At 37.1% G+C, this 72,089-nt stretch overlaps 1 protein-coding gene across 1 annotated transcript; it reads right to left on the bottom strand.

Annotated features, from left to right (window-relative positions):
• Positions 1-39,507: 39,507 nt before the first annotated feature.
• On the bottom strand, positions 39,508-66,857 carry LOC128864543 (phospholipid-transporting ATPase ABCA3-like). Its single transcript, XM_054104248.1, has 11 exons — positions 66,471-66,857; positions 65,779-66,367; positions 65,576-65,719; positions 62,440-63,669; positions 58,531-59,393; positions 54,936-55,288; positions 50,504-50,836; positions 46,196-46,322; positions 41,448-41,642; positions 40,588-41,304; positions 39,508-40,512 (listed from the first exon to the last, which is right to left on the bottom strand). The coding sequence occupies exons 1-11, from the start codon at positions 66,791-66,793 to the stop codon at positions 40,335-40,337; spliced, it is 5,052 nt and encodes a 1,683-aa protein (XP_053960223.1). The 5' UTR covers positions 66,794-66,857; the 3' UTR covers positions 39,508-40,334.
• Between the last annotated feature and the right edge of the window lie 5,232 nt (positions 66,858-72,089).

Below are 72,089 nucleotides of genomic sequence, written 5' to 3'. Positions count from 1 at the left end.
GCTCTAGTAATATATTGCTGATTAGAAGGTGTACATGTGAGGTCTCGTTCGCAGTAGTTGTCATTCGTTTGAAGCATAAAGATGCTTTTTTACCTGACGCCAAAATGTCTACGTTCGTTCCGAAGAAACAGCATTTGCGGGAAATCATTTGTCATTGGTCATCTATTTTGCAAGGTTTATATAACAACAGACTCAATAGACGAAATAAAATGCAACTCTGCCAAACAGGCACTGAAATTGTCACTACTTGTAGAAAATACACAGGGTTAAAAACAATTACCTTTCAGCGAATTATACTTCTAGTTTTTAAATAACGGTACGAAATGTTCTAATGTTCACTAAAATACACTTCACGGTGTGACTCAATACTACGGAGAATTTCAATTTCAATTTTGGTTTAATTTCGGTTTTAGAGTCACTCCGTATTCGACAAATTTTACTTATATATATTGTGGATATGTCGCTATGGACTTCAGCTGAGATAAAATATGGAACTGGACATGGTGATCTTCTCCAATTAAGGAATCCTCTAACAAAATTCCACGGGGATCGGCAAGCCTTTGTGATTTAGCTTTTTTATAAGTTCAATTTTATATGGAAAACAAACTCAAGTCAAAATTAAAGGGGCACATGAGGCAGTAGCTGCAAAGAGGCACAAGAAACAGCAGAATACGTTCTATACGACTGCCCAGCACTAGCACGATGCAGGATAAATTACCTGAGAAATGCGGCTATAGATCCAAACCTCCTGGTAGAAATTAAGCCTACAGCAGTTTTAGGATGCATTAATAGCATCAACAGATCTATTTAGGTCACAGTGCACAAACAGCCAATCAATAATATTGATAATCACAACACTTGTAGATTTTTATCAAAACTTAATAACAAATGCAAATTTTAGGGAAAAATAATAAACGATAAGAGATTAGAATTGATTGCTTAGTTAACTTTTGTTTTTTTGTGATGCGAAATATAAAAAATTTTAAATTAGATAAATAGGTAAATGAAAGATCTTTAAATGCAATAAGATTTAATTACAAATAACATAATTCCACCGAAAGGAAACATCGAAATCATCCAAAACAATAATTTTTCATTGACTTTCACTTTGTTAAAATTAATTCTGGCAATAATTTGTCAAAACTATCGCATCTTTACACAAGTTCGAATTCTGCTGTAAAGTCTTTGTTAAAATTTATTGCTATTCTATGCTTACATTGTATGACTTCTATGGTGATGACAGCAATGCACAACCATACATAGTACCACATAACATAGCAGTACAGATGACATCCGCATAACAAAATGAAAGTGCGCAATTAAACGCACGAGTGCACACTTAGGTGCTTGGCAGCACCTATGAAGGTATTTTACAACCTGTCATAAATGTCAAAGTTTGCAATTAAAACAGTACACATTTGGATGTATTTGTATAAAGATGTTGGCATAGACATGCATGAAATTAAACTCATCGCAAGTGTGTCTGTTAATGACTGATGAGAATCAAATGCGTGATGCATAAAATGTGCTAACGCTTACCAACTGTGTTCGATATTTAAAGTTAGTGCTTGGTTATCAAGCGCTGTGGATATTTGTACCAAAAGTGTACGTAACACCTAACAGAGTAACTCATACGCAGTGTACCCTCATGTAGATACCTAGCATCGGTCTGTTAGAATGATTTAAAGTGAACTCAGTAAGAAGCAACAAAAATACTCTTTTCTGTGGTATTTTAGTATTTTTCCGATGGGTTGTGCAAATATTTTTATCAGTATTTTTTTTATTTTACGCCATTTAAATATTTACGGTTCTCATTTTATATGAAATTCGTAGAAATTCTGGCAAAAACTATTTCTGAAATCATCGAAGACTAATATAATTAATTATAAGTAAGGAATAAAATTTGAAAGACCCCTTCCCAGTTTTTCTTTCATAAGCAAAACTGTAAAGATGTTGCTTTTTGGCAAAAATAATACCAAAAATCGAAATATCGGAAAAACTTAATTTTGAGTCTACATTTTAATATTGCCTTTCAAAGTGCAACAAAAACTTATTATCTCTTAGAAAATAAGAAAGAAGAAAAAAGCAGGCTATAGTTCCTTCCAGCAAACGTGTGATATCAACGAGGCGGCCACCTCAGTCAAATGGGCTGGGCGCAAGACACCAAATGATAGAAAAAGATTTTTCTAACCACGGACGCCACGCGGCAGGCAATGGCAAAATTCCAAAAACATTTGTACCATGAAAAAGGTTCTCATAAAAAAGCTCCTCTGGCATTCGTAGTCGGCTAAAAACTGTAGGTACCTCCATTTTTTTAAAAACCTCTACACGCACGAAACAAATAACAAGACTAGCTTGGCTAAACATCCAATAAAAGACGACCACTAATAGAAAAACTTGTCCTAAACTTGTTTTATACTATACTGTAAACTGTTCCAGTAGCTTCAATGATATGTACTTGGAAGAAATATTCTCAAAATTTGGTAGGTCATTGCCTTTGAGCTCAATTCACCTGGTTTCCACTTTCTAATTTTTTAAGGACACCAGCTACTAATACGACTTTGCCAGAGGCCTTGATGTGTCGAATTGGTATATTGCATATTAGATGTGACCAATGGCTCCACCCGTCAGTGCTAAATTAAGACAACTTGAGTCAAAAATTGTACAGTTTATCAAATATCTTCCTTGCATCACTACCAGCATGAGTTTAACCCTTGCAGGTTAAACTCTTGCAGGTTAACCCTTGCAGGTTAAACTCTCGTCACCTGTATGCAGCAGCTTTCCTTACTAGATTTAATTATTTTCATTTATTTTTTTTTTAATATCGCTTTGAATAATACATCGAGATTCTTTGAATATGATAACCAAACCTCAGATGTGAATTTACAACTGTGGTATGGGAGCTGGCTTCTATCCGGAACTACTCAAATTTTATCCAAATCAGTTCGACTTCCTTACTACACCAGCGTGTTCCAGGCAGAACAATTAGCTATCATAGAAGTATGCAAATCACTAACACACTACAAAGACATTAGCGCAAAAGTAGCTATATTTTCAGACAGCTATCAAACCTTATATTCCAATTCTATTTCATCCAAACTAATAGAGATTCCCGGTCATAGGAATATAGTGCGTAATGAGAGAGTGAATGTAGCAATATGTAAAAGGTTAGGTTAGGTTAGGTTGAAGCGGTTGTCCTGTGGGTTACACTAAGGCTCAAAGCCCATTGTGATGCCGCGTGGGGAGCTTGTCCCTATCTCTCCTAAAACCAGTGAGTGTTTTTCAAAAATTTTAAAATATCTCTGATTTCTATAGTACTGAGGTCTTCTAGCTCATTAAAAAATTGTCTACCCAGAATAGTAAACCTGCGTCTAGACAGAGCAGGGCAGTGGCACAGTAGGTGCGAGATTGTCTCTTCCTCGTCCTCATCTAGACAACTTCTACAGAAGTTATGTGTGTGCACACCCATCCTTTGGGCGTGTCTGCCTATTAGGCAGTGCCCCGTTATGACCAATATGTAAAAGGTTCATCACTAAATATAATAGAAGCGGTGGCAGTTGCTAGCACATTCAATACAATAAAAGCATTCGTTGATTTACATTAATTCAGCCGAAAAAGTGGAAGTAATTAATTACTTCAGGTAGAGCATAACCTCGCCCTTTCGGTAAGCCTTTCTTACAGCAAGTTATTGAAATCAATCAATCAGTTTGCGCAAGAGCACTTTTGAGATCCTGCAGTTAATAGTCAGAGACCACCTTCTATTGGTTTACGCGATTACGTTCAAGTCAACTGCAGTATACAGTTCATTTAGAGGAATGCTTATGTTCCCTACTACTCACTGAAGGTCAAGCTCAGAGTCATTCCTTTCACACTCATTCGCTTTTTCATTTCCATCCACGCCCGCATGGCCGGGGACACAACAAAGTGTGGTGCTGTGTTGTTGGACAACCGAGAGCGATCTACTTACTGCATTTTTTAGCACATCTTGAATTGATGCGCGTCGAGGTCAATGACTTAATCGCTTCTCGACTATCAACAAAAATGTTAAGGTTTGCCGGTCTTAGTTTTATCATTTTTGCTGCTTTGTCTATAGCATAGATCTCAGCTTGGAAAATGTTACACTGGTCTAGGCGTCTTAAGTATCAATTTGTTGTATTCGTAGCAATAATGTTTATGCTGATACTCGTATGAGTTTGCGAGCCTCATGCCCAGCTCTCACTCGAGAATTCTCCCACTAGTATCTTTTGTTCGCCTTCTTTCAACTGAAGCCTCTCTTTTTTGAGCTATTCAAACTACGGTGGGTGTTACCAGCATCAAGCTACACACATAGCTAAGTAGTCGAAACTTTTAATATAATAATCAGCATTTACCAAAAATTAAAAAAGTCACATTTTAAAGCGATTATCTCCAAAGTTTGTAAAAAAAATTTCCTCAAATTCACCGAATACTTTTCGAGATTATCTCTTTCAATAGAATAACGATTTTGTTTCATACATTTTTCTTGCCTCAAGATTGGTACTTGCATATAAGTACCAAAAGTTTCAATTGCCAAGCAGCTACCAAATATTCGCCTTCGAATAAATTCTTAACCAACATACCATTCAACTTTTAATCCCATACAAACCAAAATTCACACTCGCACACACAAAGAAATAATTTTACTTACAGACGTATGACGAAATTTGGCACAAAGAAATTTTAGGCCGCTTAGTTGGATTAAAATTTGCTTCTGTATGCACAAGGACCACATACATTCTTATATATATATTCATACAAAATAAGCTTTTGAAATACGAAAACATGGAACAAGTACTGCATAAGTCTCTATGAATTAAATTCGAAAGCTTAAAAGGAAAATTCTGTAATGGATAGTGCGTAGTGGATAACTAAATAACGAAATAGAAAAAAAACAGGAATACCACGATAGCAGATGGCACAAAATAATCATTCAATTATATTTTTGAATAGCTTTCTTACTAAATAAAAACAAAATATTTCAGAGTGGTCTTTATTTTGACCTTTACGCGCTCCATTGCGCCTCTATTTTTACTTAGTCCTGCCATAAATTCTGCATACGGGGAGAACAAATTCACAGAACGAAGTTCCGTTATTTTTGCTATTGTTCGTACTCAGCTTCGAGGCAAATTTCGCTTATTAACAATGGAGTGGGGAGCTAGGGAAAATCGCATTGCATTGATTGCTTTAAAAAAGTGTGGTAAAACTGCAAATGAGATTTACGAAGTGCTGAAAAAACTAAATATTTCGAGAATGTTTGTTTACCGCAAGATCAATCGTTTTTCCGAAACGTCTGAAGTGGCAGACAAAAAAAATAAATGATCGCGTAGTTCGAACCAGTGCAGCCATAACAGCCGTTCGAAAATTCACAAAAATCCCCTTAAGCAAAAAAAAACAGAAAATCATGTACAGAGGAACGAATGTATCGATCAGATCCATGCCCAGACTAATTAGAGAAGAAAATTTGACTTGACAAATGTAAGCAGAAAAACTAAAATAAATCAAATATTATTTTCACAAATGAGAAATTTTTCACTGTTGAAGAAGTTTTTAATACGCAAAACTATAAAATCTATGCTAAAACTTCCAAAGACGCAAAAAAATGTTGTTTCAGCGCTGCAGCGTGGCCACCCTCCAGATTTCGTAATGATTTGGTGGGGAGTGTCTTGGGAAGCCGTTACTTTTCTTCATTTCTGCGAAAATGGAATTAAAACCGGGGCAAAAGTGTACCAGGAGGATGTCTTAGAAGGCGTTGTGAAACAGTTTGGTAGTTCTTTCTTCAATGGAGATCATTGGATCTTCCAGCAAGATTCCGCTTCAGCCCATAAGGCAAAAACCACACAGCTGTGGCTAAAACAATATTCCTAGGTTCATAGCCACAGAAGTCCAGATCTGCCGCTTCGAAGTCCAGATCTGAATCCACTGAACTACAGTTTGTCGTCAGATTTGGAGAAAGACTTAATAGAAGTTTGAAGAGTCTCAAACAATCTTTGGTTCGAGTAGCAACGTCAATATCCACGGAAACCGTGCGTACTGCAAGAGTTGAATGGCGTAATCTTTCGTTGCCTTGTGAAAAGCAAATGATGACCATTTCGAAAGAAAATTAAATCTTCTTAATATTTATATGATTAAATAAAACTAACTTCATTAAAACAAGTATTATTAAGCGCACAACTAAGCTCCCATAAATAAATGCCGCTAACAGTGTGGGCTAGTCGATTCTAACATAACCTGAATGTCATATACCAAGCTTAGATATATGGTAAACAAACTGCTTCGACACATAAGTGATTTTGTTTTGGTATCATATACTTTTGGTTTTGCGAAAATGTCTGATTTTGTGCCGCATAATGGTAATTTGCGAGAAATGTTGATTTTCTTATTTCATTCGAAACAACGGCGGCTGAAACGCATCGAGAGCTACAAAACTTTATGGAGATACTGCTTCAAGTGAGACAACGTGCCGAGATTGATTCCGTCGCTTCAAAGACGGTGATTTTAATGTTGACGACCGTCCACGTGAAGGAAGGCCAAAATCCTTCGAAGACGCTGAATTGGAGACATTGCTCAATAAGGATCCATGTCAAACACAAGAAGAGCTTGCTTCAGTTAAAGGAGCTACCGCCAATCCATTTCCAAGCGATTGCATGCTTTGGAAATGATTCAGAAACAGGAGACTTGGGTTCCTTATGAGTTAAAACCAAGGGATTTTGCACGTCGTTTTTTCATCTGTGAACAACTGCCCCAGCGGCAAAAAAGGAAGGGTTTTCTTCATCGCATCGTGACGCATGATGAAAAATGGATTCATTACAACAATCCAAAGAAAAGAAAGTCATGGGGACTGCCCAGTCAAGCTTTTACGTCGTCGCCTCGTCCGAATATTCACGCTACGAAGATTATGCTATGTATTTGGTGGGACCAAGCTGGTGTTATTTATTATGAACTGTTAAAACCAAGCGAAACCATCACTTGGGATTGATGCGATTGAGCCGAGCACTGCGCGAGAAACGGCCACAATACGTGGAGAGGCATGAGAAAGTGATTTTACAGCATGACAACGCTCGGCCTCACGTTGCCAACCCCGTTAAAATCTACCTGATAACACTGAAGTGAGAATTATAAATGAGACATTTATAAAACTAAAAATTTTCAAGTGACTAATTTTTGTTTTCAGCACAGTTTTTTAACAATACTTTGAAAAGAAATCTAACAATTGAAAGTTAAATTTACAGTAGTTCTAAGATTTCTATGCAACTAATTTCATTCTGCTAAACACTACAGTCCATTGCGCCCACTTAAATTCAACATTAACCCAGATCTCATTACACTCAAGTTGCTTGTTTCAATTTCCTAGAATTATGTTTTATCTGGCTGCTTATGCGCTTGTAACGCCAAATGAATGCTAATTAAATATTATCACATAGCCAAAGTGTTAGGACTACTTACATTCCTGAATTATGCCTAACTATTACGAGTACGACTTAAGTACAAATACGTATGCGTATGGATGTGTATCTATAATTTACAATTAGTGAAACTTAAATATGCGAAGTGAAAACTGCTGGCTTAACGGCAAATCTGAGAAGTTGTGGCCCATAAACTCAGCTCTAGCTAGCAGCGGCGTACCCTGCAAGAAAATTCACGTGTACCAAACTGATACGCTTCTAGCAGGATTATTACCATGACGAATAGGATGCTCTAAGATGCATCATTTGCTACACCAGTGTAATCCTTTTTGATAATTCGAAACTAATATTGAATTCGATAAATGAGATAGCTTAGACATCCATTGTTCGATAGTTGCGAGCCAGGAAAAGAGGGAATTAAATGGGTGGGGTTTAGAAGGTTATGAAGTAGAGCGTAAGATAACCACTACTGCTGAAATTGATCGGATGAGTACAGTACAGCTGGGGAGAGGGAGCTGAGAAGATTCTGCCTGATTCATCAAACAGCTGCTGCAAAACGTACTCGAATGCCAAGTCTCGACGCGCTTATGCCCGAGGGACAATATATGGGAAGACGACACACAAATTACAGATTTAAGTAACCCACATATTTTGTTTCACTTGTTCAAGGTTTCCCAACAGGGCAGCTACAACTCATTGCCGCCTGTGCATGCATTTTCTATATGCCATATATTTACTTATACAGTGGCAATTGCAAAGGCAACATGTGCATAGGAATAGGCGTATTAATTAGTTAATGAAGCACATATGCGGCAGCTGATTTTAATAAGGCCAGATTGCAGGTACTGCAAGCTTTAAATCTGTATGAGCGCATGCCGCAGTACGAAGTTTATGTTGTATTTGTATGGGTGAATTGGCAGCATATGTTGGAAGTACCGTTTCGCATAATATACTACGTATTTATGCTTGATACTTAACCTACTCTTGACATAAAGAGATGATAAATAATAAAAAATGTGAAAGCAGCTAACGTAAGAGAAGTGTGTTTACTAAATAAACTTACATACATATATACCCACACATACTCACTAAGTCTTCAAAGATTAGATTCCATAAAGAGACACCAGCAGATGGTAGCACAATTTGCTCATAGACCAAGATTAGTGGGGTAAAGTGGGCGAGTTATTTCATCAACCGAGCTTAGAGTTATTTATATAAAAGATGAGTTAGATGTAGAATGGTGTTAGACAAGTATTAATTTTTTTGTGTCATGTGTCATAAAATTATAGAACTTCTATATAATAGTTATAGGCCACAAAGGTACACTATGTATTGCGCCTCAACATTTTGACAACCGATTTACTTATTTTTTTGATTTAAGATATTTTTTTATAAAATTATAGTTAATTGTATAATAAAAACCATAGTAATTCAAGTTTTATACTCAGTATCAGAGGTATAAAAATTCAACAAATTTTCATGAAAATTTTAAAGATTTTAATCAAAATTGGGTGCGCAGGTTAATAGCCCATTAAAATTCACTATAATAAAATACAAGCTCCTCAGTTGCTAGAAAATGCCGTTAATTTTTGACGGGAAAATGCCATGCTGGGCATTTTCTCCACATAACAGATCCACGAATTTTAAATCAAAAATCAACAAAAATTTTTGGCCACTTCAAACTTGCTGTGTATTATATTCAATCTAAAGGGCCACTAAACTGTATATACAACGCCACTCGCAGACATTATAAATCTTCGACAGAGTTATTAATTTTGTGCCACGTTGCTTTTAGTAAAATAAAAATGAAAACTAAGAAAAGATTGCTGCAAAAAAATTGTAAATTGCCAACGAAGGCGGTATTACTTGTGTGGTTGAAAAAGGTATTTATACATATTAATGATGGAATACGAATAAGAGGCGACTGGCCAGTGTATTCAGTCCGAAATTCAAGCAATTTCAGTGAGGAGCAACAAGGGTGCACACTAGGGCGGGTCGATTTAAAAATCGCTCATTGCTCTGTAAAAATCGTATTCTAGGAATCTAAATAAGAAACTTTGCCGAAGGAACCATACCTCTAAAACGAATTCTGATGTCCCCCAATTTGGGTCCAACGAAAAATCCCACTTTGACCCATTTAGACTGCTCCAATCGAGTCCAAATGTATGACCGACCCCTAATAACTTTGGACAGCCGATCCATCCATGCCAGTGGCACACCCCCTGCAGCTCCCCTGGGGAGTTCCCCATACAATCATTTCAAAATATCACAATTTTTGGCCTTTACATGAGAAAAGAAACTAAAAAGTTCGACCCAAATTCGGGGACATCAGAATTCGTTTTAGAGGTATGGTTCCTTCGGCAAAGTTTCTACAAATCGACCCGGCCTAGTGCACACATAGCCATACTCGTATACTTCGACAGCTGCATTAAAATCACTAGTTTCACAGTCCGTGGGATCGAAACTAGTGTAGCCTTCGCAACATAAACCAACTTATCTATATATACATATATATATATATATATATATATATATATAATTGGCGCGTACACCCTTTTTGGGTGTTTGGCCGAGCTCCTCCTCCTATTTGTGGTGTGCGTCTTGAAGTTGTTCCACAAATGGAGGGACCTACAATTTCAAGCCGTCTTCGAACGGCAGATATATTTTATGAGGAGCATTTTCATGGCAGAAATTCACTCGGGGGTTTGCCAATGCCTGCCGAGAGCGACGCTATTAGAAAAAACTTTTTCTTTATATTTGGTATTTCACCGTGATTCGAACCTACGTTCTCTTTGAATTCCTAAGCCAACTAAGTGCAACAAATAAAATTCTTGCGTTCCGAATCTCTTTGGAATAAAAGGAAATTAGACTGCTGGTGAACTCGCTAGAGCCGGACTGGGAGCATATTTTAACGGTCCAGAACGATATGGGGTGCCAACTGGGGAGAATGTGAATGCAGCGAAAGTAATTAAGAGAATACTCCAGATCAATTGGATGAATGAGATCAAGAAGGCTTCTGTTGCAGATATTCTGAAACTTCTCCGCAAGGCGGAAAATTCACTGTAAGAATTAGGCTTTCAATCAATTCCCAACCTTAGGTAAGGAACATCTAGCTTAAATAAAATCTGGAATACGTTTCAGGTAGTAGAGCCAGTCAATAAGACCAGCATTAAATAGGTAGGTAGGTGAAATGGTTGAAGTACTACTCTAATACTCCCCAAGTAGCATTAAAGCGCCGTTTGTATACCATTATGAGACCTCCAACAGGAAGATATATACAGCCAGCCAGAGCCATTGACGTAATGAAGAAAATTGATGGGATTTAGGTTGGCGCCTAGGCTTTCGAAGAAAGGAGCTCCCAGTGACCTTAATCATCTAGCTGCCAAATCCGGGGATTTACAGAGAAAGTGCTCAACAGTCTCCTTCTCTGAAAAGTCCGCATAGCTTCTGCAATGGGTGTTAAATGGTAAACCTAGCTTTTCTTCGTATGTGCCGAGCATCCAATGGCCGGTTAACACAGCTACTAGTTTGGAAATTGAATGGCGAGGAGCCCAAAGGACTTCCTGAGTCCTCCGTATATCGTATTGGGACCAAAGGGTTTTCGGAATAGCGCATGAAGAAATGGAGCTCCATCTTTCCTGCGCTATCCTGAGAAATAATTTGTGCAGTTTCCCTCTAACAACTGTCAGGGCGATACCAATGACCGTGCAGGAGATCTCTGAGACCAATTTAGCCGATCCCTTCACCCAAGTTCATCAGCACATTCATTTCTCTCTACATTACTATTTCCTGGGCCCCAGATCAGAGAAATGTTACCTGCACACCCAGGATATTTGATCTCCTCTTTACAGGAGTTTACTAGTCTGGTTCTCCGGTATGGCGTTGTCAGAGCCTTGATCGCGGCTTGACTATCGGAGAAAATGTTAATATCTCGCTCGGGGTCACGTTCCTTTAGCATTTTGTATAGCTGCAGGATCGCAAAGACTAGTGCCTGAAAAACAGAGCAGTATTCAATAGTTTAAAGGAGATAGATAAAATGGCTATTTTAGAGAAAACCCTGCCCAGACTCCCGATCCCATCTTGGAGGTGCAAGCTTCGGTGCACATATTACTCGCGATCCAATCCTGCCTATTTAGAAAGATTAGAGAAGAGATCAACCGCTTTTAACCTGATTGTACTTTGAGCTGCGATGGAAATAATGTAAAAGTCGATGGGAAGTAAGTGCAAAACGTCATTCAGAGCAGCACTGGGGCAAGTTTTACATGCTTCGGTGATGCCTATGCATGCAGTCCTTTGCACCCTCCTCAGTTTAGTGGCACTATAGTCCCTCCAAAGAGCTTCCCATCAAACCAGACATTCATACGTTAAAATTGGCAAAACCCCTGCGTGGTACATTATTCTATTGAAAAATACTTAAGTTTGCAACTTAGATAATGCGGCTCATTATGTCATAACCAAATAATCTATAGCGTAAAGCATTGTTATTCCACAAATGGAGGGACCTACAGTTTCAAGCCGACTCCGAACGGCAGATATTTTTATGAGGAGCTTTTTCATAGCAGACATACAATCGGAGGTATACCATTGCCTACAGAGGGGCGACCGCTATTAGGAAAATGTTTTTCTTCATTTTGGTGTTTCACCGAGATTCGACCCAACGTTCTCTCTGTGAATTCCGAATGGTAATCACACACCAACCCATTCGTCTACGGCGGCCGCCGCCATTTGTGGAATAACATCAAGACGCGCACCACAAATAGGAGGAGGAGCTCGGCCAAGCACCCAAAAAGGGTGTACGCGCCAATTATATATATATATAGAGCATTGTTGTGAAATTGCACTGGCCTTATTCTATTATAAGGAAAGCAGGATTATAACTTTATTTTTATTGCGAGATAAGTGATTTAGTTACTGTTTATACTCGAAACAAAAGATGTTTTCCAATTAGAGATTTGTTGAGTAGTGTTGAGCCGTGTACGTGTGTATTTCGCAACCCTTATTACCCTAAGTTTTGCGGATGCTTAATTTGTGTACCCAAATTAATCTACTAGGGAATTTTAACTTTGCTACATTAAAAATTAATAAAACAACAATTTTGCTTTCGTATTTAAATTGACTCTAATTTGAGCATTTGTCAATGGTAATATTTTGAACTAACCCTAAAGGGAAAACAATGCAAAGGAAATTCGAAATTAAATGAAATAAAATGTAACCCACACTCAAAAACAGAAACTCTGAACTTTTCGAACTGGGGAACTAAGTTGATGTGGAGTGGCTACCATCATTTGGAAGAATACATTAAATGTTAATTCGCGTAATTGAGCATTAATTGGAGCTAATTGCAACAGATTGAATTCGTTCATCAATCGAGAAAGAAAATATGACCCTTTTCGCGCATCATTGCGCACATTTTTAATGTGTCTGAAAGTGGTGTAAATAAAAGAAGCTACTCAGAAGCTACTCATGAATATAAACAGTATTTTCATTGTATCGCATCTTTTTGAACGAACCAGCTTGGTACAAAATGATGCTTGGCGCAAACATTTATTGATTTTCTTGGCAACCTTTGGGTAAGCTCCTTATTCAGAAATTTAACATTTTTATTTCTGTTTTTTTTAACTTTGAACTAAATCATTGAATTAAAAACAACATTAAATTAACATTAAGGCATGGCTCTTGCCTAGGCTATAATTTTAAAGTTATTAGATTTAGGTTTGGAAATAAAAAAAAACAAATAAATATTAAATGTAAAATTACAGAGAATGCAACTATTTAAATGTAATTATTTATTTAATAATAACGCGCAGTTAAATGTAATGGGCAGAAAAACATGTGCTGATATAGCAAAAAAACCTAAACAAAATAGGTGTACATTACCGGTAAGCTCATGGGAAATAATAAAAGCGCAAAAAGCCAACTTTTGGTAATAAAATTAATAATAAAAATATAATATAAAAATATAAATCTAAATGAGTCGTTGATCGCATACATGAGCACGTACATACATGCATACAGACAGACATTACTATTGTTTAAATGCATTTGCGGAAGGCAATGAGTATTTTACGAATATCCGAATGGTCCTTTGACTATCGTTTAATTGTTCAATATAATAATTGTCGGCATCATATTGTGCATGTGTTATTTAAACCGCTTACAATGTGTGATCCAAGGTTTTGGTACGAAAGATGTGGTAATTCTGTTCATAAATTAATTTCATCATCATCGCTAGCATCACAGTTCTGGGTGAACCATTGCTTCCACTACAATTCGCCTCCATATCTCTCGGCGTTTAGTGTTTCTTTTTACATCAGATGTGGCCATATCGTCTTTTTATCCCCATCTTTTTCTCGGCTGGCCTCTTCTTCTATTTCAAAGATCTTTCTCACAGTTCTATCATTACTCATATAAATGTTTGTCTGTCCACGACTTCAAAGCAACCGCCAGAATACTTTCCCGATAATATTTCGTATTTACCTTGACGCCAGGCTCATCAAAGAAACCCTATCGTCCTGGGAGTTTACGAATTGCTCAATTTGAAATTTTTTTTTGTCAGAAACCACAGTTTTCGGAAATTGACTCTTTTCAGCCAAGCGAAGCAACTCCCTCGCTCTCTCAAGTCTTACTTGTTGCTGTTTGGTGTAAGATCATGCGTCTTTGGAAGTAAGGCTTGACTTTGAGATCATTTTTCAGTATGCGGCGGATACTACGGTCAGATATTTTCAGTTCTTTCGCCATTTGATTGGACCTTCGTCGGGGATTTCGCTCAAGTCGCTTCCTCACATTTTGCACCATTTCACGTGGCGTTGCAGTATTAAATTCATTGGGAATTTATTTGAAATGTTTTTTTTTTAATTTTACGAATTTTGCAAAAGTTGAGATTTTAAAGCTTTGGACACTTATAAATATATCTCAATATTATTTGCTTTAAATTATGATAAGACCTATCCCAATACTAAGATCCTCAAGTAAGTTTGGAAGACACAAAAATGTACTAAATCGAAAACTTCGAGCAGACTTTTCAGCTTCCCCACACATACATAGGTAGGTATGTACTCGTATATTTGGACGACGTAAATCGACGTATAAATATAATAATCTCCTACCAATAAAACCTATTTACGAATATATGTAGTCATGTGGTTATTTCCATATATAATTTACAAATATATATATGTGTGACTGCACATGCACATGTACATATGTATGTATATGTGAATATGACTACGCTGCTTATTGTGCGCATTTTACCTTTATCATTTGTGATTGACTGCACTTTCAACACAATTTCAGTAATTTTAAATCATAATTTGTTCGCCATGAGCAATTAAATTAGATAAATGTATGAATTCCAATTCCCTTTTGCTGTTTGAGAAAAAAAAAAATTCAGGTAATAAATTAAAAGCATATTATTCGTAATGGCATTTTGGGCTAATTAATGAAAATACTTCAATATAATATAAAAAAACTACGTCTATTATTTTGTGATTTGATGCATAAATGAATATTTGAAACAATACAGGAAATAGGTAAATGCGCATTCATACATACATACTATATGTACAGAAAATTAAAGTTCGAATTAATTTTCACATTTTCAGTAATTTTGTTAGCGAATAGATTTAATTGAAAGACAAAACACAGGACTATTAAAATCCATATCAGTTATTTATTTATTATTTATTACAAAGAAGTTCTGAAATTGAAGGAAACATTTTCAGTTTGTTTTCAACTTCGAATTCAATTCTGTGTGCGTGTAGTTAATAATAAACGTTTGTGCCCATTTATCACGAAGGCCTACTATACGAGCTAAAATGAGCCTACCGCATAATTACTATATCCTTCTAAAATCGCACCTGAATAGTAGACATTATCTTGTCACAATAAACGATAAAACTACCAACCTCCACGAAATTAAAGCAGGTGTAGCACAAGGAAGTGTTCTTCCCGTTTTGTACACTTTGTTCACAGCCGACCTACCTTTAACGAAGAAACAAGCCTCAATTCCTTCTTACTATGATACTTACAAGAAAACCTCAACAGTGTTAGTTCCTGCTCGAAAACCTGGCATATAAAAGCTAACGAAACCTAATCTACGCAGATTACTTTCACGCTTCGCTACGGCTCATATCCTGCTGTATCTCTAAACAACACTCTAATACCTCAGGCAGATAATGCCAAATATTTCGGTATCCTGCTTGACAGGCAACTCACGTGGCGATCGCATATATTTTTAAAGCGAAAACAACTTGGGCTGAAACTCCGTTCCCTTTACTGGTTACTTGGCTACAAATCAGCATTGTTCCTAGACAATAAAGTCATCATACAAAAAAATTCTCAAACAAATATGGACCGCTACAGAGATTCCAGTCAAAGATTTCCGCCATGGTTTGCACGAAACGAAACATTGCACCGAGATCTAAATGTTACGGCAATTTACGAAGAATTCAGAAGCAGAATCAGTTAACGATACAGCAATCGGCTTGCCACTCATTTAAGTCCTCGAGCAGTTGGCCTTCTTATTAACAAATTCACTTCACGAAGATGAAAAGAGTATATGCCAATGAGTTAATGCAACGATTTAATATGTAAAAATGTACTTATTGTAAATTTTTTAATTCCGTTATTTTTTTAAATAAAAAATAATTGGCAACGCCATTCAAAAAACGGTTCGTAATTAAAGTATTCTCAATCATAATTAAACTGATCCCCCATCTTAGTATTTTTTCATGCGTACTATTATTTACCATTTGTGATTTAAGGGTTAGGTGGCAACGCCATACACAACTTCTTTTAATTAAATTTGTGTTCACTCTTTTGAACGCATTTTGTTTGATAGGTACATGAAATCAAATTTTTTTATTAGTCAAAATTAGTAATTAGATGGTAATTAGATGGCAGCGCCATTTAAAAATATTTTTTAAAGTTTTGATAATCTGGTAATTTGAAAGTAACCCCATATTAGTACTTGATTCACCAATACTTTTATTTGTCTTTTACACTGTAAGCGTTAGGTGGCAACGAAATGCATAAATTATTTTAATCTAAGCTTTTCTCCCCCTTTGGAAAGGGGTTTGTTTGGTACACAAATTCTAACCTCAAATTAAATTTTTTTATTCATGAAAACTATTTTTGAATTAGATGGAAACGCCATTTAAAAATATTTTTTTTATATTTTTAATATTCTGAATGATGCGTACATATTAATACTTGATTCACAGGCACATTTATTTTTCTTTTACCCTTTAAGGATTAGGTGGCAACAACAATTACTAATAATTTCAATTAAGGCTTTGTTAATTCATTCTTTCGAACTCATTTGGTTTGATACCAATGTGCTAACCTCCAAATAAATTCTATTATTATTTAAATGAATTCTTCAAAACTGGATAGCAACTTCGCTTAAACATTTTGTACAATTAAAGCTATCTTTACCTTTACTTTTACATATATTTATATGAATGTTTATAAGTTTTTTGTTAATTTCAAATAAAAAAACGTGGCAGCACCAACTAAAAAATTTCTATACCAAAGCCTGTTTAAGATCTTTCCTTTGATGCCTAAGTATAAACCAATATTCAAGTGAAATTTGTTGTAAGTTGTTTTTATTGCAATAAAATTCAGGTGACAGCACCGTCTAAAAAACTGCTATCAAAAAGGCTTGTCTTAAAGATGTGGGTATCATGTCATACTCATTGCATGTAAAGTACCTATATTTTCAAACAAATTAATTTTTTTTATCATACAGGTGGCATTGTAACCGATCTGCGACCCATATGCTTTCTAATGGTTTAAAAACTATTAAAGTAGGGGCAGTAGATTTTGAGTAATGCTTATGCAAAGAAATTTTCTATGTTTTTATATATAGCTGTGTATATAGAGAATTTGAGTCTATAGAAACCTGCGTATTAGGGCTAAGCAGCGTATTAGTTCAATAAAATTCCGGTTTTCTTATACCTGATTAGAATAGATACCTCTGCAATAGCTAAATACGCGACATGGCTAGTTAATTCATACCTTTGAAAGAAATCCCACAACCATCCGTTTCATGCACAGTTCCCTGGTTCGCACGTCAGCACAAAAGTCTGAGTAGTCGAGCACCAGGCAATAGGCTTATGTAATAGAGGTTTTATACGATAACTACTTGGCCCAACGGATTATATAGGCCTTAAAATGATGCTTTCACTAGTTATGCATGAGAATTCGGTCATTTATCATCAAATTTGGCTACTTGAAGTTTTTTGAGCACAATTTTTTGAATTTACACAGCTTCACTAGCTTAGATTTCTGTCACGTTTGTTCCATCGAATAAGATAAGACACATTTAACAAAACTTAACATTATTGATAATGGAATTGATAATTATTTCTTAGTATGGCTATGCTGGGCCTGCATCTTTTACTTCTTGCTTTTGCCCCGTTTTACTTTTAGTCTACTCTCCTAGTTCGTAATTACTTAATTTTTCGATCTTCGCTCGTCACGGCATTTAAATTCTCACATTTCATGTTGCTTTCGATCTGCTTCGTCCATGTATGTTGGGGCCGCTCTGACTTCCTCGGTGCCATAATGATGTTTAGAACTTTCTTTGTCATATCGGATTCAGGCTTCCTCTGGGAATTACCACAGATGGCTCTCTTGTATATTTTGCTCATTCGGCGCGATTTGAAGGTTTTCACGAATGTATCGATTTGTTACTTTGTGACCCATGTTAACCATCTCAGCATTTTAATTTCAGCTATTTGAAGTTTTCTTTCGTGGGGTTTTTTTTAAGAACCAGGTTTCGGCTCCACAGGGTGGGGGCACAGAGTCGTTTTATAGATTTTGCCATTCAGATGCAGCGGCATTCTTCTGACGCATAGTACGCTGATTAGTAGTTTTCATTGTAGCTATACTGAGTTAACCCTGCCATGCTCGTCTTCATTGACTTCTTCGGCGTTTGTTACAACAGAGCCCATATACTTAAACATAGGGTCATCTTTTAGTGGGTTGTCATCCAGCAGAAGCTCGCAACGCGTTGCCTCTGCCGTTTGCTTGCTTATTTTCAACCCACGCGACTCTAGTTTGTTTTTCCACTAATGCTGGGACTACATATCGAAAGGAAACTTTTTCCAAAAGATTGCGCTGTAAGTTCTTTTTATTTTCGGTTTTTTTTTTTGGTCTAGAAGGTCAGCAGTGCATTATAATTTCGTACCAGGGAAGGTTCTGTAATTCAGCCTCTGTGCTTAGTCGAAATCAGGTTCATATCTATAATTTTGAATAGATTGTATATCTTTTTCTCCGCCCATCTCTAACTGATCTAGTTATGTGATCCAACATTCTAATCTTTCAATTGGATCAAAGCAATATTAGTTACATGTAATCCCCCTTGAGCCAGTATTTTACTATACTCAAAAACAAGTTTATTTGTCTCAGAAAAATATCCTTTATTTACTTAAAATATTTCATACGAGTACGAACACATACACACATATACGTAAATTAATATTTCGAAACATAAACGAAAGAACTTTGTCAGAGAGGAGAATTAAAGACAATCGTTTGTCAAACTTATAGTTGTTGCTTTTGAAATATAACTTTATGCATTATTATGATTAATATGAAAAGCTGTGTTTTTGTTTGTGTGAAAAAGCGAACCACAGTGAAATGTGTACGCAACAGTTGCTTGCAACATGCAGACAAAGTTATTAATCTGCAAAGAAATAATGAAAAAGAAAGTGGCACTGCTGTAGAAACATTGGCAGCAACTAAAATATCAAAAATACTTCATCGCTTGCACAAATGTGCACTAGGGTGACAGCCATTTCCCGGTATTTCAAAATGTTAATTACAGCCAAATTTTTAGAAGCGCCGTTTGAATTTTATCAAATAGTAGTAGCCGAATGGGTGGGACCGTAAATATCATTCGGTAGTGCCCGGGTTCGAAACCTTGAACATGAAGCACCAAATTTAAAAAAAATCGTTTGCTAATAACAGGCGCCTATCGCCAGCCAAAACGTCTGAGTGCATTTCAACTATGAAAACGCTCCGCGTAAAAACCATCTACGTTCGGAGACAGCGCAAGACTGTAGGTCCCTCTATTTGTGGAATACATCAAGACACACACCATAAATAGTAACAGATGCTAGCTCCTTAGCCTGAAATCTTTACACAGTAGAAAAAAATTCCCTCTCGCTTAACTTTTTTTCGACGTAATACACGATGCTATTGATTCGCCATTTTTACTAAATAGAATGCATCTATTTGAATATCTGCCAGAGAAGCCTAAGAAATTATTATTTCGAATGGAAGTTGCCGGAACGAATTACGCTGCTAATACGCGTCTTTAAAGAGTTTAAGCTGGCGTCAAATTTTTTCTACTCTAAATTTCTCTTATACCAAATGCAACTTCAATTTTGTTTTAAATAAATGAATTAATAAATAGTTTTTAAAATACAAGAAATTCAATACTTCCAAATAAATAATGCGTTATTTTTGATAAGCAGACACATATACCTGTGGGCAAAAAGTAAAGTGAATTTATTTGTCAAACTTCGCGGGATTAAGATTTCGCTCTAGTTATTTTTTCATGAGTTGGCAGCACTGTTAATAACATCTGGGCCAACTTCCATGTGAATGTCAACATCAGTAATATTATATATTTACGCTTGTGTTTACCAAACGACCAAGAGTGCATTTTTCGATTTTTACAATGTCTGATTAGATTGAGCAAGGAAGTGCCATCAAATTTTGTTTGCGGAATGAAATTTCGGCTGCGGAAACGTTTAGCATGTTGCAGAAGGCATTTGGTGATTCGACCATGTCGCAGAAAAATGTTTATAAGTGGTACAAAGACTTCAAAGAGGGTCGAGAATGTGTTGATGACTTTGAGCGCTCCGGACGACCATCGACGTCAACAGATGACCAACACGTCAATAAAGTGAAGGAGTAGGTGCTCAAAAATGGTCGGTTGACTGTTAAAGACCGTACTGATATGATCGGAATATCAGAGGGATCTGTGAAAACCATTTTGAAAGACCATTTGGGCCTACGAAAAGTCAAATCTCGTTTGGTACCGAAAACTTTCAATTTCTTGGAAAAAAGTCGTCGCGTTGATGTGTGTGAAACAATGCTTTCTGACTATCAGGACAAGCTCAAATGCATCATTACGGGAGATGAGACTTGGACTTATGCTTTCGACCCTGAAACAACCGACCAATCAGGGGAATATCGTGCTAAAGGCGAGGCCAGACCGAAAAGAGCACGTCAAAGTCGTTCAAAAATAAAGGTCATGATGACAGTTTTTTTCGATTTTCGTGGTGTGGTGCACTATGAATTCCTTCCACCTGGCCAAACTGTTAATAAGGAATATTATTTGACCACTATGCGTCGTTTACGTGAAGCAATTCGTCTAAAAAGACCAGAATTATGGGCCAACAACTCTTGGGTTTTGCATCACGATAATGCACCGTCTCACACTGCACTCGTTCTTTGTGACCATTTCGCCAAAAGTTCCACGCATATCGTTCCGCAACCACCGTATTCGCCTGATTTGGCTCCGTGTGACTTCTGGTTATTCCCAAAACTCAAGAGACCACTCCGGGGAACGCGTTTCGAGTCGATTGAGGAGATAAAAGCTGAATCGAAGAAGGTGCTGATGGCTATACCGGAAATGGACTATTTGGCATGTTTCGGGGATTGGAAAAATCGTTGGCATAAGTGCATTTCATCGAGAGGGGACTATTTTGAAGGGGATGAAATTGATTTACAGGAATAAATAAAGATTTTTCATTTTACAACCAAATTCACCTTACTTTTTGCCCACAGTAGTATAACATAAATAAAAAATTCAAAAAAAAATTCGGCATTTATGATTTTTAGGTTTGAGGTATTTCAGTGCTACCCTAATATGCACATGCACGTATATTCGCGTTAACATTATTATACCCAACAAACATTTAGATTGCAAGTTGACTTATGGTTGTCCTAAGATAACCCGAGACTAATCAATACTTGTAGGTCTCACAAATTTTCATTAGCTTTCAACGGAGCATTTAATGAATGTCGATAGATGTATTTTGGAAGAATAAACACTTTTTATATTGATTCCAAGTAAATATTGCTCTCCAATTAAGAAAGACAGATTAACGCATTGGTTAACAAATAAAAAGCTTTTTTTACCCACAATGACCAGATCATGCAATTCCTATGCAAAATCCGTGGTTGAGACCGAAACTCTACATATTTTCTCTAGAAGTGTTAGGTTGAGGAGCAAACAATTTCTTTTTAGAAAATCGATTTCTTTTATATTTCTTAAAACAAATATCAAAAATTTTCTTATTTTTGTGAAATAAAAAAATTAATTTTGTAAATTAACTTAATAAATATCTTGAAAGCATCTAATTTAAAGCAAAATTAAACATTAACGGAAGAAAATAAATTTAATTCATCATCACAAATTCCTAGAATTCCAGTGTGACATATAGGGGCACAACGAGATTTCTTTCAAACTCTTAACTTCACTCCAGCTAAGGCGCATGGCGTGAGTTTTGACTCCAGCAGTCGTTTCCAGGTGATTGCTTGTCTACCTCGTCAGCCTTTTTCTCTGCGCAGAGCATGACCCCTCGAGCCTTACTTCTCTTTCGGATCTCCAATAACATTGGCCAGTGCTGTGTTCTGATTCATAAGTAAGCAGTCAATATAGCATTTGGCCAAAATACTTTGAGAATTTTTCCTAGGCATCTGTTTACAAAAACTTGTGCATGCATGTCATCTGTCGTCGCATTCCTTGTTTCACATTCGTAAAGCAGATATGATTTTACCTTGAAATTAAAATATCGAAGTTTTGTGCGCCGTGATGCATATCTATGATAATTGCTTGCAGAGAGCCAAATGCCGCCGTTCTCTTCTTTATACGACTTTTGATATCATCGAACCACCAGTCACCGATTTTACGCTGGCAAAGTAACAGGTATGTGAAATTGCTTTTGCCAAGTAGCACTAAAGCTCCGTTTTATACCATTGTGAGTCCACAAAAAGGAAGATATCTACAGCCAGCTAGAGCTGTTGTTGTAATGAAAAAGATTGATGGGATTTATTCTGCCGCACTGCACCTGGCAATCGAAAAAAGTGTCACCCAGTGACCTTAATGGTCTAGCTGCCAAACTTGGGCATTCGCATTGAAAGTTCTCAACAGTCTCCTTCTCTGAAAGGTCCCCATGTCAAGGTGATTATGGAACATTAGATAGAGTTGTTTGTGGTTACTTTGAAAAGCGATTTGGAAACATCTGTTTATATAAGAGGTACCACGCCCGCTTTTCTTATACCTTCCAATTTTCATCATACGGCAAGTACTGGCAATTTGCTTAACTGTATCAAATTTCATTATCATAGCTTTTATGGTTCCGGAAAAGAGCGATTTAGAAATTTCAGTTCATATGGGAGGTGCTACACCTCCTTTTCCAATAATAATTTATGTATTTGCGACAAAGTTCAGTTCCTCAGCTTAATTCCACACCTCCGACCCACTTGAGATCAAAAAGATTTCGCGACCTTACAAGTTTGTGTGCTTACCCCGCTCTCGCGAAGACCACCTCTCCAGGAGCAGACCGCAGGTAGTCAACAGAATCCCAATCCTCTCGGTTTTTCGGGTAACTACCTCGCAGGTCCCTTATCTTGCCAGACAGAAGAATTCGGATGCAATCGGAAGGCAAGTCAAGCATTCCCCAACCAAATTTCGAGTGTACCATCATAAAGCATAGGTCCCTAATTGCCGCCTGGCTGTCGGAGTAGATATTAAACTCCGTGGCAGTTATTGTACAAGTGTGGCTAATTATGATTTTTTCTTTTGACGGTTTTAGGAATACTCCAGATATAAGAAATTTTTATGATCTACCGTTTTATTCTAATCCAAAACCGTCACATGGCAATATCTCAGAGAGAAAAGAATATAGAGATTCTGTGACCTTGTGCTTAGATTTTTTTGTGGTCTTTTTAATTTTTTGTTGCTGTGTTTCTTTTTTTTTGTGGCAAAACCCTAGTTTCCTTCCTGTGGGCATCAACTCGGAAACTTTAGACATTTCTCACGGAGCAAAAGAACTTCCAATTGTTAGTTGGGTGCATATGTGTATGTGCACCAACTCAAGTGCGCTCATTTCTTTTCATGCCACTCATAACTTCCATAACTTTTATCAAAACGAAACTTAAACTTTTGCACCTGGCACTAAAGTGATGAAAAATATAACTACATAACTATACCGATATATACATACCCTAGTATGTATATACTGTATATATATATATATATATGTGTGTGTGTCTGCCTATATACACTTAAGTATGAAAAACGGAAAAGTGAGTTATAAATGACAGAAACTACTTTCTACAATTTTCAACACGGAATATAGCGTAAAAACACTTCGCTAAGTACAAACAAGGAAACACATTCACACACACACACACATACTGCACCCACATTCTAGCTTCACATATTCCCTACTTGCACAGCGCAAATGAAGAGCATCTCAAATGTTCTTGTAGCATTGCAGCAAATTTTCCAATGTTCTTAGTTGCTCGAGTTTTTCTTTTACCACTTTTTGTTTTTTAAAAATTCGTTGTTGTTTATCCTCTGCACTTATGGTGCTTTCTGAGGTGGATGGAAATTATGCAGCAAATGTTGACGGTAGCGTTGTTGCAAATATGCCCGTCCACTGGTGTATCTCCTCTTGTTTGTCTGTCACTTTAACTTGCAACACTTGCACTTACAATACAGGGTGTGGCTTTTATGTTTAATAACCTGGAAGATATTTGCCGTCGTTCGTTTCTTCTCCGTCTCATACTTCTCCTTGTTTTGTTATTTTTTTGCCGCCTTTCCTCTTCCTTTACTTCGTTTACTTTCTGAAACATTTTGGCTATGTTGGAAATTCACCTTCTCAAATTTTTTATGTTCAGCAACGGTGTTTTGTCATTAAACATTATATGTATGTACATTTACGTCGCATATATTTAGACTACCCTTCGCCTATGCTGCTGTTGGTTGCATGTCGTGTTGCACAATTTTTTGTTACGGCATATTATGTGTATATGCTGAGCTCTACTCTATTCTTTCGCTCGGGATGAGTTTTACTTAGTAACATTTTTCATGCATTTATTTTTTTTTTTATTTATTTTTGCTTTCAACTAAAATTTTTACACATCAGCTTTTTTGCTCCACTTCCATTTTAGTTTGTTCAATTCTTATCTTCCAGTGGGCAGCAGATGCGTGCAACAGTTGCTTCTAAACAAATTCTTTTGAGCTGCTCTTAAAATGCCAGTAATTTTATGCAATAATTTGAAGTGTTTTTCTGAACGCTCGTAAAGAAAGCACTGAACTCATTTTGAGACGGAGATAAGTGTGATGGATCGTTGAGTGGTTAAGAGGCGAGAAGTAATTGCAGTAGCGAAAACTATTTTATATTGGCGTTAATAGTTAAATAAGAAATTTTCAGGAGCAATTTTAGTTTCACAAAATCTTTATATTTGATTATCTTAGGGTGCGAGCAGAGTGAGCGCTGATGCCGAGCGGAGCCGAGCCGAGCTTATTAACGCTTATTTTCATGCGAGAAGAAAATTTGTAATATATATAACACAGTGAATGCGAGAATCAGCGCTGAAATTCTGTTTATTCCATGTGCTCTTATGTCATTTAATTTTGTTGTTCATTTGTGTTTATAAAATTGCTGTACACGGTAATGGATTCATCTGATGACGAGTATTTTGCTTCTCCTAGTGTGATTAATGCAATTATTAACACAAAAGAGTTTGGAAAACATCAACAATGCAAAAAAGCGCCCAAAACGCTTTGAAACTGTTTTCTCGCACTCATCGGCTTTGCTCTCTGCTCTTGTCGGTGTTCACTGTGTTATACACAAGCTTATTTGTATTGACTTGTATGTAATCAGTTTTATCGCACTGACAATCTCGGCTCGGCTTTCAGCGTTCACTCTGGTCGCACCCTTATGCACAGAAGCAACTTTTTTATTGAATTCATTTTCATAATAATATATACCTATAAAAGGTGATCAAAGATATCGGATAACGATATCGCATTTAAATTGGAATAAAACAGCGAAAATTCAAATTGATTGGGCAACCTTTATTATTTTTGTGTAGAGCTATTCATGACGTTTATTTTCAAAAGATAATCACATTAAAATCTTGGCCGCAACTACGCCGTAAATCGGCTATCCGTAAACACCAATTTTGAATGACTCGTTGGAGGACTTCGATCGGTACCTCGATAATAACTTTAGTAATATTGGCCTCCAATGCCTCAATCAAAGCTGGTTCATCCACAAAGCATTTACACTAACCGCCATAAGTAAAAGTACAAAGGTCTGATATCACACAATCTTGGTGGCCAATTTACTGGTCTGAGATGAGAGATAAATTGCTCACCGAAACGACGACGCAGTAAATCTATGGTTTCACGCTCTGCATTGCACGTAGCGCCTGCTGCCGTCTTGTTGGAACCAAATGTTGTCGAGACCACGGGTTTCAATTTCCGCCAGCAAAAAGTCGATTATATATATATATATATATATATATATATATAAATTGGCGCGTACACCCTTTTTGGGAGTTTGGCCGAGCTTCTCCTTCTATTTGTGGTATGCGTCTTCATGTTTTTCCACAAATGGAGGGACCTACAGTTTCAAGCCGACTCCGAATGGCAGATATTTTTATGAGGAGCTTTTTCATGGCAGAAATACACTCGGAGGTTTGCCATTGCCTGCCGAGGGGCGACCGCTATTAGAAAATTTTGTTTTTTTTTTGCTTTTGTTTTTATTAATTTTTGGTTTCACCGAGATTCGAACCTTTGTGAATTCCGAATGGTAATTACGCACCAACCCATTCGGCTACGGCGGCCGCCAGTTAATTATCATGACGCAATAGCGTTCGCCCTTCACTGGTACATAGGTGTCAGCCTCGTCTTTGAAGAAACGCACCAAATGGTTTTTTTCAATAGAGTCCAAATATGGCAATAATAAGCATAATTAAGTCAAAAATCGGCCTCATCGCCATACACCATAAGTTGGCCTGAGCGCGCGATGAATTCTTTTGACAGAGCATCGATTTTCATAACACAATTGCACAATTTGTGAACGTTGTTGAGGGGTAAGACTTTTCATGATGAAATGTCAATGAATTCTGAAAAAAATTATGTATTTAGTTTGACAGTAATCACCCGAGATCTGTCAAAATAACCCTATTGGAAAAAGTACTTGCAATCTGATGTCCCTTTATATATATTTTTTTCTCATCATAAGTCACATATTTCCAGGCCACAATTTTTGTCACAGCGCGTCTCTCCCAATTTTAAGTTTTTAGTGATGTGGCTCAAATCTGCTCAAGAGCTTTTCGAATTAGCAAAGATTTGTTCAAATTTAATCAGCATTTGCTTTTTAGAAAATAAAAGAAATTTACTATCACCGTCAATGATCACCAGTCTTTGAGCCTTGCTGTCCCAAGAGATAGATCTATTTGTTGGAGAAATTGAAAGAGAAAAAGATTGCAAAAATGAGTACCTTTAGGTCTGCTATTTTTCGTGGGGCTATTTCAAAATGTCAAGCAAAATGCCAGCATTCATCAATAAATATCTGCGCAGGATATGTAGAATATCTTGGCCAAACATAATTTCGAACCAAAATCTATACGGCATGTCAAACTGCAGCCCGATAGCTGCGGAAGTTAAACGGCGAAAATGGAACAAGATTAGTCATCAAAGCAGAAGATGACATTGAACGAATATCCTTTGTATGGAAACCATAAGGCAATAGGAGAAGAGATAGGGCTATCGTCAGTGCATGCTGAAAGTAGAAGTTGGAGGATTTGGAAAGCGCAATTAAGTGACTTGCGCAAAATCGAATACTGCAACAATAAGTCTGTTTCCAAATACCAATACAAATACCAAATACCAATACAACGCAAATACCAATTCTAAATTGAAATTTAATAATTTCCAAGGCAATCCATCAAAAAAAAAAAGAATTTTAACCTTTAATCTAAGTAAACATCGAAGAAGCCAGCTACTATCTTTGGCTTACATATCAACTCGCACTCACTTGGAGCGGATTATTTCTGACACACAGCCTCAAATATTCGAAAAGAACACAATTTTTTGGAAAAAGGTAAAAAAATAATATCAGTAATTACACATTGCAGCAAAATGAAAAGTAATTTTAATTCCTGGCATGTCTTAGTGTTTTTTGATAGATTATTAGGCGAGATGTATTTTAACAAATATTTGTATATTTATATTAAATCTACAGTAAAATAAAATATATCTTCTTCTCCTTCTTGCCATCCCAGTTCTTGACGAATCATTGCTTTATTCACAACCACGCGCCATCTCTCCCTATGCAAGCCAGTTTCTTCTCACGCCCTACGTTTAGCTTTTTCAGATCTGCTTCTACATCTTCGAGTCAGCTTTTTCTTGGGCGTCCTCTTCTTTGGTCTCTAAGCAGATATTTCGATACCAAGACTGATATTTCGATAGATAATGTACCTTACAGACTTGAAAAATATGAGATATAGGAACTAACTAATTGATTTAAAATTAAGTCAAGCAATCAGATCAGGAGTTTTAATAAAAGTCAGTTTAGGCAAAAAAAAAAAAATCTTGCTAATGTCATATTGAGAATGTCTTGAACTCCCGAAGTGCTCGAGAAACTGATGCGTTGCTGGCGAATTTAATTTTGAAGCTTTCTCCATAAGAAGGGCAACCATTTCGAAGGCTTGAACATTAAAGTTTATCCTCCCAAGTAGGATTTTATTATATTATAAGTAAACAATAATCAAAGAATCATTATTGTATTAGTATAAGTAATTTTGCATTTGCATTAGCATTCATTTCATATTACATTAAAGTTCACAATTCTCATTTTATATGAAATTTTGAGTGGTCATGATAAAAGCCATATCTGAAGTCAAGCAAAACCATTTTAAATATTTATAAATGCTGTTGTGAAATATTATATTAGTTATGTCGGAGAGGCCTAATTTCAAGTCTCCCTTAAAGTTTCCCTTATTCCTCAATTGTGCCAATTGTGGAACATGTTTTTTCGGGCGTGATAGATTTGGATGGAGGGAGCCGAAAAAGACGAGTTCCCAGTCTCTAATTATTCGGAGACAGAAAGGTTTAGTTTCCAGTCTCCGTTGAAACTTCTTTTACTTTTCACGACGATAGGGACGTACTGAATGGCGAAATTGCCAAGATTCCGTAGCCTTGGTGGACGGACCCTTGTGCGAGAGGACATAATTAAGACAATGCAGGCTTGAGGATGCCTTTTTTCTTAATCGAGTGTCATTTAGAAGTAGATTTCGCGCTAGTTGTTGGAAAGGTCTTCAAGCTTTTATAGGTATTTTTTGCTAGACAAGATATGTAAATGTCTCTGTGAATGTTAGCATTCTTTAAACCCGAAAGGCTTTAGCTCGCGCTCCATTTTTTTACAACCGTTTTTTTATTTTGTTTCAACGCTTCCGTACTTTTCTGTAAAAATTTCACGCAAATAAAAGGAGAACTGAGGCTGTTATGGAGCTTTGATTGACAGAACTTAGCAAGGGCAACTTGGTATTAGTGACGATTTAAGCTCATTTTACCGTTTTTTTTTCTACCGATTTTTGTGTGCTTTCACAGATTTGGAAGATAAACATTGGAATAAACATTAAGTAATTTTGGGTAAAAATTTTAAGCAAATCAAAGGAAAACTGAGGGAGTTATAGAACTTCGACTGCAAGAATTCAGCTAGGGTAGTTTGGTACTGGGGAGCCTTAGGCTCATTTGACCGATTTTGTTTTACAACCGATTTTTATATTTTCCATATATGTATTTAAAAAACTTAAGGCTTCCGTATTCTTGTGTCGAAATTGCAATCAAATCAGAGGAGAATTACAAAGCTTTAATTGAAAGAAATTTGGTACTACTGAGGCTATTAGTTGTATGTGGTGTCGCAATTTCCACTTCAACCCACTCAGTGGCATACCACCACATGCTTCTTCAAATCCTTCAAATAGCACTTGAGTATCGCATTGCAAATAAATATTTCGATGACATTCTACATATAGTTTGCGTTTCGTTGGAAATCAACTCAATATTTAGAAGAATATCAATTTACCGCAGAGATGGGCGCTTTAAAAGCACTTTTATAAGGAATACATTATTCTACTTTATGTTCTATTACATTTGTTTTTTTTTTTGCGTTTGTTGCACATGTAAGCAAATATGTGGCACAGCCAAGCGTTAACAATTCAACCAAAGGAAAGCAGCTGCCACAACTTCTATCCACTGCATGTAAAAGTTGCATCAATTCCATGCAAGAAAATCCACTTGTGCCGAGCTGGTGGGATGCTTGTGATTTTGGAGCTATTACTCGTTCGATTTCAGTTTTCTTTTCCTTATAAGCAACTGGAGAGTTTTACGCAATGAGGCGCCGGGGAGTGGCAACTGGCCATGTCTGCGGAAAAAACAAAGTGTAATGCTATTGGCGCAGCTTGAGTCGATGGAGTTAAGCGTTTTTCAGTAAGAGCGCTTCAACTTTTGAACTTTTTTGAATAAAACACAAACGGTTTGACTTTTTTAACTATTTTTTTTTTTATTATCGAGTTTGAACATATACATTTAAGTATGAAATTCGATTTCTTTTGCATGACCACCGCGTGCACGTTTTACGAAGTCCAATCGTTGAACCCAATTTTCGACCACTCTTTTGCATAAATCGGCCGAAATTCCAGCAATTTCGCATTCAATATTGGCTCTGAGCTCATAAATCGTCGCCGGCTTGTTACTGTAGACCAATGACTTCACATAACCTCAAAGAAAATAGTCTAGAGGCGTCAAATCATACGAGCGCGGCGGTCCATTTCTGGAAATAATGCGCTCATCGAACTTACTCTTCACCTGATCTTACACCTCACCTGATCTTACGTTCCTTGAACGTACGGGTGTTGGCTGATTGTTTACTGACCCGGTCGTCTCAAATTTGGCCACCAAACGTTGAAGAGTCGACTTTGAAGGGCCACCACGTCTGCCGAAAAATGGGCGCAATGCGCGCAACATTTGCGTTAATGAACACTCATTTTGATAATAAAGTTCAATCGTGTAACTTGCCATGATGATTTGGCATAAACAACTGAATAATAAACAAAAGATTTGACAGATGTCACCAAAATGAAATGGCTGCCACAGGGCGCCAAAATCGACCCGAGCCAATTGAAAAACCCTTTATAAGAATGAGCTTTATTAATGAACCCCTTTAGTACCTAACTGCTTGCGCTTTGGCTGGTTGTAAAATTGGATCTGGTCCATATGGATGCTCCAGAGAACCGTAATTCTCAATTTATTGTCGAAATGTTCGCTTAGAACGCGGTGCTATCATATAAAAAGCAACACTGCTGCAATTGCTGAAGCTCGAAGACTATCCGTCAGATGAAGCCAAAACCATAGTCATGGTTTTTATTTAGTTTCCATATTTCACAATGTCAGGTCCTAGAAACAAATTTATCTGCTGGTGACATGGCGCAATCGGGCTAGTACTGAACCAGAAATCTCATTCACTAGCTTACATTTTTCCTTCAAGAGTAATGACAGCAACAAGAAAAGCAGCTCTCATAGCCACAAACACAGTCAAACCAGAAATATTTGGAAAAAGAAAAACAAACAACCAACAAAAGCAAAGGGCGCAACTAAAGTTTAGTTTACTTTAGTTGACTTCTCTCCACCCGTCTCACTGTGCTGGATTCCTCTCTCAGTCTATTTACTTTGTTCAAATGAATTGCAAAATGGTGTTAGCGGAAAATTGAGGTTAAACATTGCCGGAGATTGCGTTAAATGTCAAACGTGGCAGTTGACGAGACATTGTCAATGTGAAGAGATTTGAAAAAAGAGGCACTGCGTAAATAAAACTTGTCGGAATATACGCACACACCAATTAAACCAGTTTTAAATATTTTTCTTGTATTTTTTTTAGTTTTGATTTTTTTTGTATAAAATTAAAGCTAACAAAATTTTAACAAGTCTTTATTCCGATTCCAAGATTAAGAGGTGGCGGAAAATTAATCATTCTATTTTGTTTTTGAGTAACTTTTTTACTAAATAAAAGAAATGATTGTGAGTGATGAACATCTTTATTTTGACCTTTACGCGCTCCACTGCTTGTCTATTTAGTGTCAAATATGATTGGGTACGACGCCATTTAAAAAAATTCAGTATATATTCATAGGATAATTAATTTTGAGCCATTTTGCATAAAGATTTTTTGTATGCAGTTCATAGCCAATTAAATTTTAGAAAGATTTTTCGTCTGCGGTTTTAAAGCTTATTCAATTTTAGTCCCATAAAGTGCACGTTTAAAGTTGCTGAAAAATCTCGTTGATTTTTTATATTTTGGGCGATATCTCGAGACCCTAGTCACGGAGCGGCATCAAAAATACTCTATACTATAGAATCATCAGCAGCTTCCATTTGCTACCCATATTGTACAAACACATCCTAGGGTTACCCGGGTTCACGTTTTGGCCTATTTCTCGAGACTCTGGTATCCGATTCTTAGAATTTTAAAACACAAACCATCTACAGAATAGTCCAAACAAAGCCTAAAAATTTGGTTTGGATAGGTGAGCTCTTGAGTTATAAGATTACCAAGGAAATGTAACTTCTTTTTATATAGGGTTACCGGGTCCACGTTTTGGATTATATCTCGAGACCCTAGTCACGGAACGGTATGAAAAATACTCTATACTATAGAAATCATCAACAGCTCCCATTTGCTACCCATATTGTACGAACACATCCTTAAGTTATCGGGGTCCACATTTTGGGCGATATCTCGAGACCCTAGTTACGGAGGGGCATTAAAAATACTCTATACAGCTTCCATTTGCTACCCATATTGTACAAACACATCCTAGGGTTACCCGGGTCCACGTTTTGGATTATATCTCGAGACCCTAGTCACGGAGCGGCATCAAAAATACTCTATACTATAGAATCATCAGCAGCTTCCATTTGCTACCCAAATTGTACAAACACATCCTAGGTTTACCCGGGTCCACGTTTTGGATTATATCTCGAGACCCTAGTCACGGAACGGTATGAAAAATACTCTATACTATAGAAATCATCAACAGATTCCATTTGCTACCCATATTGTACGAACACATCCTTAAGTTATCGGGGTCCACATTTTGGGCGATATCTCGAGACCCTAGTTACGGAGCGGCATCGAAAATACTCTATACTATAGAATCATCAGCAGCTTCCATTTGCTACCCATATTGTACAAACACATCCTAGGGTTACCCGGTTCCACGTTTTGGATTATATCTCGAGACCCTAGTCACGGAACGGTATGAAAAATACTCTATACTATAGAAATCATCAACAGCTCCCATTTGCTACCCATATTGTACGAACACATCCTTAAGTTATCGGGGTCCATATTTTGGGCGATATCTCGAGACCCTAGTCACGGAGCGGCATCAAAAATACTCTATACTATAGAATCATCAGCAGCTTCCAATTGCTACCCATATTGTACAAACACAATGAGACCTGGATTTATGCTGACCACCCTGAAATAAACGACCAATCAAGCGAATATCGTACTAAATGCGAGGCCAGACCGAAAAGACCACGTCAAAGTCGTTCAAAACTAAAGGTCATGATGACAGTTTTTTTCGATATTCGTGGTGTGGTGCAGTATGAATTCCTTCCACCTGGCCAAACTGTTAATAAGGAATATTATTTGAGCGTTATGCGTCGTTTACGTGAAGCAATTCGTCTAAAAAGACCAGAATTATGGGCCAACAGCTCTTGGTTTTACATCACAATAATGCACCGTCTCACACTGCACTCGTTCTTCGTGACCATTTCGCCAAAAATTCCACGCATATCGTTCCGCAACCAGCTATTTGCCTGATTTGGCTCCGTGTGACTTCTGGCTATTCCCAAAACTCAAGAGACCACTCCGGGGAACGCGGTTCGAGTCGATTGAGGAGATAAAAGCTGAATCGAAGAAGGTGCTGATGGCTATACCGGAAATTGACTATTTGGTATGTTTCGGGGATTGGAAAAATCGTTGGCATAAGTATATTTCATCGATAGGGGACTATTTTGAAGGGGATGAAATTGATTTACAAGAATAAATAAAGATTTTTCATTTTACAACTAAATTCACCTTACTTTTTGCCTATTATTTGTCGCGTGCTGTATATTCCCAATGGAAATGTTAGCTCCTTTTTTGTTACGTTATCTAAAACCATTATAAAAAAACAAAAAACAATTCTCATTATGCTACCAACCTTCGAGTAGACCACTCAACGTGCACTTGATATTTGCAATTATTTTGCATTTTTGTTTATCCTGTTGATGAACGCTTTACTGTTGACTATTTTGCTTTGCACTTTACAACCTTCGCTAGCGTTGGTCGACGCGTTTATGAATCACAGATTAAAGAACACGACACTCGGACAGGTGAGTAACTAAGTCAATTTTGAATAATCGCAATGAAATCTGAACGGAATGAAAACGTCTAAGAGAATATGGGATTCGTGGTATTAGTATAGTATTATGTATGTAGCTCGATAACTTCCAGGAGAATCCGAAGCTTAGACAATTTGAAAATTGCACGACATACTACCTGTATGTGGAACACTTAAACATTTAGTATACACAGTTTCTTAATATTTATTTGGTGAAAAAAGTATGAACGTTGGCGAAGAAAGTATATTTTGCAGATACGAAAAAATGTTGGAAATAGTAGCTGAAAATGGAAAATACCGATGAATGATATTTATTTATTTGGGTATCTCTGCAATATCTTGAACCCGACGGGGCGTCTGAAAATTTAGCAAAGAATATCTACAGTGGCGGTACGTTCGCCCGACTGTCTCGAGTGTAGTCTAACAAAGTGATTAAACGAGTAAACAAAATAAAGATTTCTGATGCTTGCCAGGAAAGGGTCGATGAAACCGGGTTCAGTTGTCACCATCTCACACATCGGTGTCCCCAGAACCGTTGTTTAATAGAAACAAGTTCTTTTTTAAAAAAAGGCAGATGGAGTTCTATCTTATTGTGTGCTATTTTAAAAAAAAGTCGGTCTCAGCACGACTGAAAAAAGTACCGGAGATCCCTCGAATTTCAATTTCCAAACTCAATCCGGTAGTTACCGGTCACTGGGCGATCGGAACTCATGCAGATAATATTGGACAGAAGTTGTGGAGGTGCTGCAGAGAATTGTTCAACGTTTTCTTTGTCTGGGCGTCTAGCCGCTTGTAGTTCTTTAATGTGCCTTTAGAGGATATCCTCAGGCTGTTCTCTAGCCTAGACCTCGTTTCTCTCCTCCACTACATAAACAGCACTGAATGTGTGTAGATGGTTTATCTCTCTTTAAGTTTTGAAATTTTTGGCAAGTAGGGGTCTACATTATGGTCTTAAAACAGCTCTCTAGTGCTACTTGTAATGTACCCGTGGTGCTCTTGCCATCTAACCTACATAACAACCTACTTATTTCAAATGGATCGGACACATGCTTCGAAAAATCCAGACGAAATAGCTCATTCAATTTTGCAGTGGAAATCATAAGCCTCTAGAAATAGGGGCCGGCCTAAATTGACTTGGAGAAGATTTATGAATCAGGAGACAGGCAAATCATTCAACCAACTAAAATATGTTACAAGAAACCGTGATTTGCGAAAATCTCTTGTAGGTAGACAAAGTTCTTAATTACTATGTGGATTATAAAATTGGAATATGTAAATAATAATAATAATAAATATTTACTTACGGCATTCTTATTTTACCAATAGAAAACGAATAAATTAGAATATAAATGACTAGGCCTCACTTTAAAGCAAGGCGAATCTATTTAAGGTGATATCAGTAGACCTGCTGATTTTTTTTTTTTCGTTTTTTTAGTATAAAATTTGTTGGATCGGCTTCATAGCTCTGTGAACCTGTGTCTCACATATTTCTCAAGAGCCCTCGTAGGTCGTAGGTGTGGTCATCATGGATGTGGTAGGATGTCCATGATTAATAAAGGGTGATTTTCATATATAAATTGCACATTAATAAAACGCATAACTTAATTTTTTGCTCCCATTTAGTTGAATTCAGCTTGTGGCAAAATATAAAGACGGACACCACAAATGGAGAGAGAAGATTGGCGAATTACCCAATAAAAGGTGTAAGCACCAAACAAGTTTAGCTTCTCACATACTTTGCTAGAAGGTATGATCATCGACTTCTGCAGCCTCAATCTCCCTTGAAGCGTTAGTTTTCGCCTCGAGAATAAGAAGAGTTCAGATGTGATCATATCAAGTAGTTCAGTATGGTGTTTGAAGGATCGCAGAGCTTTTTTTGTCAAGAAACCTCACTCAAGTTTTCCGCAACTGTGCTTCAACGGATCTGATCGTTTTTTGGCGTGCATTTTAGGACAATTTTTGTAATTTATGTTCATGAAATCTAAATATTATTCTCTGCAAAACCTTCGCGTTTAGTCTGTCCCTTATTTTGCGCGTCACCAGTTAAGAAAGTGAAAACAAATCTCTGCATAGATATTTCAGCGGTCTACTACGCACATTTTTGAACTCATGTGTTCCGGAAACTATTTTGTATATTTGCAAATAAAATATGCGAAAAGACGACAAATTTCCATTCTCCTTCTACACAGCTACCCAAACGCTACATAAAACACTTTTTACTTATTTGGACATTCGCTTTTGGGTCTAAACTTGTACGAGCAAATTTTATTACATGTTGCATCTTACTCCAGCTTATATGCTCCACTTACGCAACCATTACCACACCCCACCAGCATCCAAAAATATGGTCAACTCACTTATTTAACACTCCTACTGAAGTGAAGTATATACAATTTTCTTTTGTGCGTCTGCAGCGGTAAGTGCAACTGTGTCGGTGCAATAACAGAAGGCAAAATGTAGCTTTCAACAACTATTTTCCTATTCTGCAGCAAACTGTGTCGGTGGCGATGGCGGTGTTGTGAAGTAATCCAAATTAATGTGTCTTGCATAATTTAAGTGTTTTTCACACTTTCCTTGGTCGCGGCGAAACAACGGTAATGGCAGCGCAGCTATTGAGCGGAAAAGCTTAATTTACGTGTCCGCTAAGAGTTGTATACCCTCATTCTGTCTGCATATAGGAGGTTACGTTAGCTGCTAATGAATAGAAATCGTGCACTGCTTAATGGGCGGCAGTATGTGCCACTTGCTCTCTCTTACATACACAACCAAGCATGCACTCATACTAAATTAGGGCTGTCAAAATTACAATAACAAAGTCTTTTGGTAAGTTTTACTTTAATTTATTTGGTATGTCAGCGACAAATTTTCTTAATATTTATTCCGCAAACAGGTACAAAAAAAATTATATCTCTAGCCAACGAAATACCATCTTATGAACTGATAAAACTTCATATAAGGGCCGATTTCTCAGCTGCCGGCTAATGAGGGAATTGTGAAACAAGTAGCAAAATATGTTGATATAACAAATGCAATGGGTTGCGCGCCTATACTCAATCCCGACTTTTGCACCTACATCCGTCCACCCTGCGCAACATGAGTCACCTATAGATTAAGGCAGAAAGAGAGGTAGCTTCGATGGGGTCACTCTGACGCATTCCGCTTACGCAGTCACGCAAGTTTGTCCACCAGAAGGTACGGCTGCAAGCAAGTGTTTGTGTGAAACATGCGTCTGGGTTGAAGCAAGGGTCTCGCCATATGAATGTGCGTATTAAATTTATCCCATGTCATTGCGAGCTGAACTTGGAACGCGCAACGGAAAACAACTTACTAATGAAATACCGACATAATCTCGGATGAGACCTTTCTCCTCTTTGATGGGGAACGCAAGGAACGAGAAGAAGATTTAGACCATTGATGACTTGGCAAAGAACTAGCGCAATGAAACTGGAAAATCGTTTAATGAACTAAGATTTATGACTAAAAATAGAAATGTTTGGAAAACTTTTATTGAATACGTAAGCTTTTAAAAGAGTATGGGATAATAATAATTACATCTCGAATCTCCGATAATTTAATAAGGAAGGAAGAAGGTGCCTCTGCATGTAGGATCATAACCTCGTAAGAGCTAAGGCCCATTACCGTTATGACCATTCAAAAGAAGCGAAAGAAAGGGCAAAGCAAGAAAATCATTAGGTCTTGCGGAGTCTACCATAGGTACACTATTGGTGTCGGATTGTGATGGTAGAGAAACTTCGCCGCCAAATACTTTCGTTCACTCCGGTAGGTGAGGTTCTCGCCATAATCCTCATCAAAGCGACGTTTTTTAACCACTCACTCATTTGCACGCCGGAAGGCAATTATGATGCGTCCAAAAACCCCTTCTATGAGCGCCTAGAATGTCATTATAAGTGCCGCCTCTGCCATGACATAAAAGTCGTGCTTGGAGTCTTCAATGCCAAGGTGGGTACAAAAATAATTTTTGGTACTACAGTCGGAAAATGCAACCTATACGACGGAAAATGCAACCTATACGACGGAAAATGCAACCTACAGGCGCTAATGAACAGGGGCGGATCGGCTTTGCAGGTTTCCGAAACATAGTAGATTTCAGTACAAACGAATTCATCAAGGCACGTGGATGGCTGCTGATCGAGATGTGTGAAACCAAACAGATCATGTCGTGATAGATGGAAGACACGCTGCTAGTACCTTAGATGTACGTAAGATCCGACGACCTAACATCGACTGGGATCATCATCTTTTTGCAGAGAAGATGCACACAAGCCTCTGTGCAGCAAAAACAGATTACTCTATCACATTATGTTTTCAATATTTATTACTTACATATATACATGGCGAATTTATAAAAAGTGGGATCGGTAAATCAGCTGATTTGTTTTTTTTCTCTTTCACCGCGTCCATATGGCTATCAGCCCAGAATGAAACATAGCGAATTCATTCTTTGTTTTTTACTTTGGCCGCCGTAGCCGAATGGGTTGGTGCGTGATTACCATTCGGAATTCACAGAGAGGTCGTTGGTTCGAGTCTCGGTGAAAGCAAAATTAATAAAAATATTTTTCTAATATCGGTCGCCCCTCGGCAGGCAATGGCAAACCTCCGAGAGTATTTCTGCCCTGAAAAAGCTCCTCATAAAAATATCTGCCGTTCGGAGTCGGTTTGAAACTGTAGGTCCCTCCATTTGTGGAACACCATTAAGACGCACACCACAAATAGGAGGAGGAGCTCGGCCAAACACCTAACAGAAGTGTACGCGCCAATTATTTATTTTTATTTAATACTTTGATTGATGTTCGTCTAGTGCCACCACCTTTAACGAATGCGCTCCGATGTTTTTTAGCTGCAACCGTTGAGAATGGCAAACTGTGTTGACATTTTTATTCAGTAAGGTTTGGCAAGACATTATGAAACCTTTAACGCCATAACAACGCTTCCAAATTCTGGAAATTCACTTTGAGAAAAAATAAATCTGTTCACGAAGTTCATTGAGCATTGGGGGCATAATCAGTCCTTATTTTCGAAATGAGAAAGAAGCTGTCGTTATGGTGACTAGCGAGGGCTATCGAACCATGTTGATTGAATTTTTGTTTCTAAAAATTAATCAGATAAACATCGATGACATTTGGTTCTAAGAAGACAGCGCAACTTACCATACAACGCGCTTAACAACGCGCTGTAAAACACAAACTAACTGACGCCGCACGTTCAAATTTTGACAGGAGTAAACTGACAGATGCCTGTTGACAGAAGCAGTATTTCTTTTTCAGTAAAGAGGTCAGAAATACAAAAAGTCACGGACTTATTGACCCGCCCTCGTATATTACCCGAGCAATTTCTTCGCGCGTTTGTAAAATCTTAAAACTTGGATGTTTCAGAAGACCCATCTCTGACGCTCTGAAGAGAGGAAATTTTTTTTTGGATATATTTTTCTAAGCGTGGCTTAAATGTTCAAAGAGCTACATAAGTTATAACACACAGTTTGGAGATTTTTATCAAATTTTATTAATAATAAACTAATATTGTTGTTTTCATGACAAATGTAAAATTTATTGAATATTAAAAATTAATGCAAAAATATTAATGTAACGTAAATTGATGAAATATCAAGTGTTGATACAAATATCCACACGGGGCGGTCCATATAGTGTTTTCTTATTCTTTTCAAATCATCTGTTATTTTAATAGTGAGAGAAGCTTCATGACAAAGACATGACAAATGTTGAAATTAAGGCCGAAAATTGAGGAGGCGGACTCGGCCGATCTTTGATTTCAGTAGCATGGCGCGTCATGCCACACAGCCTACGTTGTCGATGTTGTTGTTGTGTTTTGTTTTGCATTCGTCAAAAATATAAGCAGAATGCTACTGGAGTGGCTGTATATAAATCCGTTCGTTCCGGTTACGTAGAACTGACTGTCGATGGGAACGCAGTCTATATCACAATCGAACTTTTGCGCACCAAGTTCGGTAATCATGTTATCAGCCGTCTCGGGTGATGTCAATCAGCCAACTCGAAGCTGCGATTTGATGTAATGAGTCTTTTTTTGTGGGGCTGATATTAAGCGAACAATCCATACACGATTCTGACTTTTAAGACGAATATCGAGAGAGCCATTCGTGAGATAGTACCCGAAATCATCACCAAAGCCCTGGAAAACTGGCTTAACGGGATGCGTTACTGGAAAGCCGACCGCGGCGACCGTATGATTGCAATCGTGTTCCATAAATTATCAGACTTTTAGTCAGTGAGCTTCTCCTGCTACTTGTGTTACGCGTCTTGATGATGTTATTTCACAAATAATCTTTCGGATAGTATACCGAGAAACATTTGATTTAAACATTTTTTTTTTAATTTTTAAACTAAACTACTATATGAACCACCCTTCACAAGCTATAAGCAAATATTATTTAGCTCTCATCGCTTCCTCTATTATCAGCCCGACTATGTAATTCATATTTATAGTTGTTATCAAAAGGCTTTCAATGTTCAACTGGAAGGAATTCAAGTGCAAAGTTTTGAAAAGAACTGGCAATGTGGTGCTCTTTTGTGGTATAAAGAATTGCATTATCGTGCTCTCTTGACTAAAGCAAAATTGAAAAAATGCATAAATAGTTGTCTTAATTTATATCTAGAAGCATGTGCCTGCTAAAACTTACACCAATTTCGAACTGGGAAAATTTTTCTCCATAAAAGTAGTTAATCGGAAAAATGCTTTAGATGTCACGCCAAGCCGTGTTTGTACGTGCTTTCGCATGCGCATCGAAATGAAATAACCAGCGGCTAATTTAGACGCTATATCGCTCGGTGGACCGATAAATAAAAATTGGCCATCATGCATGACCGCAATTTTTGTGCACAGAATTTCGGTATAGCAATTTGTAACAGACGTAATCGCAACAGCTGTGCCCTGTTTGGAAAGCGCATGCAATAATCGATAAAGTTGTCGTCTACCGTGTGGATCCAGACTCCAGCTATAATTTCCGACACACAGTAGCGTCGGTTTTTTCAAAATCGCTATTGAATAGGATATTTTTTCCTTTATACCCGCACTACAATGTTCTATACGAATATTGTACTGTGAATGGAATCCGAACTGCTTTGCCAAGTCCTCACAGACATCATTGATTTTACTATATGGATATCCATACAATATGCAAAACATTCTCAAAATTTGATGGCAGGTCATCTCTGGCATAACGCAGTTAACGGTTGGCACATATCCAATGTGTTCAAGTGCCTTAGAGCGTTCGTCAGTCATTGATACGGTATTGACGTGAAAGCGTCCAAAGGTCGGACCTTCCTGACCAGCAATGAGATTTAAAAGTGCATTCGTACATTTGCAGTTTGTGCCTATAATGCCAAATATTTCCCCGCTAAAAAGAGAGCACAATTTAAAATTAATAAAAATATGAAATGAGGGTACATAAAACATCACTTCAAGCCGAGTATCCCTTTTGGAACTCATGACTTTCTGTGCTGATCCGCTTCTCTCTTTCGTTACTCCTTAGATACTCACGGTTTCAAGGCAAATGTTAGTCTATCGACTAAAATATTTCCTTTTCGAATTAACCCCAATTTCTCGCAAATAACTGTATAGTAATGGCGCATTCGTGGCCTCAACGACTGTACGTACATGGCTTCCCCAGTGACACTATCCACTTCATAAGAATCACTAGCATGTCGGCGTTTATGCTCGTCCAAAGCTCGGTTGCTTCATAAATAAATTGAAGAAAAATTGCATTAGCTAAAATTTCTTTTCTAACGCAGTGATCGGTACGTCTTATAAAATAAAGTTCTGCAAAATGCGCATATGTAAGCTAATGACTGTGCATGGAATGCTCCGATTTACACAGGTTTGTTTATAAAGTTGGGGAATAAATTCGTAGCGTTTTTACCGAAGACTTTTATTTAAACAAAAAACAATATTTTATCAATAAACTAATCCGTTAGATATTCGCCGTTGCTGTTTACAACCTCTTCCCATCTCTCGATCAATTTGTTGATACCGTTTGACCAAAAATTCCCTGGTCTGGTGTCAAAGAAGTTGTTGAACAAGTTTTTAAGGACCTCTTTGTTATCGAAGGTTCTCATGGTTTGACAGGGAACGGAAAAGATGGTATTCGGTCGGTGTAGGGACCGGAGAATACGGCGAGCTCTTGCAGTGCGGCTTTGACGACTTGTGCAACAAGGGGCCTGGCGCTGTCGTGAAGGAGTATGGCTTGACCATACCGATCAGACATTTTCAGTCGAATAGCCTCAAGCACGCGGTGGAGCTGGGCAATGTAGAGCTCCTTGTTGACAGTGGCATTCTTTTCGAGCATTTCCCAGTGAACCATACCCTCCCAGTCCCACCATATAATGACATCCTTGATTCTGGGATTTGGTGTACCTCTTGGAGCCACCCACTTCTTTCATTGCTTCATACTGATTTATGGTATATGAATTGGTGCACTCTCATCCCCCATGACGATTCGGTACAAAAAGCTCTGTTTATGACCGCGTTTTGTTTGATGGCGGGCAAGATTCTGAGAGCAATTTGAAAACGGCTTTCTTTGTTTTTTCCGTTAAGTACATGAGGCACCCAGACTCCCAATTTTTCAGTAAATCTCATTGAATAAGAGTGACTGAGAATCGTTTCATTATCGCAGTTAATTTTTCCGCCAATTCACGACTGGTTTGGCGACCGTTCTCCTTCAAAAGTGATTGGAGACGCTCTTCAACGAATTCAGAAGGCCTTCCGCAGCATGTCGTGTCATTGACGACAAAGTCGCCATTTTTGAACTTTGCAAACCATTTCCATGCTGTAGACTCGCCCATAACACTCTCTCCACCGCCGCAAGTGTCGCGAGCTGCTTAACCTCAATGAAAAGCACAGAACACCAGGTGTCGAAAATGTTGATTTTTCTAAACCACAAAACTTATAAAAAATTAAATAACTAGAAAATATAATCAACATAATTTTGTAGAGCAGAAAAAGTTCTATCAAATGAATAATTACTTTTTTCCAACTGCAAACAAATCGTTGTAAAATAAAAGAAAATATGGCAACGCTATGAACTTATTCCCCAAGCGAATATTTTGAAGCTAATCACTTCTGGAAGATTAATATTTAACATAAACTGCATAAACTTGCAAAAGAGTTGTGTCTAAAAGGCAAAATATGATAAAAATTCATAAACTTTTCAAACTGCAGCAAATCAAAACTACTCCACCAATTCGAGTACTGTTTTTTTTTTTTGTTTATAAAGCTTTGAATTAAAACAATTCATTATTTATTTCCTCTTATTAATATATTATAGTTTTGAATACAAGCAGGGTATTGAAAAAATCCTGTAGACATTAAAGCAAAATAGTTGGCACGTACACTTCTGTTAGGGGTTTGCCTGAGCTCCTCCTCCTATTTGTAATGTGTGTCTTGATGTTATTCCACTAATGGAGGGACCTACAATTTAAAGTCGACTCCGAATGGCAAATGGTTTGGGTGAGGAGCTTTTTCATACACTCGGAGGTTTGCCATTGCCTGCCAAGGGGCGGCAGATATTAGAAAAATCTTTTCTATTGATGTTCATTCACGAATATTCGAAGTTCAAAAATTAATCTCGCCCATAAGATGGAAGTAACTCGCAAAAATTTTCATCTAATGATTTATTACGATTTTCGGAGTGGATCAACGAGACAAGAGTGCAGTGACAAACATAGTTCGAATTTTGGCGTTGAAAGGCCACACTTACCCACTGCGGAACGCCGGTACAATAATTTCGAATGTGGCCATCGATCCTTGCAGGATGAATTTCGCAAAAGCTATACAAAAATGGTTGTTGCACGAGAAACAATTGTTGCTGTGCTCCAACTGAGAATGCAAGATCGCCATGTAAAACATCGCGAAAAAGATGCATCCTTCGCCAGCAGTGGGGAAAAAATATGATACATTCAATATTGGATGAATAATTGGTTGCCCAGAAGATTTTTTATCGTTAGATCCGCATTATTTGACCACTAACCACAAAAGGGCTTGTGACGATTGGTGTCAAGAAATGTTGAAGAAATTAAGACAGAATGGTTAACATCGCAACAGGTGACGAATCTTGGGACCATGCACATGGGCCGCAAAGAAGCCAGTAAATGATAATATGGGTGTTCCAAGACAAGTTCAACGGTTAAGAACACATCCACAAACTAAAGTTGTTTGCGGAAGAATCCCCTCACAGCAAATGGGCGACTGGTTTTTCAGAAAACCTGGTCACGAGGCAACTGTACCACCAAAGAAACTTAAATAGTTAATTATGGGTGACACACAACCAGACCATTTGTTTGCCAGAAGTTTTCGAAGAATTGAGGAAATCAACTGCATCGGCTCACGCAAGGTAATTTTTGAGGACTAAAAGATCGAATTAATGGGGTATCGGTCTTACTGCCCTGTTTTGGCACCTCATAATTTATGTTTGTTCTTAAACATCAGCTCATTTTGGAGGCATCAATTTCTGGGCTTCAAAACTACTTTGAAAATTGGTTGAAGCGAATGCAGAGGGGTATTGGCTTCCTAGGAGAATATATTGAAAGATAATAAAGCCATTTTCATCATTATTTTACTGTGCTTTCATTATCGGGCGCAAAATATAATATAAAAGGCAGTCCTAGTAATAACTATGAGCTGATAAACAGCAATAATAAAAAAATTGGTAATTATTTCTACATTTTCAAACAAAATAATAATTTTCTTGTGAATTTAGGCACTCCTGCAGCGAATGCGCGATATTTACACCTTTAATGCAAATATTTCAGTGGTAGTATGAACCTAAAAATAATATACATATTAAAAATTTATATCACTTTTGTGTTTATTTTTGAATTTGCAGTAAGAAAAGTTGAACCTTCAAAGCATTGTTTTTGCCCTCGCGCCTCATGTGCTATTTTTGCCTTTAGCTGATAGACCGACCAACTCAGCTTCAGCGTATTCAGCTTATTTGCTAGTCCCCAATCGCAGCGAGTAACTTATTTCAGCAGTAAACAATGAGCTGCGTAAACGTCAATGCGTGTGTTTGATAGTATTGAGTAAGGGAATTTTTGTAAAGTAGTCGAAGTTTGCTCAAAAGTAGGCTTATGGTCGGGCATAGCACTGCCTGACCTACCTCACCTTTCGCTACTTGACTGACCACTTCATTAGATAGTGACGATGTCAGTTAACATACATTGTCAGCACTGGAAAAGAGTTGATAAAACTGATATTTGTTTGGAAGCACTTAATACGCACTGGTAAGATTGCCTTCAGGCACGGTTAATCGTGTTCGGGTATTTGCTTTTGTTTTTCGTCTACAATCGAGATAGATTGATAATCTGACATGAACTGCTACAAAAAGAATTTGGTCAGAATGGGACGTAAGACGATCAAAGGTGATCAAGGCAAAAAAAAACGGCCCTGTGGTCATTGATTTGATCATAGGCCATTCCCCTAGGTCGACATGCTCAAACGTACCTCATTTCGACCAATGCAGAAGCTGCAAGAATGCGGAGGCGGAAGAGTCTGTTAGATACCTGCTTTGTCACTGCCCTGCTTGGAATGCCAGTACGTTGAGATGCTTTGGCTCATCGTTTTTGAATGGTACCAATGTATGTGGACATTTAAGGGTTCGCCAGATCAATGGATTTTCACTTAAAACAAAATTGTTTAACGAGGACGAGGAATAGCACGTAAACTAATACGGCGGTATCACAATGGATCGGCAACGGTCTAAGTGAGTTAGTTTGAGGACCGACTGTCACTTCCACCTAACTAGCTACCTACTTACCTAGTCTACAGCCACCACAAATCAGCAGAAATTCGGTTCCCCGCTCCCTTCCCCATCAAGCTCTATACCAAAAGTTACGAACTGTCGCAACAAAAATTGCCGTGTCTGAACATTGTCTAATGAGGCGTACCTACTATAGGAAAAGAGTGTTGGCAGCATTGAATACAATGAGTTATATCAGTTTTATGAGGTATAACTCGCTAGTGGCGATTCTTGCTCGTTAACTTTTTACTGCAGCCACATGCAAATTTTTCGTCAGGCGAGGAGAGGCGAAGCATAATGCACAGAGAATTGATGAATCGAAGACGCGCTATGATACACCTTAAAATAAAATCGACTCTAATTTTTTGGCATTACTCTAACTAAAGTGCGCTCTAACTCAAGACTCTTTGTGTTGAAATGTTATTGTGTTACTCAATACTCGTTCATTCATTCATTCTTTACTTGAATGGGTAGGTATAAAGTCAGAAATACTCACTAATTGTCCAATGGTATTGTCTTCATGAAAAAGTGCCTACATTCATAAACCAATATTCCAAACCAACTGAGGCCGATATTTATCCAAAGGTATTTGGCATCTCCTTCTACTTCAAGATAATGATGTTCTAGAAAAAAAAAACGATTTGAATAAATACAAAAAATTAATTAAAATATGCTACTAAATGCATGACGGAGAGAATAATGAGATTGCGCCTATCGTGGTTCCGTTACTTTGCTCTCAGCAAGTTTAACCATATTAACTGATTTTTCTGAAGTCATACTAGCCCAATTGGTGATCAGTGTGACCAAATTAACATTTTCGTAAAATAACTTGATTAGCATTTATTTTGTTCCCAAGCCTCGGGGATTTAGTTATTTCTTTCTGATATTTTTCTAGCCTCTTCTAAATAAAACGTGACTTTATAATTATGAAATATATTATTTTTTAAATTAGTTCAATAATTCACTAATTTCTATTTAGCTTAACTTTCTATTATCATTTTTTCACACTACCGGCGAGTGCGATTATTGTTGGTGTTGGTGAATACTCGTGTGTTATTTGTGCGTGTGTTAAGCAGTCCACAGACGGAAAACAATTCGAAACAATCGGTTGTCAGCCACAATCGGATCGGATTTCGCCACACTCGTGTGGATTTGTTGGCGATTTTAGTGTCAAATGTTCCCCTTTTTTTCTTCGCTTTTATTTTTCCTCAATGACGGCTGGTTTTTGAACAAATCTATAAGTTCTTTAATAAATATTTTGCTTGATGTTGCAATTTGTCCGCTCATGTGGACACTTTGAGATTTCTTTTGAAATATATAAAAAAAAATATATGCGAATACTCATATGTCCTTTTAAACCAGTCCTGCACCCAAGTTGAACGACATTTATTCATCTTCCTCTCCTCCTTTCTCTTCACGCGCAATTAAATACCTACATATTGGCATTACACTTCAGAATGGAGCATTGCCTCCTCTATAGTACGTATCCATTCTTCTCGACAGCCCGTTTTCCCTCTATGTTGTGAGATTCTAATATTACGTATGTCGTCTTTTACGTCTTGCAACCATCGTCGCCTATACCGGCCTCTCCTTCTTGCTTTTTCAGGATTTGCTTCAAAAACTTTTTTGGTCGTTCTTTCATTGAACATTTTTAGGACGTATCCATACCATCACAATTTTTGCGCCTTTATAAACCTTTAACTTTATAAGTTAAGAACTTTATAAAGGACCCATGTTTCACAGCCCTAGTTGAGAACTGGTCTTATTATAGTTTTGCACATCTGCAGCTTTTGTTCCTTTGATATCAATGAAGACCTCAGTTTGATATGGCCAAAGTATGAACTGTTAGCTGTCTGAATACGGTATTGTACTGATAAGGACGGATCCTTATTTATGCTGGGTACTACGCCTAAATATTTAAACTCTTGCATGAGCTAAAAAATATAGCTTCCGATTCTGATGTGACTATCATGAAAGCGTCGTCATGTACATATTTTGTCCTTATTTTATTTATCTTGTAGCTTGCACCAGCATGAAAACATTCTAAAGAGCCCTACTATTTCCTGCAAGAATCACAATGTCGTCAGCGTATGAACATATTTGTGTCGATTTCTAAAATATTTTGCCACATTGATCTATTCGATTGATTGCTGAATGTATGTAATGTTAAATTAAATGTAACCGTTATATATTTTTGTGGTATACCCAGTATTTTTAGGAGATAATCGATGTACTTTTTTCTGTTGAGTTTATCAAACTCTTGCTCAAAGTCTATAAAAAGATAGTGGAGATTAATGTTGAACTCGTAACATTTGCGACATAATAAAGCGCCGATCTGTTGTCGAGCATCCGATTCTAAAACCGCATTGATAATCTCCCACGATCTGCTTATACGTTTAGCTTCCCAAATAGTATGTTTGATAGAATTTTGTATCTCACGTTGAGAAGGGTTATCCCTCTAAATTTATATATTTTAATTTGTCCCCTTTTTATAAATTGGGACTACTAAACCTATATAGCATTCTTCAGGCATGTTTTCTGCTCTCCAAATTTGAAGTATTAGCTCATGAGCCTGTTTTATCAACTCTTCTCCTCCATTTTTTATGAGCTTTGCATTTATACAGTCTTCATCACCTCACCTTTCGTTTTTTAGCTTCTCTATTGCTCTTTTCGTGTTATTAAGATCGGAGCCTTCTAGCATATTTTTTACTGTGCATACAGTACCATTAGCAGCCTCATCTTCATTATTATTTAAGAGCTCCTTAAAATCCAAAATTACAATACATGGCAATAATTTCTTTCCGTGATCTATGTTCACTCAGCAACGAACAACGTGAAACTAAAATCGTCAACAAATCCTCACGTGTGTGGCGAAATGAGTTTAAACCGATTGTTTCGATTTGTATCCCACCTGTGGCTTGCTTTATTAGTGTGTGACATTTGTCCCCTTTATTTACATTTTTTTTTTCAAGTGTGTTCCTCTTCTTCTTCTTTAAACAGTCAACTTTCTCTCTCTCAACTGCAGTGTTGCCTAGTTTTAGATATAAAAAAGTACTAAAATGACTATTTAAAGAAAAGCTAATACCAAATATTTCATGAGTTACTAAAGAACTATGAATGCGTAACAAATATACAGTCATATAATAGACTGTATGGAAAAAACAGAATTTTAAAAATCGATCTTTGTATTTAATGCCTATGTATGTTAAGATAATCTCTTTAAAAAGGTGCCGAAAAACACTTGTGTGCTATATTTGAGGTTATGTAACAAGATAAGGTCGTTATGGTATCTTTAGCATTATCTGTTTTTTTTTTTGTATTTTACTATTATAACAGCTCTATTTCATTAATTCGTATTCAATATAATCAAATTTATAAAACGATTTAAATGTCAAAGAAGTTGAGAGAAGTAAATCCAATTTGCTTGCATAAACTCAAAAAGATCTAAAAATGAGATTTGCACCTTCAAAACACCTTTTCAACTTTTATAAGAGAAAACAAATTTTCAATAGCACTAAAATCTTATCGAGTGGCCTTTTTAGAATTTTTTTTATTTATAAAATTTTTTTAACTTACAATTTTGGTATCTTCAAATCAAAAATTTGAACATTTTGGGTATAAAACAAACTAAATTTATTGTGAAGAATAAAGAGTTGGCAACACTACACAACTTGGCTAGTGTGACGGCATGTACTCGCTGATGGGCGCAATCTTGTTTCTATCATTCTTCTATTAAATGTATGTACGAGTGTCATTTGAAAAGGCCATGCAAAATCAAAAACTACTTAATTGTTTGGGGTAAACTTTTTTATTTTTCGAAATCACCTTTCATCCAACGCTGTTGTGGTTTGTTGATTTCTATTAATAGGATTTTTCCAAGTCTGAAAAATAAGTCTACAATCGCCTCCTTCTTTGAATAAAATCTTTTTCTCGACAGCCATTTCTGCAAATTGGGGAACAAATAGCAGCCCGAGAGATACGAGGGAGCCAAGTCTGAATAATAGGGAGGCTTAGGCGTGAGCTGGTGCATTGTCGTGATAGAAAAGGGAAATCACTCGATTCAAACGAATGACAAACACAAAGAAATGGACCAGTTTGGCTAAAATTTGTTTTATTAGGGTTTTTCAGTTGTTTTTATTAGGGTTTTTCAGTAAGAGCGCTTCAACTTTTGAACTTTTTTGAATAAAACTCAAACGGTTTGACTTTTTTAACTAATTTTGTTTTTTATTATCGAGTTTGAATATATACATTTAAGTATGAAATTCGATTTCTTTTGCATGACCACCGCGTGCACGTTTTACGAAGTCCAATCGTTGAACCCAATTTTCGACCACTCTTTTGCATAAATCGGCCGAAATTCCAGCAATTTCGCGTTCAATATTGGCTCTGAGCTCACAAATCGTCGCCAGCTTGTTACTGTAGACCAGTGACTTCACATAACCCCAAAACGGGACGGCTTGTTAAATGGACCGTAAAATGGCCGTAATGCTCTTAAAGTAGCAGCAACAGAACGATTATTTTCATAAATAAAATATGCACGATTTGCAATCGTTGCTCAAGTGTGTAGCATTCCATGATGAAATGTATACTAATGAAGTTTACAAATGACAAGCGAAAAATAAAAAATATTGCGTCGTTCGCCCTCCCTATCGGAAAAAAGTTGAAGCGCACCTTGAAACCCTATATTTGTTCTTCCAAGAGATGCTACTAACTCAACATAACCTCTATACGCGCTATCTCTCTGGCTTTGCACGGATTTTTCAAACAACACTCGTATTCACATATGTCAAGTTGTATGTCTTACCACAACAATTCGGGGCCATTTTGCAAGTCTCCATGGCGATAGATACTGCTCTAATGCCTTCATTTTTGCATATTTGTGTTCTTACATTATTTTCATATACATTATGAAATCCATTGCAAAATGAGTACAATGGAAATATTCGGAGTAGCAATACCCAATTTGAGGAGGAACTTTTCAGTCCTCTAGAAACCATGATATAGAAGGCTACACCGAGGGCATGTATTGTGGTAATTGTTAAATAGGCTTGGTGATTGCTTTTAAAAAATAGGCAGAGAAAATAGTTGGTCGACGTTATGGCAGCGCTTACCAGTAGGAGCAGCGCAAAGCCCCAGCCTGTAAAATATTTGTAGTTGTTGTTGTAGCATTAGTTATTTAAATTTCACATATACAATATTTCCATGACCACAAAGGTTTATAGAATATAGAGAGTATTTCAAAAGTGACGCCTAGATGTTAAGAGTTAATAATTCCTAGACGATATCTTTTTTATATAATTTTTGGCATTTATCAAGTCGACAGAGGTAAAATTTTACAGGATAGAACAAACCGTACAATTATTGAAACTTAAAAAAAAATGGTAGATCTTTAAGAACAACATGTCACGAAATTCGCGATACTTTTTTGTGCAAATAATCGTCCGAACAAGTCGACAATTCACACGGTGGGGAAACAATTTCAAGAAACTGGTTCTGTCGAATATATAAAAAGGGCAGGCAGCTTAAAAACTGGGCGTGCTTTTGAGAATATTGCTGCTTTAGCGATGTTCTAAGCAATTAGACATCCGCCAAACGCCGAAATTGTGGGATACGCAGATGATATTGCCCTGGTGGTAGTTGATAGGAAGCTTGACCACTTAAAGGAAAAGTGCAACGATACTGCAGCGATTGCTTAATGAGGTTAAGTTAGATTTAGCCGGTCACAAAACCAAAGCAGTTCTAATAAGTGCTGGAGGGCGAAAGTCGTTTGAGCTGAACATAGGTAGACACCGTATAATCGCGAAAAAGGCGATCACATGTTTTGGGGTCTGGGTCAACACAAGACTTTGTTTCAGGCAGCATTTAATAAATGTAAGTTCCAAGGCGGCTTCTGTCAATGGTGCCCTGACGCGACTTCCCCATAATATAGGAGGGCCCCAGGGAAATCGCAGACGACTACTGTCATTGGTTGCTGACTCTATAATTCTTTATGCAGCAACTATCTGGGCGGGGACCAACAAGTCTAATCTACGGGAAGTCACCCAGATATACAGGCAAGGCGCGCTGCGGGTAGCTTGCGCGTATAGAACGGTGTCTGATGATGCAATCTGCGTAATAGCTAGAAAGATATGTGCCTCTGAACCTCTTAGCCGGTGAAATGTTTCGGCTCTATAACGGACAAGGAGCGCGGCCCACACCAGGAGAAAAAGGAACGGAGTGACTGCTGACAATAGGCCGGTGGCAGCAGCGGTGGGATTAGTCACAAAGCGGGCGTTGGACCTACAAACTCATACCACGTGTTGATGAGTGGTTAATGAGAAAACATGGAGATACCGACTATCACCTTTCGCAGTTGCTCAGAGGGCATGTCTCTTTTCAGGAATACCTGCACCGTTTTAAGCTGGCAGACAGCCCTTTCTGTCCAAACGGCCATCAACCGTCCTTCAGCACCCTCTTACGAGATATGTGCGCAACCAGCGGTAAATGGGAGGCAGCGCAAACGTTCGTAGGTAAGATTACGACGCAAGTGCGTCATATTGATTGGGAACGCAAAGCGTTTCAGCAACAGAGAAGGCGGACAGTTTCTGACGAACCGACAACAAGCACAGACGTTTGAGTGAAACACTCAATACAATGTCGTACAGAAGATAAGACGGTAGTGAGTTAAGATAACACGACTGCAAGTTTTCCGATGTCTTGTTTACTTTGGAATCGCCTATAAACACAGTGCGAGTAATTGGGGCTATCGACGGTGTATAGCCTTCATATGCCTACAGGAGAGGAACCTGGACGCAGGTATCTGTTGTGTCTACGGACATAAACGCGGCTCTACCCAGACTTTTGTAGTCTCAGGGTAGAATTAGCCGAGGTGGAGGATTGTTATAGTATTAGTGGGAGCGTGCCTCACCTATCATTGGTGTGACGGCACCTTTGAGATGTTTCTGACATTTTGATTTCATTAAAAAAAAAAAAGCAATTAGACATTCATGAATTGACTGTTTGGCAGATTTTAGATACGAATTTGTATTTGTATCTTTACAAAATTCAATTAACACAGAATTTGGAGCCAATCTTTAGCGATTAAGCTCCTTCCACACTGGATGGATTTGTCAACAAAACTGCCACATCTGTGGAGAAAAAAACCTCCGCAAAAAAATTAAAAAATAAAAAAAAAAAAAAAAATTAGCGGGTACTCTTCTGTAGGCTGAGCTCCTCCTCCTATTTTGTGGTGTCCGTCTTGATGTTGGTGCACAATTAAAGGAACCTTCAGTTTTAAACCTACCCTGAACGGTAGATATTTTTTCTAAAGATCTTTTTCATGGCAGAAATACACCGCTATAAGAAAAACATGTTTCTATTATTTGATATGCATGTGCGAAAACTTGAACCTACGCACTCCTGAATGGTTGTCACGCAACAACTCATTCGACTACGGCGTCTGAGAAATCATTACATCCACTAAAATGTACTGCTTGATGTGGACTTTGGGCTGGTGGAATAATTGGCCTGTTTTTCTTCAAAGATGAAAATAAAAGAGATATTAGGGGCAAAGGGCATCGCTATAGATAAATGATTGAAGACTTTTTGTGGCCCGAGCTTGAATGAATAGACATAGAGTATCTTTATTTTGAACAGTATAGAGCCACAAGTCGCACAACATGGGAAAATATTATTGCGAAAGCAATATTTCGATGTAAGTTTCCGGGTCGATTAACTTCACGTAATGATGACATACATTTTTTTAAATAAAGTCCATGTCAAGAAAAACCACAACATTCGGATCGAGACTGCTGAACTCAATTCGATTATGTGTGAGCGAATCTTTAAAAATTTGAATTCTCGCATGACAGCCTGTAAATGTGCCCATGGTAAATATTTGAATGATGTAATTTTTTCACACAATTATTAATGGCCGTATTTTGGCAGTTCAGACCATTTCTTTGCTACGGATCGGAGTGTTGGACAAAAACAAACTCCAAGTATTCAAGACAAAAATTTCGAGGCTAATCATCAATGCAGTCAACGGTGTGTGGGGTATAAGATGGAACCATTAACTGGAGCAACTTATAAGAGGAGCTCAATGAAAAATAATTGAATTTAAAACAGTGACAACGAAAGCAAGAGGCAGACCAGGATCAAGATAGATTGACGAACTAGAAGACGACACGGGGAAACTAAAGGTCAACAACTGGCAGGAATCAACAAAGGATCTGGGCAAATGCAGACATTTTTTGAGCTGTAGCGCCTAATCACGATGATTTTGAATTGAATTAATGAAACCTGAGAGAATCTAAATTTTTACACGTTTTACTTTAAAACAACATCTAAGCGCGTCTTTTGAAAGACCCTTTACAAAGTTATATCATCAACAATGTTTTGCTTTCAGTTTGATAAACTTTATGGGGTAATTAAAAGAACAGCAAAGTAAAAATTCTACTAACATAAAACGGTTCCACTACCGAAACTGGTAGAGGCAACAAACAAACAAGAATAATGTGTGTGAAACGGTTGTTTAAGGGTTAATTTCGTTAGGGATTTTTGGAAAAAATAAATTTTTTTTGTAAAATTTCAATATATGTATGTGTCTGTTTTGACGTATTTTCTGGTGTTCCAACTGAATGTTTGACTTTAAGGCATTAAGAAATTGGTAGTAGAATTTTAACCCGTTATATCGCTCTGTCATGAGTATATTTTGCACAATACCACAAAAGAGACTAGACTTTTTAGACTTCTGGACTTCTGTTAAGGAGGTAGAGAGTTAAATAATCGCCGGGTTCTACAAAAATATTCGTCATCGTTTCTCTCATGAAACTACGCATTGTGTAGAAGGTGGCACTAAATTTATAATTTTTGCAAATGACGTCGTACATCAACTAGTGGCAGATCAGCAATGGACCGCGTTAAGGTAAAAATAAAGATTTACATCACTCAAATTCATTTATTTTTTTTTATGCAAAACGAAAATTGGATTGAAAATTTTGCAATACCTATAACCAAAATATAAGGACTACATAGGTTCCTAGGCCGATTTAAAAAAACAATTTAATAAAAATAAAATAGATTTCAAACGCAAATTCTCAAATCGTGGATACCCGTGAATGTGTTTTTTTGTCACCTCTAGCAGAGCACATCATCGGAACCTTAATATTGTTTTTTTGTTTTCGTTTTTGCTGTTTTTTGTAAAACTCTTTTTGAAAAAAGTTCAAAAAAAAATATTTCTTAAACTGAAAACATACGCAAAACAATCGGCGCTGCATAGTTTTCCGGAAAAAGCGCCCAGGCGGCTACGATAAAAGTTGACATTACCAAGAAATCTTTCATCATATCAAATAGAAATATAGATATCCAATAATTGAAGCCACCCAAACCAGCTAGACGCTGTAGGCTCTCGAACCCCGTTGAACGTTCGGAGACCAAAACAAGAACACTTCTGGATATTGAATAGCATATGACAACCGACAAAAAAATAACCAATTTGCTGCCCATATTGAGTTCTGTATTATATAGTTCACTGGTAGCAATGTCACTTTGTTTAGGTAGCAGCTCAAGAGTCACATCTATTCTAGGTTCAGTTGTTCCAGTAGCGAATCTGTAAAAAAATATGCGAGTACGCACTTAAATACATAAACAGTCACAAAGAAAACTATACGTAAATAAAAGAGTTACAATATTTAAGGAATCTTTATTGGAACCCTATGGCCGAAATTAGTGTTAACAACGAAAAATCGCAAGAAATCCAGAAAACTAGAAATCTATGTACTTTCTGTAAGTTTAGAAAGATCTCAAGCTGCCATGACTTCCATATGAACCATGAAGCTTGTTTTGTGAAATTTTGTGGTCAGCGCTCTTATATGGCATGGAATGTTGGACACTCAAAGTCGCTGACTTGAAAAGACTTGAGGCTTTCGAAATATGGATTTTTAGGCGAATTTTGAAGATTCCGAGGACCCATCTGGTTTCTAACATTGACGTTCTACGACGAATTAATCGAGAGCGCGAACTTCTACAAATAATATTGGGTATGTGAATAAGTTTCCGCCCTCTTACAAGAGGAATCCGTATGTTGCGTGGAAGATGAAGTAAAGTTTTAGCTTTGAATGGCACAAACTTCACACAACATCATGTATTATTTAATTGTTCAAATAATTCAGCACTTTGGCTAAGAAAGGACGGAAATTTATTCCTATACGCAATACGACACATTTCAGCTGCACTTTTCTTTAAGGCCGGCGGGCCAATTAAAAGGTCAAAAAAATCGATTTTTTTTTTTTCCTGAAATCAATAGCTTAGATATTCAAGAACATGAGACACAAATTTTCAGAGTTAAATTCAAAGTATTTGCAGAGCTACAGAGCCGAGCGTAGTGCGGCGTCGAGCAACCGTGCGCTTATCGAAAACTTTGAAGCGCGTTTTCTCGGCTTTTCATTTTCACGATTTTACCTAATTTATGTACACGATTGCAAAAAAACTAAACGAGCTATCCATTTCATTCAAACTGCGTTATCTTCAGTATTGTTTTCTCTTCTATGTGAACTAAAAAAAACATCCAAAAATTTTTTTTAAGCGACTTTTTTACCCAGTTGAAGAGTTTTTTTTCCCTTGAAAAACCACTTTTTTTTCTACCTTCCCCAAAAATTCGAATTTTACGTGTTTCTCCCAATTTTCTTAGTTCACATCGAAGATAGTTACATCAAAATTAATAATCTTTTTTTTTTGTTTTCAGATGAAAATTACAAGTGGCAAGGCGCTCTGGGAATCTATTGATAACTCGGCTTACAATATATTGTTGGAGATTGTACAAATTTTTTTTTTTAGTTCAAATATATATTAAATTGTTCCCAAAACTTCATTTGGCTAATTGTTTTTTTTCTCATCCTACAACGCTTCACGAAAACTACTGAATTTAGGACATCTAATTGGCCCGCCGGCCTTAAAAGGTAGTAATGAAGCATGATTTTCGCAAATGCTGTTTTTTGGGAGGAACGTAGACAGTTTGGACGTCAGATAAAAAAGGATCTTTAGACTTCGAGGGCACAAAAATTATATCAACAGCGACACTTATTTTATGAGGACGGAAAATTATTCCGTACCCAATAATTTAAATTTATTTCCATTTTTGACGCCTATTACCTTAAAATATGTCTACTCGGCCTTTAAGAATCTTATATATTCATTGGCTTAATAAATAAATAAATAAATTTGTAATACATTTCGTTTTATTATAAAGGGTGATTTTTTAAGAGCTATAGCAAACTTTTCAAAAAAACACACATAAATTCAGAAAAATGCATGAAATTTTTATTTAAATCGATAGTACAGTCCATATAATTTAATATTTGAAGATTATTTCATGCAAATGTTGACCGCGACTGCGCTTTAAAACATCCATCCGCTTAGTCCAATTTTGGCATACTCTTTCCAATGTTTCGGCCGTTATCTCCCATATAAATGCTTTAATGTTGTCGAATGCGTTAATTGAAGCAGGCTTGTCTGAATAGACATGAGCTTTAACATAGCCCCACAAAAAATAATCTAAGGGCGCTATTCGCACGATCTGGGTGGCCAATTGACAGGTCCCGAACGTGAAATAAAATGTTCACCGAACTCGCCTCTCAACAAGTCCATTGTTACGCGTGCTGTGTGGCATGTGGCACCATTTTGCTGAAACCACATGTCATGCAAGTCAAGCTCTTGCATTTTGGGCAAAAAAAAGTTAGGTATAATTTCACGGTAGCGCTCACCATTCACAGTTACGTTACGATACGCAGCGTCTTTGAAGACGTATGGTCCAATGATATCTCCAGCCCATAAACCACACCAAACTGTGACCTTTTCTGGATACATTGGTAGCTCTTGCAATTCTTCTGGCTGATCTTCGCTCTAAAATCCACAATTCTGCTTATTTACGTACCCATTGATCCAAAAATGAGCTTCGTCACTGAACACAATTTTTCGATAAAAAAGTGGATCTTCGGCCAACTTTCCAAGAGCCCATTCACCAAAAATTCTGCGTTGCAGTAGGTCGTTCGGCTTCAATTCTTGCACCAGCTGTATTTTGAAAGGCTTCACACCTAAATCCTTTTGCAACATTTTCCACGTTTTTGAGTAACAGAGGCCCAAGTGCTGCGATTGGCGACGAATCGATAATTGCTGGTCACCATTAACACTGGCCGACATTTTCCACGTTTTTGAGTAACAGAGGCCCAAGTGCTGCGATTGGCGACGAATCGATAATTGCTGGTCACCATTAACACTGGCCGATACAGCTGCGATATTTTCTTCAGTTCGCACTCTACGTAAGCGTGTTGGTGGTTTGACGTCCAATAATATAAATTTGGTTCTAAATTTAGTCACAATAGCTCGAATAGCCGCTTCAGTGGGTCGATTAAACAGACCGTAAAATGAAAGAAGCGCGCGATAAACTTTCTTAACAGAACACGCATTTTTATAATAAAATTCAATGATTTGCAAGCGTTGTTCGTTTGTAAGACGATTCATAGTTAAATTATAGACCAAACTGAAGATGTGTGACAGTGAAACAAAACACAAAAAGTGCGTCGGCTGTTTAAGCCAACTGTTTCAAAAGATAATAGCTAAAAAATCACTCTTTATAAGGACTTCATTGTAAATTTTATTATCGGAATAAATATTTACGTTCTTTAGTATTTTGGTGTACTCAGATTTTTTCTTTTTTAAATAACACAAATTATCTTCTGAACGTTTTATTTGTGAGGGGTACGTCAAGTTTTCTGTATGGCTGTACATTCACATAAAAGCACGCACATTAAAATTTTATTAGCATTTAATTTGGAAAAAAGCAATTGCACTTACCTTAGAAGTGAATTGTGCAGAATATTTAAAGTGAGCGGGGCCATGTGTGGCAGATATCCATTATACCATGCCGTAAAATGATTTTGATATGATAATCCAAGTATTATTTTAATGTTCAAGTTATTAAATTGGTATTGTCGTTGTTGATCCAAAATGTAATCACCTATTGCTTGGCCATGGATGTTTATCGTTTTTATATAACTATTCTTCCCATATATGAACTGAAAATATATTTCTAACAATTTTCTTAAATGTTCATGTTCTTCCTCCCTCGGTGAGCGAATACTAAGCACAGTCTCTGAATTTTTGTAATCTTGGATTTTCAACTTCAGTTTTGGTAGCGGCCTCGTATTTGGCGACATTGCCGCCACACAAAACAATATACAAAGTAATGGTGTAAATATAAGTATTGGGATGTATCTTTTGTGAGCCCAATAGAAAACGATAAACTTGTAGAACATTGCATACCATTGATTGCACAATCTTTGAAAACTGTTCATTTTATGTTGTAATGGAGTGCTCAAAAACAATAAATCATCATTCATTTCGGCAGCAAAGGCAATACTTCGACCATTTAAAATTCTCAAATAGCGTCTGCGATCATCGTAGGCAGGTCGTTCGGCGCCCAACTTACAAAAAAGTTCTTCCACTGGCATCTCAATTAGTGATATATTTATGATGCCCAACACTTCCTTAGCTGTTTCCAATTCTTGAAAAATCGACTCGCACAACTCAATGTTAGTGGTTTCGATGTGGTATGTTAACTCTCGTACCAGATCGCATGCGGGTGCAATGTCCGGTATAAATTTGCTCAGCAGTGTGGTTACTTCATCCGATTTACATTCATCAGCTTTGGAGATAAGCTATTAAAAAAATAACAAAAGGAGAAATAAAGGCATTCAGTTCTTCATAGAAATCAATTTGGATATCTAAATACAGGCGGCTCAAAGTAGTTGAGGATATACCTATATGTGGCTATAATTTCCTTTTCACTGTTTTTCAAATAGGACATGGAGGTCTACAAGAAGGTTCAAGAAATGAAGAGACATAGACATTTAGAAATCCCTAATCTTCTTAAGTGCACCCATTCAATCGTTCATAAGGTTCGCCGTGAATTGGAAACTTCAGGCGGTGATGCAGAATCTGTTGCAAGACGCAAAAAGCACGAGGAACGTTCGACACTGTCCGATCTATACAGTTTATTCAACAAATACAAGCGATCATTAACGAGGACTCTTCAAAATCAATGAGTGACCTTGCGGGGAATGTTTCTGAGGGTCCTATTTGTCGAGTTGCCCAAGAAGATCTTGGATATAAATCCTATGTTATGAGCAGAGCTTAAGTCGGAGTAAACATGAGAACATTTATCCGATTATAACGCTTTCTAATCAAAATTAACAAAATCTGATAAAAAACTGGTGACCAAGCACAAAACACCAACCGCAGAAAGGGCAGATGGCTATATGCCTATCCTACAGAGGTTCCTGTTATTATGCACATGAAGTTTCCAGCCACTGTTACAGTTTTAGGTTTTGTGAGTAAGAAAGGGTTTCGAGCGAATTCTAATGCATATATCGAGATTGTAGAGACACTAGTGAGGCCCTGGATTGTACATATACATAAATACATACATATTTCAGCAAGACTCTGATTATCTACACAAGATTGGATGGCTGGAAATGTCCTTAACCACATTACGCCGAACACTTGGTCGCCAAACTCCCAGACCTTAATCCCCTGGATTACTACGTAAGCGTGGTAGTTGAGCGTGAAACCAATAGGTATCCTCATAACACCATTTCTTCTCGTAAGGCCGTAATACCGTTGTGATCAATTTGAATGGGGAGCATTTGACTCGGGCTTGCATTGTTTCCGGGTCCGAATCGAGGAGGTTATTGCAACTAATGCAAATTATATTGGATGATTTTGTAGATATATAATAAGTTAATGTTATGTAGAAAAATGTCAATGAATACTGAAAAAAGTATGTATTTAGTTTGATAGTACTCACGCTTGATTTGTCGACAACCCCTATTGGGAAAAGTACCTCCAGTCTTATCACACTTTATATGGTTTCAGTAACTCTTAGGGACCTATTTGATTTCTGTCTCCTTCAAACTTCCCAAAAGTGAAATTCTGAGAGAATCCTATTTTAAAATCCCGGGATCACGGTCCAGAGCACATCCTCTCCGAATGTATAGCTCTCGGAAGGCGAAGACTTACTCACATCGGTTGTGTGACCCCAAACCCATTCGTATTACGAAACAAAAAGCCTGTAACAATGCTCAAATTCGGTAGAAGCCTCCAATTTAGGCTCATGATCAAGCACAAAAGGCTATCTTAGAGATCTCATTGCACTATGGCGTAATAAAAACAAAATAAATCATGCCGTATGGTCCTCGTGGAAGATTATTTCTCCAAATCCATAATGCACTTTTAAAAGCCATAGATAGCTGCAGAAAATATGAGGGTTCAGAATCAGGCTCTAAAAACTGTGAATATTAGCATTTAAGAATAAAGTGGGTTTACAAAGAACTTGACTATTATATTTGATTCCCCACCTACAAATATAGCTGCACACCACCAACTTCGCTTAATAACCCTACAAGGCAGTGCTGATTACTTTCGGCAAAAATTCCAACACATTTACCAATATTTTATTAATCTCTAATACATGCGCATTGAGAAATTGAAAAATAATGACGAATTAGCAGCAGAGATAACTAAATGCGAAACTCTTTTTCTCGTGAGAACGCTGTTGACCATGGATGAAACATTGTTTGGGTATTTTTTTAACAAAAATTGGGAATTTTCAGTTTCCATATCTTCATTGATGTGGATACATATTATTGTATATTACAATAATAAAAATAAGCACACTCAGCACAAAATACATTGATAAGCAAAACATTCAAAAATTGAGTCTTAAATGAAATTATTCAAAATTGGAACACAAAAGTTATGAACACGAAAAACCTTATTATAAGAAAATACATAAAATATTTCAATTTTTATTTATAACATAAAATGTGAATAACAAAACACAAAAATATAATATGTTAAAGCGGTATAAAAATAAAAATAACGATTACCGAAGATAACCTTTAATTATTTATAATCTATAAACTAACGAATGTTTCCAAAATAGCTCTAACTGTAATTTAATCCCTTTAGCTACGCTTTATTACGTTAATTTTCTATTTATTTCCTTTATCAGTCTGTGCTGATGAGTTTATAATAAGAGAAATGACCAGTTTTTTCCATCTGTGCTGATGAGTTTATAATAAGAGAAATGAGTAGTTGTGGCCGTTTGGGCTGATGAGTTTATGATAAGAGAAGTGAGCAGTTTTGGCCATTTGTGCCGATGGTTTATAATAAGAAAAATTAGTAGTTGTGGCCATTTGTGCTGATGAGTTTATGATAAGAGAAATGAGAAGTTTGATTATTAGTGCTAAGAAGTTTGTGATGACAACAATGAGGAGTTTAGTTGTCAGCAATTATTACATGGTAAGAATAAAAATTCTTAGTTCCCTTGCATTTAGAGCATAGTAAATATATTTCTCAGTTATAAGAAATTGCTATTGATAAAAGATATGTAGAATATCACACCGACAAGGGGAAACTATCAGAACTTTCCTATAACGAAAATGTGTAGTTTAATGAGGATAGTGATGATGATAATATGAGTGCCTATATGATAGTCAGCTGCCTTGGAGGGAATTTGAGTAATTTTATATAACTGATTGGGGATAAGTAGTAACGTAGTAACGTTAAATACAATAGGCTTTTTAGCCTGAGTGTTTTAGGAGCCACCAAATCTTCTGATGCTTCCTGGCTCAACCTTTTCAACGTAGTAACGTAGTAACACTTTTTTAATATTTTTGTTCATAAATTTGGTGTCAAACTTACCAAGTAAAATCCAGAACAGTACATAGACTTTAGAAACTGAGCAGTTCCGCTGCATTTCAATCGTCCCTGTGCCAGCATAACTATATTGTCTGCGTGTAATTCTGGTTCAATACTTAGGTTTGTCGATGCCAATATGCAACGCCCGAACTTCTCCCTTTGCAATAATCTCCAAATTAGCTGATAGTCGCGCACATCTAATTTCAAGGCAATATCGTCCAGTAACACAACTTTACTACCGCCAATAAGCGCACAACTAACTGCCAATTTAGTCCTTTGGCCACATGTTAGTTTATCTGTGCGTGTATACTGTTCACCGTCCAGTTCGAGTGCATCTAAATATTTTTTAACTTCTCTTTTAACTTCAGTAGAACTTACTCCCTTTAACCTGCCGAAGAACATTAATTGATTCTCAACGTTCAGATCATCAAAAAGCAGCGAATCAGTTAAACTGACTCCCACAAAATCGCGTGGGCTCCCGTAATCTTTTATTTCATTGTTTTCCTTGAAAACAACTTTACCCGATGTGGGCCGTCTCAGGCCAGCAATGACACGTAATAGCGTCGTTTTGCCACTACCATTATGGCCCATCAGCATAGTTATTTCATCACCATACAAACTGAATGACACATCATTCAGAATAATTGTATTACCACGCTCCACGGTGAGCGAAATTACTTCTACTTCTGCCGATTTGTAAGATGCCCTGACCTCATATATAATGGTTTTCGAATAGCGCGTATTTTCCGGATTAGCGCGAGTCGTAAGTTCTTCTCGTCTTAATAATTTCATGACTTCGAGAAAAAAAGTTGTAAACCTTTGTACACATATGCCGATTATTGCTTGAACGACGCTTACACCACACATTAACAATGTGTGCACTCCAACGCTGAAGTAGTTGTTGGGCAAGTCATCACTTTTGAAGAAACTTGACCAATTCAGACCGTTGTAGTATTCAAGATTAAAGGTATTTTCTAACGCGAATCCAAATGCGGAATTTCCCAATAATGAAATAAATGTATGAGCAAGTTCGTCTTCAACTCCAGCAGCAAAAGGTAAATAGAAAAGGATCCAGAAAATAGGCGCTGCCCTAACAGCCACTTTAGAACTACGAAAGAATTTTGACATCATGTAACAGAAACTGAGTGCATTTATGTTGAAGGCGGTGAATACAACGAACAAGCAGGTAAATGAAGATCTATTGAAGACACCAAAGCCACTATTCCAAGGAATCTGTAAGGTAGATAAATAAATAGTAGGTAAATAATTATATAAAGAACATGCACAAATATGCATAACACATGGGCTGAAAAGTCCTCGGGCTAACAAAGAAACCCCTATTTATTTGTTCAAAATTAGCTTTATTCTAGCGTCGCGCTAACATTTCACAAATCTGATGAATACAGTGGATGTGGAAACAATTCGAAGTTCAGTTCATCAAGTTTTGTCATTGATTTGATTGACTTGTGACACGATGCGTTTTCTTAATGAAACAAAATGATGAGTAAACGCGGCGCCCACTTTACGATGCCAGATAACTCACGCAATTTCACTTTTCGATCATTCAAAACGAAAAAATATGGAATGTCTCATTTATTGCTTAATTCTATTTTTGAAGATAAAACATACTTTGAAAAAGTTTTTTTTTTTTTTAAATATATATTATATTTGTTAAACATTTTTGAAAATTTTTCTCCTTTTTTTGGAAAAATAGGTATCCAGTTTTTTTCTTATTTTTTCCTTAATAGCTCAGATTAGGCTTAATTATCCTTGAAAGTTTCACAGTGGGACTCGGTAGAGCAGCATTTTTATACTGATTTTTCACAGGTTCGTTGTACATATTTGATTATAAATCGAAAAGTAAATGGAATCCCACAATTGTTTGGAACTCCGCTATTAACGAAAAAAAGGAAAAATTTCAAAGGGAAAGGAAGTCTTGAAAAAAAAAAAAATATTCTAAAAATTTTTAATAAACAAATTAAGTTTGTCGCTAAAACACATATAAAAAAATAGTAACAAACTAAATTAGTTTCAAAAGCATCGAACGCTCTTAAAGAATGACTTATTCCAGAACATGAATAAAAATAAATTTGTCAAAACGTAAAAAGAACGAAAACATTGGGCTTTAGAAACCCCATACCAAAATTTTGAACGGTATATAAATCACAAAAAAAAAATTGTTTTCAACTTTTTTTGGGTTTACTTCTTATTATATTCTACAAATAAACCAATTGGCGTGCCGAATGAGTTGGTTCTTGATTACCATTCGAGTTCGAAGCCCCGAACATGAAACAACAAAAAATAGGAAAATTTGTTTCATGGATCAAAAAGAATTTCGTGTTTTAATTTTGCACTGCTTCTGGATGGGATTGGAAAGTGTTATGGGTAGTCCGCTTCTTCACAGACAACAATAAAACGACTTCAAACGTGGTCGTAGAGACACCAAATGAGGCGATGACACCAGAAAACTTCAAAAAAATCCACGAAATCGTTCTGAATAATCGAAAAGTGAAGTTGCTCGAGTTAGCTGACATTAAAAGAACGAATTGACTTTATATTGCATGAGCGTTTGACTATGACAAAGCTCTGTTCACAGTGGGTGCCGCGTTCGCTCATTGTTGACCAAACACAAGAACGTGTGGATGATTCCGAACAATGGCAAAACTATAAGTACATAAATTAAACTTCGAACTGCTCCTTTGTCCACCGTATTCGCCAGATTTGACTCCCAGCGAGTTCTGGTTGTACACAGACCTAAAAAAATGCTCATGGGTAATCGAATGAATAAGTTATAGCTGCAACTGACGCCTATTTTGAAGCAAAAGAAAAATCGTTCTGCAAAAGTGATATTAAAATATAAGAGCGGAATGAAATGCTAGAGAGGAATGATTGCGTTGCTCTTGATCGAAATTACTTTGATGATTAAAGCTAATTTTAAGTAAAAAAAAATATGTTTTCTTTGTTAAGCTCGGAGCTTTTCAGCCCATGTGTTAGTGAAGAGAAAAATCCAGAAAAAAAATAATTTTTCAAGCTTCAGCAGGAAACAAGTTCCACTAGAATACATGTCAAGAGCAGTCCTATACAAACATAAGGAACTAAAAAATAAAAATATTATATATTATTCAATTGCCCAACGTACCTTTAAAATAAATAACAAAATTATAGAACCGATAGACATTGAGGCCAGTGTAAAAATGAACCAGCTGTAAAACTGTATAAAGGGTGTCACATCTAAAATTGACAGCATACCATCCAATTCACTCTGTCTTTCAAGGACCAAAACCTATACGTATAAATATGCTTGCCTCACATAAGATCCAGTAAGTAATTTTATGTACCTACCCTTAATAAATACAATATTGACGGTATATACGCTCCTATCAATACCAATGATAAGCGTTTTTCCAACAATTGCGAAAGTGGATCATAATAATGTTCTGCCAAGGGAAATCTTCGTATATAAATAACCCCATCTAGTCGCTGCGTGACATTAGAGAGTAACATTATGTATGTTTCTGAGATCATTTTCTGAATTATAACGAATCCTTCTTTTATATAAGCGTCAAATCCTTTACTGCGCTCACGCGGTCCTAATTTTCCGTATAGTTTAGTTGTATCCCAAGTGTCACCTATGCCTTTTCTGTATCTGCGCAACTCGCTTGGCAATATAATATTATACTCCAATCTATTTGGATATGTGCCGGTTTTGGGTATGGATTCAGGATCAGTTGTAAAATCCACATAGTTGAAGCAAATTCCGACTAAGTAGTATTCGGTTGACATCTTCTCGCGTAGCTCATCGCAAGTTGAAAAACTGACGGTGGGTATCGAAAGTGAACTTCCAGACACATGCTCCATTATAGTATTGGCAGCTTCGAAGTCTGGTGCATACGCTAGAAAAAGCCGTGGTGCATATGAACTATATGTTGGCCTTGAGATAAATAAAAAATAGCAATTACAAACTCCAAATAGGTAAATTTCTTATGTACGCATCTCCAAATCATCAAATGTATGCTGTTATTTTGATTACTTACGTGCCAAAATATTCTTCGAGTATACTTTGCCTCACTAGTATCATGGCTAGTAACGCCTCCCATGATTTTATAATATCCGTCAATGAAAACGTTGTCGCTGTAATGTGTTCAACTGAAGTCTGATAGCGCAGTATGACGACGACGAGGCAGCAGATGCTGGGCATAAGCATGACAAAGAGAAACTCACGTAGATTATTCCAATGCTTGCAACAATTCCGGAATAACATCCATTTGAAGCGTAACCAATGATAATTCGTAGTGATTAATTCGTCGTTGGAATGGTCACTAGCCGCTGAAATATCGGATATCACATCTGTGCGCATGATTCTTTTCTTGTTCCTTTCGTTGTAAGCTGACTTCTAATTCAGGAAAAATTTCGAAAATTATGAAAATTTGTAACACAAAACTAAAAACAAAAAAGTTATAATTTTACAAGTGACTTAATTGTGATGAGTGTTGGAAAATTATTTGTCAATACAGTTGGATTTGATTTACACAAGCACTTGCGCAAGGGACGTTCTATCCGTCCGTGATTTTAAATTTCAAATTTTGCTGTCACTTGGCAACTTTATTGTATTTGTGTTGTATTTGAAGTTTGTTAACGAAACGAGTTTGCAAAGTATACACTTTTTGCAAGTTATCAAACTATTGAATCATCATTTTTAGTTATTTCTATCTCAAAATCTATTGGTACTAGAAAAAAATTATGTTGATAAGAATTAAACGGAATGAACTAAGGTTTGATAATGTAATTCTTAAAAGTGGCTAAGCCTAGTTATTAATAAAATAATATTGTTTTGCTGCTATTTTTTACCACAAGGCAATAATCAAAAGTTATAAAAAAACGGATCAAAGCTTCAAGTGTCCTTAAAAACTGTTTGAAGTATAAAATAATCCTTTTTTTATTTTCTCAAGAAAGTAATTTCTGTATTTTCGGCTGGTTTGATCTGCAAAACACTAACGCGAAGCAAACAACACCAATGTATCGCTTTTGCTTGCGCTTCGTAAAAACTAAAAGTGTCGGTTCGTAAAAGGAGCTCGATTTTTTATTGGCACAAAAAAAAATATATAATTGTAATGCAAAACATGCGTACAATTATCTGCGTACAATTGTTTATTACAAGACAAGGCATTGTCCGAAGCAATACCGGATGAGAACCTCACTTGGCGCAAGCTCGAATCCAATTCACTCATCTTCGGTTTGATACAAGGCAAGGCACAGTCTGATGCAATACTGCACGCATACAGGTCGATTCAATCATACCTAGAAGCTGTTGTGTTCCTGACCATATTAGGTTGGAACTCCTTTCGGCTTCGCCGAAATATGTGTTCGGTCTTTCTTTAATTTATTGCATCTGTGGTTTGGTAGAATATATTTCTTTGCAGTTTTGAAAGCCGTCTGAAACGTCAGTCTCTAATGGCAGCCATGAAATAAAATGAAGAAAATATCGACATTAGTAATAATTAGAGGGCGTAACTGATCATAAAATCGCTCAAGAATTTGTAGAATAGTCCAAAAAAATAAAGTTTTGAGTATACTTATTAACAGCTGGAACATAATTTACCTCCTTAAGGTCCATTGATCAGGTGATGATCCCAGTTCAGACATAGCTAGAAGATCATGGATTAAAGCTGGCCACAGAGAAAACAGAGCCAATCCTTCTAACGAACAGACGTATCCCATTAGAAGTAGACACACAAGTTCTCGATGCCACTTCATCGACAAAAAGAGTGGTCAAGTGCCTAGGAGTGCAATTAGACACAAGGCTAACCTACTTGGCGCATTTAAACCATGCTGCCACAAGAGCTGCCAAAGTAAGCGGCATGTTAAGTAAGCTCATGGCAAACCTTGGAGGTTCAATGCAGAACAAGCGAAAACTTTTAATAGACACGACGAACTCGATTTTCTTATACGGATGCAAAATATGGGCAGATTCGCTAAGGGTGCAATGCCGGCGGAAAATTCTGCAATCTATGCAAGGCACCTGTGCTCTCAGAGTGGCTTCGTCATACAGAACAATATCTGAAGCAGCGGTGTTAGTTATCAGCGGTACCATCAATATAGATATTCTAGCACAAGAGCGCAAATGGAGATGGGAGGCGAAAAACACAGGAGTCCCAGTACCACGCCTCTCCGATATTAGAGTTCTTCTTCCATCTCGTCAGTTTGCCCACAACTTTTTCCTCTCAAGGACTAGTAAATTTATCGGTATCACTTTAACAGCTGGTAGGCTGACACAACTCTCAGCGCTGTCGTTCGTTGTACCGATGCTAGGAACTTACATGGGTGATTTGTCTTTAGTGCATTTGCCCACAACTCAGTTACGTATACGAGAACGGAGAGCTTGGTAGCCATTATTATTTCCCGTTTCCTTTGGGTTGGTCCCCCTATGGTTGCCATCAGTCCACTGAGTAGGGACGCAATCTTAGCGGCTTTCTCTGTTGTGTATTTTATTTAGGCCCAAATTAATCCTGGGTCCAATCTTAGGAATAGGTACTTTAAAATCAAGGAACAATTTTATGTGTTATCTTTTCACGAGATGTGCTTTGCACCGTTTTCTCTGTGTATGATTTGAGTCTACGTGAATTTAGCCAAGTTTGTGTCCGTAAGTTTTCTTTAAGGTTTCATGCTGCGATGAGTGCGGCGATATCATCTACGTATTCGAATAGAGAGGTACTAAAGGGCATTTCTATATTGAATATCTTGTCATTACGAATGCTCACAAATCGGAGTCGCGAATTGATCCTTGTGCCCTTTCGAATGGGGCGTCTATATATCGAGAACCCTCTGGGGTTTGACAGATGAGTTTGCGGTCTCGCAATAAATTCTTCAATATGGGCAGTAGGTATGACGGAATTGTGAACCTTTGCTCTAAGGCGGCTAATATGTTCGCCCATCTTATGCCATTAAAAGCGTTCCTTACATCCAAAGTGGCAAGGAGAACTTTGCTTCTTAATTGAATAATGCCCTGTTGCGCCTACACTGCTTATGACTATTTCGATTGACTCTATTTTAGACTTTCCGCGTCTAAAGCCGGGCTGTTTTGAGGCTAGTCCTCCGGCGTTATCAAATGCTATGACCAATCGACAAATATTGGTGATAATAATTAGAAACTGGAAAGGAAATGTATACTTTCCTTTAAAATAGTTCCCTTCCATCTTAAACCAGACATTTTCAAAGCTTAATGGAATCACAAATAAGGGTTTTAAATTGTCGATCAAGACACCGAACATCTTTCGCGATGGTGGTACTAGTGATTTGGGAGCCTTCTACGCGCGCAAATCGCTTTGTTCTTTTCCCTCTCATCGAGAAATACATTTTTAAAGAATATGTAGGTGGCGCAGCTCAGCCAATATGTAATAAAGGAAGTCTTTAAAATAGCAACTTTCAATTCCGAAATCTCTGAGAGTTCTATGAATATGTTTTCTGAGTTCAAGCAAATTCTAATCTACACTGTGCGCACAGACTTCGGGTTGGGCACAATAGTGATTATCTATTACTAGGTTGTTCAATCAGATTTGCAGTTCGGTAAGAAATATAAAATTTTATTGTTTGAAATACACTTTTTTATTCATGATAATCTGCCTGAACATCAATACACTAGTTCCAACGACATTCCAATTTTTGAAATCTATCTTTGAAGGGAGAATCTGGAAGGGCTGCAAAATACAATTCCACAGCTATTATGACTTCACCATTTTATGAGCAATGCTTTCCACGCATGGTTTTGTTAGGTCCGGAAACAGATGGAAGTCACTAGGAGCCAAATCTGGTGAATAAGGTGGGTGAACTTTATTTCATGGATTTTACCCATTGTTAAAATGCTCTTGTGACAAAGAGCATTGTCTTGTTGAAAACGATTTTTTTCTTTTGCAAACTGGGGCGTTTCACGAATTTTTTCCTTCAGCTGGTCTGAAAGGTTACAATAATATTCAAAATTTATTATTTTACCAGTTTGCAGCTGCAAACAAAATTCCTTTCGCAGCACAAAAAACATAAAACTAACACCTTCTTGGCGGATTTCTGGACACGAACTCGTTTCGGAGCTGAAGAGGCTGGTTCACACCACTTTTTTGCTTCCTGTATATTTATTTGGGATCATGGATCCATAGATGCACAAAATCCACTTTATCCTTTCGAAAACGCTCAAAATGTTGCTGAAAAAGTCGCATTCGAATATGTTTTTGTTCCATTTTTAGCGAATAAGGCACCCATTGTGCACACAGCTTTCTGAAACCCAACACTTCAGCCAAAATTTTGCGCACACTGCCCAACGAGATGCTTAGGATCCTAAATCTCTTTCAGCCTCTTTAATATGAAGAGTCTACCAACATAACAAACTATTTAGGGTAGTAGCAATGCCCCCTCTTAGGAAACCGCAAAACTTATTGAACAACCTAGAATGTGCTCACGCACTATTAAGGTGCAGCAATAAAACCCACAATTTTTCTTTTTCGGAACTGTATTTGATTTGTAGACATTCTTGATGTGATTTAGTTCAATAATAGGCATTTCACTAACAGAAAATTGAATTTAAAAAACTAGGCGCCCTTTCAAGATATTAAAATGGAACGATTCACACACATTTCCATTCCTTTCTATTAGTTCTTATAATAGCCGAAAGTAAATAAAAGTGAGAAATAGCACACACATTTTCGCAAATGCACTCCCCTTCCATAGCAAAAGTTTTTACAATCACTAGACCAATAATTTTGTCAAATAATAAAACAAAAAACACTAAATTTATTGTAATAAAATAAATCTATAAAGTTTAGCCAAAAAAATTTGCAGTCTTGGATCTTCGTACACGCCGCGCATACCAAGGCATTACTTTGACTTCCCGCCCACAGATTGTATTCAAAAATTTCACTGAAAGCTATTACGTTAGTTAGAGCTTATTGTTGTTTGGGATGTAATTTATGTTCTTGTGGCGCAGCTTTATGACAGCATTGTGTCAACTTTGTTCACTTCATCAAAGTTAGACCAGGAGAACAAATTGTGCAAGTTATTGACATTGACTCTAACGCTGTTGTTAAGGCAATATAAATAAGTAAATACATATGTAGATACACACACACACATACTTATATAGGAATCTCATACAGCTGCTGGCATAAAAATCAAGACAGGTAGGATTATAGGGTCTAGCAGGGAAGGTGAAGTACATAGGAATGTCGAGTTTTAAGAAGATCGCGATAAGTGCGGGAAGCAAAATCTACGAAAAGAGAACTACACAATCAGCCAAATAATTGAGAAAGTACAACATTTTTAAATCCATAGTCGGATATTTCTTAGCCTATTAAAGACTAGTAATAGTCCCAGAAATTTTATACAAAATTACTAGAAACAACTTCCTAACTCTTCGCATTATGCAAGTGTTTTATGGATAATTTTCCACCCATAGGTCTGTTGCCACGGTGAAAAGAATTCAGAGGGTGGTAGATTTATAGGGTTTGCTATTTAACTATGGTGAAAAAGAAAATTGTGAGGGGAACTTCGGGTGCCACGGAACTTGTGGATTCGGCAGCCGAATTCTGCACGATCATTTCACACATATTCTCACACTCGTCCAATCAGTCTTACTTCAGACGACAACGAATCGTATATCACCAACACAA

The sequence above is a fragment of the Anastrepha ludens genome, chromosome 5 (genome assembly GCF_028408465.1).
Source record: "Anastrepha ludens isolate Willacy chromosome 5, idAnaLude1.1, whole genome shotgun sequence".
In the NCBI taxonomy this organism is placed as follows: Eukaryota; Metazoa; Arthropoda; class Insecta; order Diptera; family Tephritidae; genus Anastrepha; species Anastrepha ludens.
This window is presented reverse-complemented; position numbering and strand designations above follow the sequence as displayed.

Coding starts and splice junctions, on each gene's coding strand:
- LOC128864543 (XM_054104248.1), bottom strand. CDS start 66,793: ATGCGCACAGATGTGATATCCGATATTTCAGCGGCTAGTGACCATTCC. Junction 63,670..65,575: donor TTTTGTTATTTATTTTAAAG/GTACGTTGGGCA, acceptor TCTACCTTACAG/ATTCCTTGGAATAGTGGCTT. Junction 41,305..41,447: donor CTAACATTTGCCTTGAAACC/GTGAGTATCTAA, acceptor CTCTCTTTTTAG/CGGGGAAATATTTGGCATTA.